Raw genomic sequence first — 72,089 nt, forward strand, 5'->3', positions numbered from 1 at the left:
AGGAGGACGACATTGATGAAGATAGTGACAATGAAAATGAAAACCAGCTAGAGTTGGTGAAACCATGTGAATCTTGAACATGAATTTCTTTGACGAAAGCAAGGGTGACGAGAATTTCGGCAACGGATTATGGCTGTGTAAAACTAGGAATGATTCTAACATACAGCGATCAATAGTGCTAACTCTTAGTTGATAATGTTATTTCCTCATTGTAATGATGATACCAACAATTATGCTATTGATGACCCGGTGATGAAAGTGGTGGTGATGATGATGTTGTTGTTGTTGTTGTTGTTGATGATGATTATGCTGATAATGATAATGATGACATTGACAAATGTAGATGATGATCATAACGATGCAAAATATGATGAGGAGCACCGCTCATTCACCGGACAGCATCCAGTTATCATGTCAAAATTTCTGCATAAAAGTGCATGACCTTCGAAAAGAGATAGCAATCTTATTATACGATTTAAAGGAAAATCCGATCCATGCAATTGCTTTCATCATACACAGCCAATAAAACATGCTGGCAAATGCCTGTCTTTACTTTATCGTTAATTCGGCATGGTTCGGCAAATTCCACTTGTTCAACTTCATTGTCCAACCATCGTCGCCTCATTTTGTACCAACACCCAACAAAATGTAGGATATTGTAAAGCTTAGGGTTCATAAAACTGGGTAAACAGCTGAGTGTCGGTGACTACGGGAAAACGTCGGGCTCGAAAGCATCTGCGTTTTCATGAATTTATAACAATCTCGTTGTCTCGGACTCGAAATGGAAGTGAACTTTGGTTGGGTGCGCCAAATGTACCACATGATGCGGAGGAAATGTTTGATGAGGACTCGGGGCGGTAAAAGTATCAAAGCAATTGTACTCGGGGTTTTAAGTGTTATTGATATTAGTATTGTCGGAAGATGTCTAATTCATGGTGTTTTTGGATGCTGTTGAAGCCTGGTTTCCGCAGGGCACGATCCCTCCCGAATTCAAAGCCTCACCGATTGCCTGCGACTCAAATATTGATAGCAATTAATCGTATAAACGGGACTAAGACACATCGGTTATTATTGGCCGATGGAATCAAAAGAGGCTAGTATAAACTTTGTTAATAACTAGACAAAATAGTGTTGAAATTATTGATATTCAGCTGGAAAGTTTGGATTGGTATGAAAAAGAAGTGAGCCCCCCAAAGTCAAGGTCAAAGTTAATATTATGGAAATGATGAATTGTTTCGAATGTTGTCAGCGAGTCCATCTCATGGCAGCAGGTTCTTGTCGGCTCGTCAAGGGACTCCCAGCCCAGCAGATTCCCGGTGTTTTGTCGCCGCGACAAGTCGGTCGGATTGGTCGGGGTTGTGACTGCTGTTTGACGCAGTGAATGGAGTTTGCAGCCTTCTATCACCTTCAATTTTCTTATCATTTTGCTCTGATATTTCCCTTTTTCTTAATATGTCTTTGTTCCACCTTCCCTTTATTAATCACGATTATATATTTTCCTCTTTGAATCTCATCACTCTCTCCCCCTCCCTCCCTCCTTATGCGTCCCCCCCCCTCTCTTCGTCATTTTCCCCCATTTATTGTTTTTGTCTTACAATGCAATTTGTCAATAGCTTTAAAGTGATATGTACACATAAAACAGAGGTGTAAGAAAAGTGTATGATAATTAATATCCTGAATATAATTTCTTTAATATTCCATACATGTTTACACACAATCTCTTTTTCATTTTCCTTTTATTTGTCCTTACTTTGTGCTCTGTTCGAAACCAATCATCACCTATCTATATCTATAACATTAACCAAGCGGGCAGTCTCAACGTACTTTTTATTGATATGTCACGATTCATCAAAATATTTTGTTGTCAACACATTGCACACGCTCCTACTTAAAGGAAGATGTCCATTTGACATCTCGTGTTCGGACTCATACCACCGGACTACCACTCCGGACAAATGCCCCGCACATTGATTGCTCCACCTTCGTCCTATACAACATGAGTCATACAGTACATGTAAATGCAGTAACGAATGCTACTGCTTATATTAAAAGTTTACTAACCCACGAAGCTGTCAAAATCGATCTTTTGGGCCCTGAAAATGTTTTTGGTAGATTTACTTTCCAATTAATTCTTCGTATCACTTTAATTTCCTACACAAGGTTTAGGAATAAAATTGACCTACTCTTCATTTCATCGACTACCTTACCAAAATAAACTATATGTTTATACGCCACATTTCCAATCTCGATTATTATCATGCAAAAACACAAACCACCCGGAGATAGGACAAGGATCAACTCTCGCATACCACGTATTTTTCTTACTTTTCCATATTTTTGTTGTTATAATTCCAGGCCAATAAAGATGTTTCCATTTTGGGCTCGCGTTTCAAACCCGCCACCGTGGGGTCAGAGTTCACCTCGTTTAGTCGTAATTCAACGCGTTTTTATTTCCCGGAGTTTTGTTATTTCTGTTTCGACATCTAACGAGGTGCTATGTCTTGGTTTCGCCGACATCGAGAGTTAAACACCCGGCCTTGACATTGAGGAAATTTACGATCAGAGCAGAAGGTACAATCGTTCGATTTTAAAAAAGAATTTAAAAAAGGAAGGGGGAAACGGGGCTCAAGAAATAGAAGAGAAGGTACTTTCCACAGTTCTGTTACGTGTGCTACTGCCATGACTACATAGGCCTATTCTTATTTTACGATTGTTGTAAAATGTAAATTTACGATCTGAGCAGATGGTACCATGGTTACAAAAAAAGAGGAAAAAAGTGATAAAAAGTAGTAGTAGTAGTTGTAGTAGTAGTAGTAGTTTTAGTAGTAGTAGTAGTAGTAGTAGTAGTAGTAGTAGCAGTAGTAGTAGTAGTAGTAGTAGTAGTAGTAGTAGTAGTAGTAGTAGTAGAAGAAGGAGATGAAGAAGAAGAAGAAGAAGAAGAAGAAGAAGAAGAAGAAGAAGAAGAAAAAGAAGAAGAAGAAGAAGAGAAAAAGAAGAAGAAGAAGAAGAAGAAGAAGAAGAAGAAGAAGAAATAAAATCGGGGCTGAAGAAATAAAGATAGAAAGTACTTTTCGAAGCTCTCGAACAATACTTGTCAAAGCTACGTGTACTACTACTAACCTATAGGCCTATTCTTATTTTACTATTGTTATATAAATCAAACCTCTTGTTTGTTTTTCTCAGAGCTAATTTTCACTTTTTGATGGAATTTCATCTCGAGGGACACTAACATGAAATTATTCTGAAATGTGAATCATGCATATGCGACTTCGCGAGCAAAGTATCAAGACGAAAACTTGATGGAAAGCACATTTACTGAACAAAGCCAGAAAAAAAAAAAATATAAAATTCGCACTTATGAAAAAACGTTCCATCTCGTCGTTCGTTACTCACTTTTAAGACGCTTTTTACCAAAATCTTTTGGTTGATTTAGGTCAATTTCTTTACAACCATCATCTCTTTCGTTTGATCAAGAAGTTACAATTAAATGTTCAATGTTCGGCCCTATACAAAAGAAAAATTAGAATTAGTTCAAATTGTGTTACGTAATTGCTTGGTTTTTCGAAGAAGAGTCATTGCACATCGAGATTCACATCTTAGTACATAACTTTCTCTGAAGGCAGGTTTAGGTACTCAAACCACCCTCCTGCCATTCTATTATTCTTAGAATGCTTATGTAGTTCGTGAATAAGTGGTTGGATTAGTTGTTGATAAATCGTATCAAACAAGCGGTAGAACCACTATGGTTTGAATACAGTATAGGTCTCTAACCATAGCATACGGAAACCCTTCAAGTTGTGGTCATGTAACGTCATTGTTGTAACCAAACAAAAAAATGCTTTGAAGTCATTCTGAGTGGTTTATTTGGTTGTCAGTATAGGAACAGTTGTGGATTATGAGCTATTGGAATCATCAGAATGACAACAAACTGAATACATCTTGCTGAAAAAACATAGACAATAAAAACAACAAAAACAAAAACAGCACTGGTCACATATATGGTACGATTGTCTTTTGTAATTTGTTCATGGTTTTGTTTGATTTAATATTAATTATATTAATTAATAAAGAGAGTAAAATAAGCATAGACTAGCTGTTATTATCAAACCGATGATGTCATGATGACACAATAATGGATTCAATAAACAAATTAGACGTCCCGATGCATGGAATTTCACAATAATGAGGTATTAGTTTCAAAATGTACAAACTACTTCTGGAGCTCACGAAAGAAAAGTACAATACATAAGAACCCAATTTTCTCCATAGACCCGATGCTCTGCACAGACTTAACAATTACACGTACCCTGATTTGTTGCACAGGGGTGTGAATTGGTTTTACATTGTGAAGAACGAGGAAATTTGTAGATTAGTTCATCATTAAAATCATCCAGCCTTTGAAGACGCATGCAATTCCTTGGTGTGTGGCAATGTGGTTCTTTAAGGTGACGAAATGAGAGGGAATAAAGTGCATTTCGGTTGATATTAGATCACGGGTCCTTTGATCTAGGAGAAAAAAACATAGACGGAAGAAAAGGATTTGGTGAGAATTCGTCATGGACACTTTGATATTACAGGCGAATCTTGTCATACATTTGAGAATAATAACACAATACGTGACTAACAAGACATGTGGGGACCACTAACCCCTCGGACTACCATCGGAATGCCACTGCCACGTAGATTATCCCTCGGACCACTATCCCGGACAAGTAATCCATGGGACAATTGCCATCCGGACAATGATCCCCAAAGTAACACAATAACAAGTTAATTTAGTGGTTGTTGTTTAGTAAACAACATACAGGCCAGCTGTCTCATCTGTAAAATCATACCTACAACTATTTTGGGTTCGATCCCGAGTAAAATAAAATCTTCAGGAGCAGCTTATGTTAAATAAAGGTCGGTCTTCAGATTTATTTTAAAAAATATGTTGTCCTAACGCAACCTCTTCTATGCATCCATTATTTTATTATTTAACAGTTTTCGTAAATGAACTTTTGAGAGTTTGTTGTGACTGACAGTGCTACGTTTTATTGATAAATTGGACATGAAATAATTGTATTCCATAGGAATTCGCTTCTCAACAAAAATGCACCCGTTTCTGTTTAGGCAAGGGTAGCCATTCTTAGTCAGTTTAGTCCCAAGAAATATGGAGCCCAAGGCACGGAATTAGAAGGGAGCAGGGGAGGGAATGGGGGCTGGTAAACGAAAGTTATGACAGGATAATGAATATTGATAAAGTCTGCTACTAAAATTCAGACTACACTTAGAGGTCTTTATAAGGAATAACTAACCGCGGTTTGAGATTAAGGTTAAAATGTTGTAAAGGCTTTCAATTTTTGTTGCATTCAACACTGTATGCAATAATTTCATTTTAAATCATGGTCACGTTTTACGTTGGTACCCTTAATCCCGGTCAGGTCAGTGTTACACGCTTGACGCATTTTTCTTCTTCCATCCTATCAAAAAGACGCTAAAAACACACTTCTTTGTTACAAACAAACAAACAAGATCTAATTCTGTTTCGAAGGGCACATCAAATCCACAAGTCCGTGGTATTCATAATGTCGAGGATTAGTTTTATGGCTTCAGACAAGCGGGATGTTGAACAAGACAAAGTCTGAATCATCATCTCTGATGACTTTGCAGACGAACTGCGAGGAAACAAGCGACATTCTACCTTGACCAGTTTAGGCGGGAAACTTTGACGTTCATGGTTGACAATTCTTTGTCAGCGGAATTGCTTTTCCTTCATTTCTATGTTTTCTCGTCTTTTGGAATATAAATTTTCAAAGCCGAGTTGTACACAAAGAGGTTTGTACAGATGTGTATCTCTCTAAATCGTTGATCAATAGAAATGAATAATGCTAACAATGATAACAAGAAACAGGAAAATGAATATAGAACGATAACATGCATGCAAAGTGATATAGGCTTGTCTTTTGATAATTTGAATAATGTGATGCAATTTTGAACATGTCAAGGGATGGCCATAAGAGATATAATGTTAGCAAATGCAAAAATTATGACATAACAATTAATTCTTTAAAAAAAAACGTTTTAAATTAACCGCAGGCCACTCTTGCGCACATCCCTCCATAAACGTACACCCCCTCATGCGCCCCTCTCGCATACCCCCTCATTCTCTCCCTCTGTCTCTATCTCCCCCTCTCTCTCTCTCTCTCTCTCTATCTTTTTATCTCCCTCTACCCCTCTCTCCCACTCTCTCTCTCTCTTTATGTATCTATCTATCTCTCTCTCTCTCTCTTCTCTTTCTTTCTCTCTCTTTCTCTCTCTATCTATCTATATATCTCCGTCTACCCCTCTCTACCCCTCTCTCTCTCTCTCTCTCTTTATGTATCTATCTATCTATCTCTCTCTCTCTCTCCCTCTCTCTCTCTCTCTCTCTCTTTAAGTATATATATCTCTCTCTCTCCCTCTCCCTCTCTCTCTGGCTCTCTGGCCCTCTTCCGTCTCCGTCCCTATCCATATTTCCTCTAGTTACCTTGGACATTTTCCTTTCACTCATAATAAACGGACAATGTTACACATGTATATGCCCACCGTCATCGAGCTACGAAAGATCAGCGAAAGCACGTCCCAAAATAACGCATTTAAGTTCTTCCTCTAAAGAGGGCGCTATAGCTATTTGTGGCCTGTCCTATCTTGAGTAGATCCTGACTGACTGTGGATAACATACACTTCATTTTTATTAATAAATTCGATGTTCGTTCTTCAAATAATGCCTTGCGTTTTTCCCGACGTGAAGGTTCACAATGTTCCCCGTTCCCCCTTACCAGTGTTAAATAACGATTGACACAAATGTGTTTGTTGGTTGGTTGTTTGTTTGTTTTCTACAGTATTGCATTTTTGAATCGTTAATCTAATCATCATCATCATAATCCAGAACATGAAGAAATAAAATAACGAAGGAGCGTAGACAAAATTCAAAGTGTTTTGAATCATTGAATGGTTTGCATATTGTGGTCCATGTTGCTAAAGTTAAAAAACGAAATCTAAATATTTTATTTGCTATTTTATCTACGGTATGCTAATTTAAAAGTGGCTAAGTTAACGTTTTATGGTATTTCTCATGAACACAAATATTGTACGCTCCAGGAACAAGAGAGAGAGAGAGAGAGAGAGAGAGAGGGAGGGAGAGAGAGAGAGAGAGAGAAAGAAAGAGAGAGAGAGAGAAAAAGAAACAGACAGACAGACAGAGAGACAGAGAAAGAGACAGAGAGAGATAGAGACAGGCAGACATAGAGAGGGAGAGAGACATAAAGAAACAGAGTACAATAATTCAACCTAACAAGCATAATAATACATTTGAGATGTACCTTTCACATCATGGCCGCCTCTTCTCTTCAAACCAACCATTCATCTCAACGGCAAAGAATGATCAACATGACCTTTGACCCAACATACGTCACTAAATTTTCCCATCATGCTCGATTTAAGTACAGGTAATTTCGCTTCTTTTCATGGCCTCTCTCGGTCCTTTTGATGTGCCCGTGTTCGACCACACTCACGAGAGAATAAATTTGAGAGAGAAATTGTGCTCCGACACATAAAATTCGAGTAAAAGTAGCGCTTTCGAATATATTGTGTTTTTTATGATAGCAATACAGTAAATCAAATCGAGCTTCCAGGCGAAAGCCGCATGTTACAGTACCCCCCCCCCCCAACCCTCAACCCTCATTCGCTGTCACCGCTGTGTCAGCATGGCTGCTATGTTTAAGGGATGAATAACAATCAGTAATGCATCGCTAGAGACAGGTATATCTTGGTCTGAGGGTGGCATAATTCTTATGAATTCATTTCATGACCCTCTATTCAGATAAAGACACTCTGATGATATCAGGGGGCAACGTTTACAAATATTCAGTGAGAAAATCGGTGAGAAAAGAGAGATCTAAAAACGAATTAAACGGAAATAAAGGGTCTTATTTTCACACGGATTGCCCTTGCATTCTTTCTCGCGTGATAAATCTAATTGTTTCGAGCGGCAAAATTATTTTCCGGTACAGAAAATAGGTCCGAGGGGCAGTTATGCTGTTATTTCCGAATCACACACACACACACACACACACAAAACAAAAAAAAACATTCCTAGTTTCAAGACAAAGAGAGGTTGGGAGTTTGCCAAGAGGATAGCCCTGGCAAAATTAATTTATGCATCCTTGTTGGAACTTGTAAATTCCTTCATAAATTCAAGAAATTTGACAGGGGACATCCGTGTGACAAGATGACATCTGAATAAAAAAAATGAAAAAAATGGAAAGAGAGAAAGAAGGGAGGATGAGAGGGTAAAGGGGATAGGGAAGAAATGTTTGGCTTACATTTGTAGGTCAAGCGTATAAAGGTAGTGCACTCCACAGACGCCCCCACCCCCCCCCCCACACAAACACACATACACACACACACACACAAAAAAAAAATCACTTTTTATAACGCCTTATACAAATTTTTCGTAATATTAAAAACTTATTTTTAATCAGATCAATTTTCTAGTGCTAACACATTTCAATCCCTTTTTTGTTTGTTTCGGTGATACCTCTTTTCTTTCTCGAAAGTCTTTTTTTTATCCGAGCTTCAAGATATTCAATCTTGAAAGTATATAAAGTGAAACAAATTCTATGGGACTAGGCAATCGAATATGAATGTATTTCATATTTAGCAAAGCGTTTTTTGATCAGAAATCATACTTGCAAAATTCACTTTAAAATGATTTATAAGAAGGAAAAGATAAGACATATCTGGTTGGCATAAAGAAATACATTTTATTGTGTACTATTCGGAATACTTCTCTGATAAACAAACATAAAATGTTTGTCTTCATAATAATTTCCATTGTTATTATCATCACCGCGTACCATTTGAATGCACCTCTTTTCACGTTCTTCCCAATAGTTTGTTTGAATCACTGAAAGTGATAATGAACTTATCCAATCTACATGTAATTGGGTGGGCGAATTTTCTTTTTATTTGGGATGGGCATACAAAAGAACGTTTTCCCATCCGGTAATAACATTTCTAGTTCCCCAGTTCTCTTCTTTGTTATGAAAATAATCTTGATTTCATATTGTAAATCCTACACATAAAAGTTCATAATAAACGTATTGAATTCGCAGCTGTATTCCTTTTAAAGATTATATTTCGATCTTTTTATGACAGTTTTATGAAGGAGCAAACTTATTAGGTGAAAAAGAAAACCGTGGGATGTGGATAAGTTCTTGGAAACAGAGAACGAGTTCTTTGATATTCAGACAAGGACTGGAAAAATATAAGGAATTATTTTGATGCCATGACAAATGAAGGATTTTCCAAGCTTATCACAAGACTTATGTCCCTTTTCAATTATAAGTTAAAGTCATAAACACTGTGCCATAAATATATGATAAAGGAGTAAAATACCCCCCAAAATGGGTGTATTGGAGAAGAAAAAAAACATAATTTATTAGTACGGGGTTGGTTCTAACAAAATATTGTGCCATATAGTCGCTTTAGAGAAATAACACAACTAGATTGTTAAAAACAACACTATCCTAAAAATGTTAAGCATGTTTTCAAAATTTGGAAGTTAATCTAATCGGTAAAGTTTGTGGGAAAAAACAAATCTAATATGATCAAATGTATTTGCAAATATAAGATTTTTCTCGCAAAACGACGGCCGCCTTTTATAAAAACGATTGGTGGTGAAGCCTATTTCAGTAGGACAGTGGCGATCCGATTTCGTTGTGTAATGTTCCCTTCTCTATGGTTGCAATAAGAAAAGAAAAGAAGACAAAAAACTGACAAGCACAATAACAACAACAACAAAGTAATCACTTATCCCGCATTGAGTTGCTTTTTTACTTTTTTTGGTTGGTCATTTTAAAAGATGGGGGAATTCCAAGGGAAATCATATTTTGTCTAACAGGAAGGGGAATAACGCAGCGCCGCAGGAAATGGAGGTGGGGTGGGGGGAAATCGTTTCGCTTGTTGAATCATTATTTTTGCATTTAAAACCTGCAGTGTTCAATTAAAACTTATTAATTCTAAACTATGAACGCATTCCCTTGTATGATATTTTGGATTTCCCTTGTTCTACGTGAATAATTCATGTTGAATGATTTGTATATGTAAGATGTACTTTTTGATCAAGAGAAAAGGGGACAGATAACAATTGAACGAAAAAAGATGGAGAGCTTGAATAGGGAGCTTTCTAGAAAAGGAAGAATTTGGAAAACTACGAAATGAATGATATCGAGAGTCAGTGCTATATCATCCATTGTGGTATTTGTCGGCGCGAACGCTGGAAATGTGAAAAGAGCTAAGCATTTTATATTGAATTGAATTTATTTTATTTTCTTCTGCAAACATACAAATAAAATTACATTTTAACGATACAACATATACACAATATAACAATTTTTTGTTGTAGGCCGATCTCTTTCGTCATATAAAGAAATAGAAAGGCCGTTTGGCATAATACATGAAATGATGGTGGTAACATCACTAATATATTTTTAGATAAACTCAAACTATGATGGGCAAGTTGATTATCAATGCACCGTGGCGAGTAATGAAGAGAATGCGATTTTTTTTTCCATCTGCGATTGGATTATTCATAGTTTGAGCCTCCCACGATATGTACCAACGTGTCTTCCATTATGCGGTTTTTGCATCCTAAAACCTACTCCCATTGTATACCAAACCAGAAAAATTACCAGTTAACAAAATTCATTGTCCCGACCGTCTCTTGAGGGCTCATGTTCCCCCCTTTAGAAAGAAGAGAAGACACACAAAAATAGAAAGAAAAGAAAGGAAGAACAACAAATCTGTCTACATATGCCGCCCCCATTACCTCGTTTATGGAGCCATAAGTTCCTGGTTTAACGAGCAGCCTTGGCAATGGGGAACCTTTGTCGGCACACCAAGAGGTCATGGTTGCATTGGTCTCCCAAGGTCAACTTGGTTTGGCAAACAGTTGCGATTATTCACCATTAGAATCGAATATATGAATAATGAAGGATTATTGGGTATTATGAGTAGAGCAGGGATTTTCTTACATCGGTTCGAACATGTTAGTCTGACTAGGCCGCTTTTTACATGATATTGTTGAAACATAGTTTTGTTGATTCGAAGGTCGAAGGTGTTCATGTAGTAGGGAACCCTTCAGTAAGATCCAGTCCTTGAAAAAGGAGAAGAAGGAGGAGGAGGAGGAGGAGAAGAAGGAGAAAAAGAAGAAGAAGAAGAAGAAGAAGAAGAAGAAGAAGAAGAAGGAGGAGGAGAACAGTGATCATGATAATATTAATAGTAATAATAATAATAAAAACATTAAAAATGATGATAATAACAATAAGAAGAAGAAAAAGGAGAAGGAAGAGGAGGAGGAGGAAGAACAACAGAAAAGTGTTGAACCGGACAAAAACCATTAGATGATATTGATGGAGCAAATAGGAGCGTTTTTTTTACAGAAGGTAAAAATATATGCAAGCAGAGTTATAAGTACATACATGTTTTGTTTTGGTTTTCTTTCATATTTTTAGTCTATCTTAAACGGTATGACGTTAAATATTATCTGATTGGAGTAGAGTTATAGCTTTTATTGTTCCTGAACTTTGACGATTAGCACGATCTTAAATGTACAGAGAAAGGTCAACAAGATAAAGGACATAGATTGTCTAAAAGATTGCTTGAGATAAGTAAGTATATTCTGCCGATTATGTTACATGTAACTGCCGAATATTTTTGCTCCCTCCCTCCCCCCCTCTCTCTCCCCCCTCTCTCTCTCTCTCTCTCTCTCTCTCTCTCTCTCTGTGTGTGTGTGTGTGTGTGTGTGTGTGTGTGTGTCCCTCCCTCTTTTCATATCTCTCTTCTTTTTATATATACTCTTGTGCTATCCTCTCTCTCCCTCTCACTCTTTCTCTCTATCTTTCTCTTTCTATCTCTCTCTCTCTTTCTCTTTCTATCTCTTTCTCTCTTTCTATATTTATCCCCCTCTCTCTCTCTCTCACTCTCCCCTCTCTCTCTCTCTCTCTTTCTCTCTCTCTCTCTCTCTACCTCTCTACCTCTCTCTCTATCTATCTCTCTTTCTCTCTCGCTCTTTCTATCTTCCATCCCTTTTTCTTCCTATTCTTCTTCTTAATCATCTCGTTATTTTTTTTGTCCCTTTCCCATCCTATTTTTGATCTTTCAGAGAAAAATGTTTGAAAAAAAAAAATCCGTGGATTCTTCTATTTTTCTCCGTCTCGTCACCTTTCTCTTTGTTCTGCTTGTTGATATGATAAATGTATCGTTACCTTGTTTATTCGTTTATTCTTCTTAGTTTATCACATTCATACAACAAAATTACATGACATTTTTTACAATTCTTGTTTTTTCTTCATATCTCTTTTAATTGTCAATATAACGAGCATATAACAATTGTGCTGAAACTCTCTCCATGTATATGTGCATGCGTTTATTGAGCTAATTAGCAATTGATATGTTGGTTGTCCATGCCATTTAAAGTCAGCTCATAATAAAAAACTCTGTGATAATTTGATGTGTAGGCCAATCACAAGAAAAATATCGACATTTATGGTGGTGATAGTGATGATAATCATAAACAATAAACGATCGTGATCATCATGATAATCGTAATAACAATCAATAATGGTAACGCTTATAACATCTGCACATTTACTATTATACTCAAAACATGCTAAAAGATCGGGCAACGTGACAACCCCCCCCCCCCCCACCCCCACCCCCATGAGAAATACAGTGCATGGAAAGTAACGCGCTGTCAATGGACTGTTGTATTTCAAGTCTGGGGCATCTAATGAAGTTAAGATTTAGCTACCTTTCGTTGTTAAATCATTAACAATAATTTGTTTGTATAGTTTGCGTTAGTTGTTACGAATTATAAAAATAGACAATTCAACGAAAAAAGAAGTTGCGGCCCTTTTCACCACAAAATCTGGAGGTTGGCAAACTCTTGAGATCTTGCAAAAGGGTGGGGGTGGAGGCGTTGTTCTCCGAATCGGAAATCTACTAATTTTAATATAGGGACAAAATTTGTTGAATTATCTTTCTTTTTTCAGTGAGACAAGCACATTTTTTTTTTCTTTCTCTTTTAACAAAATAATTTTCTAGATTATTAGTCCGGCCAGACAATAAAGATTTCTTTTCGATCACGTTTTCTCTCCTAATGTGATTTTCTTTCCCTTTTAAGAATCGTGTTTGCAAATAAAACATAGACGCATCAGATAAATAATGGATGCATGCCCATTAACTGATGAAGTCAATCTCTCATACTGGCCTAGGAGCACTATTCAAATTGCAACGACAGAGGGATATAACATTTTTAATAGCACTCTATTTTGTACAAGCCTCATAATTTATACACGAAGTTTACCAGTGCATATTGTTTCCATGAAAAATGGCATAATTGAATCCATGCAAGATTCAACATCTTCAAAAGAATACATACATTGTAGAAAAGCAGTATACTTTTATATAAGCGATATTGGGACGTTACCACTAGGCAGTGCATCGAACTCACGTAATTTTTTAACTTTTTAACTTCTTACTTCTAAGTTATAACTTTTGTATAATTATATGTTTTCTCGTTTTCTTGATTTTTTCCCTGATTTTCTATTCTCGCATAACAGAAGCTATTCGACATAATAACATTTTCCTAATGGAAAAAAAAATCATACTCAAATCTAGAGTAAAGTACAATTGCAATACTGTCATACTTTAAAATATCTTTTGAGGGGACGTTTTAGGTCGATTAGTTCTCTTTATACTCACGAGCAGCTGGGATAAAACTGTATATTAAAAAAAAAAAAGGAAATCAAGTTTAATAACTATTTTCTATTCTGTCAAGTGAAAATCTCTGCGGCGATAGATTCTGAAACGATTAGTTAAAGGAAAATCCATCTTTAAGAGACCAGTATATTAAAAGAAAAGAAAAATATCAAAGAAGCAGACTGGTGGAAATTTAATCAAAATCGGAAGAAAAAAGTTATGAATATTTGAAAGTTGTAATCCATAAGAATATGGACACTTAAATTGGCTGAATCGGTAATGTGATGTAGTGCCAGGCAACTTTACATTTTGTTACAATATACAAAATGACTAAAATCGTATTTGTTTTGCCTCTTCAAAATGTATGACTCGGAAGGTTCTTTTCTTTTCAGAGGACCTATAGTAACATACCATCCATAATTTTTTTGAGTAGTGCCCCAAGGGAGAAGGCCCTTTGGAGAAAACCAGAATATACAGTTGTTGTTTTTTTACACGACAAACTGGAGAATCCACTGACAAAATTGCCAATTTAAGATCTGCATAACCATTGTGATCTCATATTTCAAGCATTCATAACTCTCCTATTATCGGTCAAATTTATTTCGAACTTCCGCCATTCATTTTTTCTTATTTTTCTGCTTTCATACAAATGAACCCATTAAATTGTCCTTTTACAATTTTCATCGAACTCTGAAACTATCCAACATGAACAAATATCTATTATCTAAAAATTTACGAATACAAGATAAGAAATAATTTATGTATATGTTCGTTAATGGAAGTAAAATAGGAATCAATTAATTGATATAAAACGCAGTTATTGGCCACCACTCAACTTGGATCTGCATTCACTTCAAATTAGCATATTACAAGAACCATTTTTACAACAGCATGTAAATTCAAATTTAGTAGAAATTTGATTTTACACTGATAAAATGCCAATCAGATTGATTTGCTAAATGGAAGAGAAGCAGAACCTCAATGGTTTTCATTTTAGAAATGTGACAAATTATTTTTCACCAGATATGGGCATGAAAGAGGGTTACAAATGTACTTCACAAACATGAATTTGGCTGATATTGTGGTACAAGATTAATTAAAATAAAAGACTATTTCACACAACATTCTAAAGGTGTAATCAAAATACAATTCTTATTTTTTGTAATTCAAAGTAAAGTGATTATAGTAACATTTCGAACCCTCTTAATTCATAAACATCGTTTTCTTTCTTTGTTTGACTTGTTTTAGTATTTTTCTAGGGACGAGATAAGGCCCGAATAATTGCCAACTGGAATTTTCAGTTTACACGAATATTCGTTAAAAAAAAGATAGAAACAGTTTTTGAAACATTATTTTCCTGCTATTCGCCCTCTCTTAAAGCTTACTGAATTGTAAGTATGTAATTTTAATTTACCAACAATGTGCTGCCTTTTGAATTTCCGCGCCCATACTTATTGCAACAAGTAACCACGATGTGCACAGTAATAATTTAGCACACAATCTATAGCTGATGACAAAATTAGTAGCAACATTCATTTTGTGCACGTCTTAGATTGCCTGTTTCACAGAAATGGCAACGAGTTTCAAAGACATTACAAATATAAAATGGTGCTTGAAATACAACTGACAGTGATTGTCTTCGATAGAGCTATTTGCAACATGTGACCACAAAAATATACCAACATGATTAAGGCAGTAATCATCACTAAATTTGGACAAAAAATATCAAATTGGTCAATCGGTCACTTTCTTAGACATTGTTTCTCAGTTTAATTTGCTCTTAGATCTACTTGCTTGAAAACATCTCAGTAACATGCATCTCCTGTACAAACAGTTTCATTGGAAAATGAATGAATGAATGAATAAGGGAAATAAACCCTCGGTTAATCAAAATGACGCATAGAAGTGTAAATTTGATTTCCAACACGATCCCATAGACTTTCGAAAAATAAACATAAGGTAACCTCAAGCCTTTTTCACCACCTATGGAAATGTGCGACCATTGCCATGATGTATTATGTAATCCAAAATGATTTATATGGGATAGAGCATTGAATGTACCTAGATTTAATTTCTCGAAAGTCAATACGATTGTGTTTTCCCCTTAGTGTCTAAGCATATATACTTCCCGTAATTCCATACGATTTACACCGAAGGCAGACTCATATAGCATGACACATATCAATGAATATATACAGAACATAATATTATCAGTATATATACGTTTTGGCAAGAAACTCTGAAAATGTATTTACAATTTGTGCATTCTTTCTACAACAATAATACAACATTCAAATAGGTTTCACTATAAAAGTTATGTAATAAAACTGATTGGAAACGAAAGTAGAAAAGGATCGGAAATTTGTGTCTGATATGTTAAACTGTACATGCTATAAAATTTCATTAAAACATTACGAAATTGCGTGGTAAACTAAAAATCATTACATCAAATATACAGTCCTTATTCTTGGGGAACGGAGGGGGCGATTCGTATATGAAAATGCCTTGGTAAAATTTGTTTTAATGATATGAACATCTGCCCACAGACTTTAATTCGGAATTCCATCCTGATATTGTGATAACTTCAATACAAGTAAGAAAAAATAGGGGGGGGGGGACATATCAATGGTTGAGAAAAATTTACTGCAGTTCACCCCACATGTTCTCTCCTACTTTTGGCAAATGTGTATTATTGGCTACGTGCTCTTGAGTATTGATACTGTACATGTATATGTTTGTACCTCCTTCGGGAATCATCACATTTACAGCCGACAAATATGAGAAAATATTGAAGCTCATCTCATAAGAACATGACAGAGTTTTGTTTAAAAAAAGTAATGTATTCTTGTCTTACTATTCACCAGATCTTTCAAAAATCTACAGAATTAGCTGCAGTATTTTCTGTTAAAATTTCAAAGCAAAGTAATACCCGGGCCCCGTATTATAAAGAGTTACGATTGATCCAAATCAATCGCAAGTTTGCAGTCTCCTATTTCTTATGTACATAGTTGCGATTGATATTAATCGCAAATAAGTTACGATCGATATCAACATTTTGTAAGACGGGGCCTAGGTCGGATCCTCTCTGTAAACCAGAATTAAGAATACACTTCGTGCGAGGTTTTATCACATATAGAAATGAAATACTAATGTTGAACAACGTGTCTGCTTGCGCAAAAGTGGCACATCACTTTGATCACTTTATTTTCAAGATTGAAAGAACAAGCACCAAACTAGCAGACCAAATGCAACACGACTTCATTTTCCCGTGCAAGATAGAGAAGGCAAACATCCCCATCGTGAGTTGTTTTTTTCTTCTTCGACAAACTGATTTGGAGGAGGGAGGGGGGTCAGTTGGATCCTGAAGATTTGTCAGAGGATTTGGGTCCAGTGCTCGAGCCCGTTCTCTTCTCCCGTTCGTTCATCTTCTTCTGCTTCATCCGTCGATTCTGGAACCAGATTTTGACCTGAAAACATGCATCACGGCAGAGCAAAATGATTATCAAATATTATTATCAATTTGATAAATGCGGTAAATGTGTCGTAGATCAGTGGCTTGAATACTTGGGATGTGAGGATCAAAGGTACCAGACTAATGTCTTTGAGCAAAGAACATAGACGCCAAAGAAATAGAATGAACATACTATATTGGGTTTTGGCAATATATATGAAGCTTTGTATAGGTATTTTAACTAATAAACACCATGAGACGTTAAGAAGAGGTGGTACATTAACAATTTTTTTTTGCGATTTTCGCGCGTTTATCCAAGTTCCGAACATGATTTAATTTTTTTTTTCTCCCAGTGTTACAAAACGTACGGGTTTAATGAACAACGATATCACCAATACACCAACTATTACTAGACCAAAATATCAATTTCTACATACTGTACTCAAATTGTATGAGCATGTAAAACCATCACATGTTTACTATGAGAAGAGAAGAGAAGCATTTTTAATTTTTTGTTTTTCTTCTTCAAAACAACGCAGGTCTGTGTCCTTTTGAATGTTATAAAATGAAACGTAATCATATCCCATTCATTTTGTTTATATTCTGCACTTTTAATCATTTTAGGTGAGAAACACCCGCATGTAACTTTTGAGCGGTTTGCTTATGACTAGAATGTCGTCTAATTCTTTCTCGTGTGTTTTGGAACAGTTCTTTAATGGCTTCTGTTGTTTGCTGTACTTTTGTTAATAAAATTCATTTGGGAAATCCACTACTTAATAGGGGGATTTTGTCAAACATACTTTTTCTTTTCTTGGAGTATACATGTATCTATAATGTTTGAATGAATTCAAATCACATTTTATGGTTGAATTTGTTTCATATAAAAGCATATCATGTTTAAAATGGAGATTCATATCTCAAAATACCGAATAAATCCATTGACTTAACCTCAAGGCCACGAAACTCCAACCTATTGTTACGCTTTCTCTCTCTTTAAAAAAAATATTCTATACTTCTCTCTCATGTCAAAATGTTGAGGTAAAACTAAAGAGAAGCCTTAATATATTTATCCTTTTTGCATCTTGTTCCTTTTTCTTTTGTCATCTTCTTGTAAAAAAAAAAAATGATTATGACATAATCATTTTCTGTACCACTACACTAAAAGCAATTTGCTTGTTTGGTTGGTTGGTTAGTTGGTTAGTTGGTTAGTTGGTTTTGTTTTGTTTTCGTTATGCCGCACAACCCCTAATTCCCAATTCATAATAGATTTTTAATAAAAGGAATATGACATAAAGATAGGAGGTGGATTGCTATGAAGTTTCAACGAATGATCCAAGTACAAACATTTTCTATTGATACTACATAAACAATTACATCTATCATTCAACACCTACAGACATTATAGATAAACAGATATTCATTTTCATTATTACAATGATAACATATTTTAATCCTCATATTTAATTCCTCATATTGACATTTGAAAACACAACAAATGCCAGAATGCAAAAGCCGTAGCACCCAGGACAAAGAGACTTTGTGTTTTCATATCATCACAAAAACTAATGTGCTCCAATAAGAGGACCTAATATTATGGTTGGTCTGTGAAATTATTTCACTTTTACTGTATAAAATGAAATTTATGAACAGTTTTTTCCATCTTTTCTGGGTGAAATAGAAATTGAGATTGATCTTCAAGATATGTTTGAATTTGCAGCAAATTTACGATCGCAAAGACATTCAAGAAATCACCCTTAGGCGAGTTCGATAGCCTTTTTCTTCTCTTTTTTTAAAAAAATATCTGAGCATTTCATTGGCATGCTACGTAATCTGACCATCACGATGGGTTCTTTAAATGAGTCTCGAGCTAATTTCTTGAAAGTATTTAAAGGGATTGGGTTACTTTGTCTCAGATTCTGAAAAAAAAAATCCTGGATTTAGTTCATGCTGCAATGATAATTATAAACCTTTAGGTCAGTCAGGAACCCCCATAACTTTTACAAGCCGATCGTCTGATTATCAAGATATTTATCATTGTAAATCGAAATCAAATTTGGCGTTTTCCTAACGGTTTTCATAACAGTGTAGTCTTTCGTGGGGAAACGAGTATGGTAAAACCGGTCACTCAGAGATATTTTTTTTGAAGCGCAATTTGTTTAGGGCTTCAATATACGCTAATTTCTTGAAAGTCTTTGAGATCGGGAATCAAACAATTTTTTAAATTTTATTTTAATTCTGACCTGTCTCTCTGATAGGCTAAGTGATTGTGAAAGCCTGGCCCTTCGGTCACGTGTCAGGTACTGATGCGCCTGGAATTCCTTCTCCAGTTCGAAGATCTGCAGCTTGGTGTATGGTCGTCGCTTTGTCCGCCGGGGCAGGGCGGCCAGGGCAAACATCCAGCTCGGCGTGTGATGGGCATCACCTGCAGGGGAAAGGGAATCATTATTACATCCGTTTATTGTTATTCTAAAAAAGACTCGACTGTTGAGATTTTAAGGAAATTGGGTCAAAGGCAGTTACAATGCCCTATGATACTGTCTTTAGAAACCATTTTCGGATTATTCAATATGTCAGTGAAATAATCGTAAGTTTTAATAGGTGATGCAGAAAGTTATTGATATCATGATTGCCTAACATGCTAAAGTTCATTCTTTCAATTCAAATGACTTTATTTCTCATGCAAAACATAATACAATGAATAAGTACAATACAACAAATATATAAAATGAAACCACAAATATAATAGTGATAGCACGAGAAAAGAGGATCTAACTAGAAGCAGGGCTTGTTGAATCATTTGTTCACCAGAGTCTGTTTTACAATATGCCTTGAAAATAAAGTATACATAGAAAATCAATAAATTACAAATATTTAACAAAGACATTAAGAATTTTTTGGGAAAAATATAAGAAATTAAAGAGAGGGAAAATGGAGGAAAATAGTAGAAGGCAAACAAGAAAGAAAGATAGACAAGGAAAAGGAATGATGGCAAAAGCTCTATAGAAAAAGGAGGTTAGATCAGCAGAATGAGGAAGAAAAGGGTTGTTAGCCATATTGTGCAAATTTATGTTCATTTTTTCTTCTATAAAATAGTTGAAGTGGAAGGACTATGATCGAGGCTCAATGTACATACTCAAAGTACCGAGTTCTAAGTAAACTAATAGCTAAAGTTTGTGTTTTCGTAACTCATGAATTAAACATTATGGGCTTGATGAATTAGGGCCTATGTTTAATACTTTTCGATGTAAACTTAAATATGTCACACTCTCAAGAAACATAAATTGTGACAAATCTATTATTCACATATTAAAATAATGTCAACATTTGGAATGGGTATGAATTATCAAGTTGCTAATATTTTATAGCACAAATATCCGCCACCGTAGCCGCTCCTATATTACCCCGGCTCTGCTCACAGCATTCACAGAATTTCTTCCTACCGGTACGGCGGTACCCTTTTATCACCTGGGTGGAGAGTGTCATATATAGATTGATGTCTTGCCAATGTATATTTGTGCCGCGGCGAGACTCGAAGACAGTCCGAAGACATATCCACTTTCATTACAATAGACAATAAATAAACGAAATACAACACAAACATGAATCCGGGATCTGGTCCTGCCGACTCCTGAAATGATTAAATTCTGGTTTTAATCCTTCAAATCAACGTATTTATTGATTAGGGTGGGGGCGAGCACGTACCGGGCCCATTCTTTTTTAAATGATTAAAACGCCCCTAAAATCCGATCTAAATTATACTGGCCCCATGTGATGATGTTAGTTTATTTTACATTTCCCTGGTTTTAGCATCAGCGGATGATTTAGGTCATATTACTTCAAAAGTGATAATGATATTTCGTCTGCCAGTTTGAATTTTGTGTGTGTTTGCGTGCGTGTGTGTGTGTTTGTTTCTTTTAATTGCGTTGGATTAAATCATAGCATACACAGAGATAGACAATAGTTAGCATTGAACGTCACATGAACCTCCTTGATTGCGCTGCTGCAAACATTTATTTCATGGAAGACATCGTAATAATTTCTTTAAAAATGACTAAAGGCGATGAATTGATTTCAGATATGCGGGTACGTTAAATATATGATAAGCCTTCAACTCTCGAAAAATGAACAGTTACATCATAGTTTTATAACCTGCTGTAACTCGACCTAGATCAAGTCGGATCGTCGCAATTTCGAATTGATTTGAAATCATGAAGAAGCCCTTACAGAGAATGTTGATTTCTGTGAAAGGCAAACAGTTGTAAGTGAGCTCTTTTTATTTTTGGTAAATGTTAGTGAAGAAGAGTATCATAGAAAACTATGATTGGAAAGGTATACGACGCTACGAAGTTGCGGGCATAGAAAAGAACCACGCGTAGATGTTTTTCCCATATTTACTGGGTAATGCCTAGGTCACATTTGCGGCGACGGCCGTGCGGTCTAAACTATCTACTGCCAATAGCAATTATAGGGGCGCCGTAGCATTCCCACGGTCACATACGGTAGCGGTCACATGTTGTTAAAGTAGCCGCACGTCGTATTTTGAATGTTTGGAAGAAAAAAACGCACGACTGCCGTAAGGCCTTTGAAGTGAAGACGCACGGTCGCCTTAAGGCTGCCCTATGGCGACCGTGGAATTCCTGCGGCCGCCATAGAGTTGGTGTTGTTGTCGTTGTTGTTGTTGTTGTTTTTAGGGGGGTTCCGATAGAAGTCAATTGTAATTCACAAGACCCTAGGGCAGCTGCATTGCAAACGCAAGGCCATCGTACGACCGACGTATGGTCGCAGTGGGAATGCTCTACGGCATGGCTACGGCGCGCGACGTGTCTAATTGCTGCGACGAACCTAGAAATGAAAAAAGTTATAACTCCGCGTTATAATCCCACGGCGACCCGTATGGCCTGTAAAGATAGGGATACGCTCTAGGGTGACCCTGAGGCCACTGCAGATTCTCTGCGGCCGCCGCAAGTATATCTCAATTTCGGGGGAATACGGCCGTCGTATCCTAGCCGTAGAGCAACTGTGACCTAGGCATCAATACTGTGCTTTGCTCAAGCTGTATATCGTTGGTTTTGCTTTTAGTATGCCAGTCATATCGAAATTTAAAAAAAAATCTAAACAGAGTCTTTCGTTAGACTAACCTGCAATTAGTTACGTAACGACCGCCCTATTCCCTCTCTTTACATCGCTCTCTCGCTCTCTCTCATCTCTCTCTCTCTCTCTCTCTCTCTCTCTAACCTCTATCTCTCATTCTTTCCCCTTCTCCCCTTCTCTCTCTCTCTCTCTTTTCTCTTTTTCTCTTTTTCTTGTACAGGAGGGAAAAAAAGTTTACCCATAAATAACATTGCTGGTAGTATTACGACACAGAACATTTGTGATTATGAAACCTGGGAATTTCCCAAAAGACAAACCAAGAAAACTACAAGAAAGCAAAGGAATTAAAGGGATCCGGTAACTTTGTCTCAGATTCTGAAACAAAATTCTGGATTTAGCTCATGATGCAATGATATTTATAAACCTGTAGGTCAGTCAGGAACCCCATGACTTTTACCAGCCGATCGCCTGTCTAATTATCAAGATATTTATGATTGGAATTACAAATTTTGAAAACCGTTCGCCTGACGGTTTTCATAACACTACAGTCTATTGGGGAAAACGAGTATGGTAAAACCGGTCACTCAAGGATTTTTACTTTTTGGAGGCACTTCTTGATCATTTTGAAGCGCGATTTTTGTAGGGCTTCAATATTACACCATATCACAGACACTAATAACATGTAGGGCCGTGTATCTCAGATTTAACAATGTTAAACGATCCCTTTAAATACATCAGATCGCATAGAAAAGAGAAAATGAACATAGGACCTCTACCCCCTGGACATCCACCCCGGATAACCACCCCAGTCAACTACCCCCTAGGGCACATACCCTCTAGGACGACTACCCCCAAGGACAACTACCCCCGGACAACTACCCCAAGACAACTACCCCCTAGAACAACTACCCCTGGGACAACTACTCCCTAGGGCAACCCCTCTCTAGGATGACTACCCCCAGGACAACTACCCCGGACAACTACCTCCCAGACAACTACCCCCTACGACAATCATCCTCTAGGACAAGTACCCCCGGGACAACTATCCTAGGGGGCAGTTGTCCTAGGGGGTAGGTGCCCTAGGGGGTAGTTGTCCGGGGTAGTTGTCCGGGGAGTAGTTGTCCTAGGGGTAGTTGTCCTGGGGGTAGTTGTCCGGGGTATTTGTCCTGGGGGGGGTAGTCATCCTTGAGGGTGGTTGCCCTAGGGAGTAGTTGTCCTAGGGGGTAGTTGTCCTAGGGGGTAGTTGACTGGGGGTGGGTGGTTGCCCTAGGGAGTAGTTGTCCTAGGGGGTAGTTGTCCTAGGGGGTAGTTGACTGGGGGTGGTTATCCGGGGGGTGGATGTCTAGAGTGTCCGGATACGGGTAAAAAAAAGAAATATGGAACATGAGAGGGGAAATGCGATACGCTCGGGGGGGGGGGGGGCAGAAGAAACAAGAAAGTAAAGAAAGTCAAAATGATAGATATACATATATAGGTATAGCCCCCCCCCCCCGAGAAAAAAAAACCCACGAGACTGCCACTTTATTCGAGACTTATATTTGTGGTCTCTTGCCTTTAAGCGAGGAGGGGGGGAGGGGTTCAGAGCTTATTCATATTACGACCATGAAACCAATCACTTTCGCTTATGACATAAGGAAAAATTATTATTCCTGTGAGTGGTTTGATATTCCTTTGTTATTCATTGTTGTTACGAAACTTAACTTTTGATCACCTGTTTTTGCATTCAATTTTGCTGGTAGGTAATTAATGCCAAGAATTCAGGGTATTTCGATGATATTGTATATCTAATATAATTTAAGTAAAATTGATTCTAAAGAAATATTGCCTGCCACTTAAATCACTTGGTTAAAAATAAAAAGTATAGTAAACAAAAATCAGACCAATACAGAATAGAATAAATTTTAGTAAAGAAAATGGAAAGGTACGTGACTTGCATGTATATTGTGATTACATATACACCCTATCTAACCTAATACAATCATTTTTTCTTTGTTATGAAACTGCGTGGCGAGAAAATCTATCTACTAGATTGTATTTAAAGAGAAGGTTGAGTTCTGGGAAGAGGTGAAAAATAATTTGTGAGCATTACTCATTCTTATTATGCAAGTGTGGAAGAACATCAGTTAAGACATGTTCCCTGGAAAGCATGGCTCTTCAAATGCCTTCATATTCTAAATATGCATGTAACATCGTAAAAATCGGGGGGCCGGCTTTTTACGCAACGTGTTCGTGTAGTCCCATATACATCTCTCTGTGCAAGTGTTTGTAACTTTACCAAGACTTGGCCAAATTTCTTATCATTTTGATGATTTCAGAACCTTGCAATACACACAAATTCTTATATGCTAGATGATCAACCTTTTCTGGTCGGTTCCACACTGTTTCTTTCACAATGCAATCGCATGACCAGAACTCAACTTCATCTTTAATGATCTATGTAAGGTTATGACGTCATGGATCACGGAGTAGAGTGATCACTGGAAATTGTGGGTTTGCTCAAGCCGGTCTAGAGACACCATGGACAGACAGTGCCAACGGACCCCATGAGACAGACTGTGTCAATGTGGCTAACCTTCCAAAAGTTATCTGAGGGTTCACAAGACCAACAAAGCAGGACCCCGTTTCATCAAATTTGTCACCAGTGACAAATGACAGTTCTTTGTTATAAGCTACTGTAATCCGTGCTTCTGATTGGTTATAAGCAGATTTGTCATTGGAAAAAAGGCTTTGTGAAACGGGTCACTGGACATCACGGACAGTGTCAGCGGACATCGCGAGACAGAAAATGTCAGTCTGCCGGAGTCTTTCAAAGGTATCTGAACTTCGGTTCGATAGACCAACTGCCTACCGGGACTGCACGTCGGTCTAGTGGGCCTTCTGACAACACTTCTGAGAGTTCCGGGATCGAATGGTCGGTCTCTTTAACTGTCGTTCTCGTAGACGGTATCCTGGGATGCCCCGTTATTATTTGTATGGACAACGTCCAGCAAATCACCCTAGAATCCTCTATAGTCAAGTTAGCAGCATACAACAACATCGTCGGAACTACTGTTTACAAATGTAGAATCACTGTTGAGCCAGTCCCAAAGATTCTGTAAATATATTAACTTTCCTGTGAACTTTGTGAATTTTACCCGTATTATTAAACTCAACGCCCGTTCAGAGTAAATGAGTGATTGGCAACGTTGTTCTGAATTCCATTCATTGTGAATTCTGTGATTATTTAAAATTAAAATGAAATATTATATGAACATCAACCTTCTTTCTCCGATTTGTATTTCTCCTATAGAGTTTGGACTGTAAATTATCTAGTTTTCGTGACGGACATGTGCGCTATATAAGAAGCCACCATTATTATTATTATTATTATTATTATTAAACAACTCAAACAAGGCGTTATTTTCATGTGGTAAATTTAGCTTTTCAAGATATAACTAACTAGGTTGATTTTATTTAACCCATTACCTACTGGAACCAGGTGGCTTCTGTATTAAGCCTATGGGAATGAGAGAACTCAGAAGTCAACGGGTTAACAGAAAAATTCATAATATCGGTACAGCCTTCGAGATCGTCAATGCGAGTCTCATGGGCCCTGCCCCTTATCTAAACGCATCTATGTAACTATCGAACGAAAGAGCAAACCGACAAAACGTTAGAGTATGTTACATTTTAACCTACAGAAACGCAATTTCAAATCACAAGAAAACATTGATTCCCGGGGCACGCCCCCCCCCCTCCCTCCCTCCCGTAGATACACCATTATATTATATCTTGGAATATTTTGTTGGGGTGGGGTGATGACCAGAGATCTTCATAGTCATTCTCATTTTGTTTATTTATTTAGGAACTAGAACATAATTGAATTACAGTGTATGATTGTGATAGTTTTGCTATACTTCAAAAGTGAAAATCTGACCAACTGATTCTGATACGGTTGTATCCGAAATCGATCCTCTGTCAAAATTGTATAGCTTCTAGGGAAATGTATCTTTATTGTCGGGACTCGGGAGTGATGTAAGATGTTATAGCATGAGAATCGGAAGACCAACATCAGTGTAAAACGTTTAACCTTCCCAAATCGGATTTTGCAGTTGATAGGGGATGTCATATACTGGACTGGTCATTTGTTAAATATAAAAAGAGATAAAAGCGTCATCGATTTGAATCACTGTAACAAAAGGCAGTGGCGTACGGGGGGGGGGGGTTGGGTCCATTCATCTGAAGGAGCACAGATGTCATGGGGGGGGTGGTCATTGACCCTTCTAAATGAGGATACAATAAGGGAGTTTTACAGATAGCACATGGTACAAATGACCCCAAATATCCACAGATCTTTTACACATGGAGAAATTCCACTTTGAGCATCTTAGAATAATAACTGCCAAAGTCCTAGATGTGCTTCATGAATACCTTTTTGACCTCTTGAAAAGATTAAGTCCCACCTGCGTATCATAGAATGTACCGTTGGTGCATAAATAAATAATGTTACATAACTTTCATGAGCGCATATCCAGTATTCATCTCTGTGGGTTTTACCATTTTGGTACAAATGACCTTTAGCTGCCCATGCGCAGATTGTATATGTAAACTCCCTTATTCAAGAGTACTAGTCTATCGATGAATTGGAGGGTGTGGGAGCAGATCGTTTCCTCTTCCTTCCGTTCTTTTCCCTTCTTCGCATTTTCCTTATTATTATCTCTTTCTTCGACCTATGGTTGAAAAGCGGCTGCGCCTTTGACAGCAAATATGTATAAATAAAAATAACAGAATTATTGAACGTGTTATGGACTGTACATCATTAAGGTATACAGTCTGCATGTGTTAAGGTAGCGAAGCCATTTATTGCGCTCAAGTTTTATATCCTCATGCGCAGCTTTTATACAGGTACATGTTAGTAGAACAGTCAAAATGCTAAATAAAAACCAATTGTTTTGCAGCTCCTGAACAATGTCCAAATGAAGAGACAAGTACATCATGTCAGCTCACTTGCCCATCCGGTCTGGCTATAGACAATCTGGGCTGTGAGATATGCCGGTGTACGGTGTAAGGTAAGTCTCAATTCATTCATTTTTATATGTAAATCAGGAGTTTGTTAGTATCCTATGTAGGCTGTACTTGATAACACCCATTACAACAAATTGCTTAATGCCAATAAATCTGAATTTAAATTGTTCTGTGTTAAAAAATATATTTATTACTTCACCTTTATTTATCTCTCTTTTTCTATTTCAAGCTTTATCTTGTCTGTCCTTCTCATTTCCCTGTCGTTTTCCATTTTCTTGTGGATTTTTTGTGAAATATTTATCCTACTTTCTAAAGTACTGTGAATATTACTGTATTTGATCGAACCAATTTACAATGTATTGTATTAAGTTAACATTGTTACGAAATATTGAATACAGCCACTTGTTACATGATAAATCGTCAGACTCCACAAAGTTTCAAACATTACTCACAAAAAATAGCGGAAGCCCAAGAGCGTCTGGCCAAAGCTTTGCCAGAAAACCTTATGCCCCTGGTGTATTCCAATTTCCAACAGTTACACAACTAAAATGTTTATGATACCATTAGACTACGTGAACGTTGATGTTAGGGAGTCAGTCTAAAACTGAAAGGGTAAGAAATAATGCAAGTTTGTATTGCTGCTAACAATCACATTGGTTTATTTCTAATTTATTATCATTTTTAGGTATTGTCACTAGTCCTGATCCTCTTGTTATGATGACATATATGATACTGGAGTTATATAAATCCAAGTCTCATCGGCAATCTTCTTGGAAAGTTTAGGAACTTTTTATCCATTGCACAATAAGGCTTGTTAAAAAAATTGGGTATCTTTGCCTCAGATTCCGAAACAAAATCCTGGATTTAGCTCATGCTGCAATCATAATTATAAACCTTGAGGTCAGTAATGACTGATTGGAACTCGAAATTTCAAAAACTGTTTTCCCAATGGTTTTTATCCCACTACAGTCTATCGGGGAAAATGATTATGCAAAAACCGGTCACTCAAAGATTTTTTTACTTTTTTGAGGTACTTCATGATCATTTTGGAGCGCAATTTGTTTAGGACTTCGATATTACACCATATCACAGACACTGATAACACGTTGTGCCATGCATCTCAGATTTGTAAAACTGGAAACATTGTTAAACAACGCCTTTAATAAATCATTCAACTTCTTCATGACATCGTCAAAATGTTCCAGAACAAATTCCTTTGTTGTCTGCCGTTACGATGGTCATTCTTTGGGGGATTCTGTTGAGTTTATAAAGACAAACGACAGACGATCCAGAATCCTGCATCTCGTTCTGTAGAGACCCAAGAAGTATGGTCAGTATTCACTAATCCCAAAAGATAATAATAATAATAATAATAGCTCACATCTATAATGCGCCTAAAACTTTGTTTCTAGGTGCAGTACATATTGTTACCCCGGTCGTCGGATTCAATCATACCCACAACACAATGTATGCACATTCTCCACTCCCTGGGGAGCATTTCGGCCAGTCGCCATTTAACAAGCGCCACTTGCTCATCCGACCACATTAACTTTCGCATCCTACCGGGTACCCATTTAACACTTGGATGGAGAGTGGCAAATGTAGATAAATGTCTTGCCAAAGGCCATTCGTGCCGCGGCGGGACTCAAACCCCGTACCTTGCGATCTGCAGTCGGGTGACTTATCCACTAGACCACAACACCTCAAAAGATCAATTCCGAATTAAAGTACAGATCCGTATCGAGCATATCCTCCGACGTGTGTATATTTTGTATAGGTTGGTACTCCCGCGGTTGTACTATGTCTCTCTTTTTAAATGCGGTACATAGATGAGCACACCGAAATTTGGCATTTGGGGGGACCAATTCTGATTAAATGTGATCATAATTTGACAAAGTTTTATACAGCTGACCGTTATATTGCCTAAACATAGGATTGGCTGTGGGTATTTCCCAGTATGTTGAAGGTCACAGTTGTCATCCTTCCATTTCTTACGGCTTTCTACCGGAGCGTGTATAAGCAACAATTAAAAGTTACCAGTTACAGAGAATGGCAAATATAGATACATGTATTATGTGCCAAAGTTCATGAGCGAAATGGCAGGGTTTCTAACCCAATACCTTGCAATCCACAGTCTGGGAAACATCGAAGGATTGTTCTGGGTCGAGATTATAGGGACAATCCAACAGTTCTGTCACTTCTGTGGCCCGTTACCCGGTGAATAATTGGAGGGGAGGGTAGAGATGGCAGATATACAGAGGTCCGTTAACACAATTCCCGTTGCACACAATAATTGCACTATACCTGCGCTAATCAAACCTGTCGTGGCTGTGGAGGCAATTGGCCAAGATCATCCTTCCAAAATCAGGATGTCATTTTTTATCATATCATGTAATGGTCATTATCAATACATATGTTCTGTTTTATACTCGGTAAATAAAATCAATCAATCAATCAAACCCCATAAATTCAACACAATGTATGCATTTACACTTTCATTTTCATTCACTTTTGTGCACGCGAAATCTATATTTGAGTATCATTATTATTAAGAGGAGGCGAGTTGGCTCAGTCGGTAAAACGTCTGCCTATCGAACCAAAGATCGTGGGTTCGAATCCAACCCAGGCGGATGACTAAAGCCTTCGTTGTGCGTTATACATGTCCCTCCCCTGTTTTTATAGACGTAGGCTATGTTACGTGGAAAACACTCCGTCCCTCGGATAGGACGTTAAATGGAGGCCGTGTAGAGGAGAGTCGCCACGCCACCTGTGCACGTTAAGAACCCGCTGCACCATTCGTATAAGATAGGGGGAAACCCCGTTGTAGTGGTTCACCTGCACAACCCTAATCAGTTATATCGGGAGGAGAGACCCGAGGGTTACAGTGATTCAGTTCGCTTTTCGCCTCCCAGGCACAGGCGACGCCAAATACTTGATGATAATAATAAGATAATTATTATTATTGTATTTTAAGGCATATTACAATTAATGTCTGCAAACCCATTTACAGATTTCCTGCTTTATATCAAGGTAAATTTTAAAAATGCAAACAAGTGTTGTTTGTTTTTATTTTTTATTTTGCAAGTGATTACGTAATACTGCAATCTTGCATGTGATCAAAGGTGCATAATATAGGATTTCGGAGTTTGTTCAGCCCTTTTGATAAAGCGTTCATTCAGTTTAGCCCAAACCCTATTTGTGGCTGAGTCTGTCATTCAAAAATGCACTTGGGCAGTCAATCTGGTAACATTTGTGTTCAAATAAACGCGTATGTTGTGTATAATATATTTAGGCCCCTTCCTGTTTTGTTTTTGTTTTTAATTTACATGAGAATAAAATGATTTTGATTAATTCCGTTCCATTGTCGATATCGGACGCACTTTAAACATGGTCTTAATTAAGTCATGGTTAAACAAATTATATTTCCCTAATGTCTTCATTTTCCATAGCTATATCAGATCAGATGCCACAAAATTCGCCCTCCCAAATAAAACACAAACAGAACTATTTTTGTTGTTGGGGGAGATGGTGTACTCATGGTACATTAAAGGCATCGTTTAACAATGTTAAATGATAATAATAATAATAATACATAAGATTTATAAGGCGCCAAATCCACTTGACAATAAAATGCTCAAGGCGCAGCTTGTGCAAAAGATGAAATACGTTCATGATACATTTATACAAAGTACAATAGGAAAGGTACAGACATGAAAGGTTATGGTAATAAATTATAAGCTAAATTAAACAGATATTTCTTAAGATTGTTTTTTAACACTTCAGCAGAGCTGCTATTCTTAATTCATTGAGGGAGAGTATTTCATAATGAAGGCCCAGCATGACCCTATGAGTAACAAGTAAGCCAGAGTTTTGAGAACGTAGCTGTCTAGAGGGAAAGTAATGCTTAATCAAGCCGATGTTGTACATGGTATCAGTGTTATCAGTATCTGTGATATGGTGTAATATTGAAGCCCTAAACAAATTGCGCTTCAAAATGATCATAAAGTGCCTCAAAAAAAGTAAAAATCTTTGAGTGACCGGTTTTACCATACTTACTTTCTCCCAATTGACTGTTGTGTAATAAAAACCGTTAGAAAAACGAATTTTTAAATTTCGATTTCCAATCATAAATATCTTGATAATCAGACGGGCGATCGGCTTGTATAAGTCATGGGGTTCCTGACTGACCTAAAGGTTTACAATTATCATAAAGTTACTCATTCCCTTTAAAGGTTGGAAATGTATCTTCATTAATTTACGGGGTGCGGGACAGAGTATAAGTTGTTAAACCATCGTGTACTGATATTTATATCTGAATGTATAATAATCATTTCATGTCGCTCAATAAAATGAGAGTGTACTTTATTTTGTCTAAACTTAAAATAGCAAAATGTATCCAATGAATTTTAAAAACAAAAATGATTTAATATTAGTATTGATTGTGTTGCTGTTAATGACGACTTCGCTGTATTTCATATTGGTAGTCCTTATTTCAACATATCATGATATAAACCATGCTGAAATAGAGCATCGCAAAATAAGTAATACTAGACCTGTTGAATATTTACTGAATGAGCCGACGTGATATGCTATTTTTTGTCTAAACTTAATAGCGAGTTATCTATTGACCTTTGACCAATTATCCTCGATTAAACAGATTCATATTCATACATATTAATAGTATTTAATATCTCTATTCTCCTTTGGTAGATATTTGTAATGTCATACTTTGAAAGTATATGAAAGGTAGATGTTTTCAATGTCATACTGTGACAGTATATGGCAGATTTGGTGGAGAAAAAACTCGCGTCATCCCGCTGCGTCTCAATTTCTTTCCTTTGAATGTGGCAGAGTGATTGAGTACTGAAGAAACATATTAGTGGCCTGGCTAAGATAAGAACTTGGACAGTGCTCCGATAATATTTTCATCAGTCTTTATTTTGATCAAGATGTAGGGTTGGGGGTAAGGGTACTTTTCGTTTGGTTTTAGAATTTTGATTTAGGGTTAGGATTAGGATTCAGTGTTGTGTTTGGGCTAGGGATGGAGTTAAGAGTTCGGTACTGCGGAGGCACGTCTCGTAAACGTAACGTTAAAGACACCGTCATGAACGTCCCGTAACTAATCCATTTGACCACGAACGTTATTTTGTGCGAAGTTATTGAGAATCCAAGATGATCTTACTGGAAAACAACTTGATGACTATTATCAACATCATCGTAAGGAATATTCGAATACGAATGGCATGGAGATAAACATCCATCTCGGACTTGCCACAAAATATAGTTACATTACGAGAAGTTATTAAACTATATTTATCATGGATCGATCACATACAAGTTAATTGTACGTGCATGCTTAGTTCCGAAAACAATTTGATATAATTAGAGCAAAACAATCAGAATTTTTTAAAACTGTTTTTTAACACAACGAATAATGTCAATTTTGGTCATGTAATGTCCTACGTTCCCACTGCTTCCCAAAATATGTATTTTTGCTGATGCCCGTGCATGATATATTCAAAAGTAAAATGTTTTTGCGAAAGTATAGCAGTGTTAAAATTATAATTTCGTCAATACCCCCCCCCCCCCTCGGAAAAAAAAATAATATAACAAAATAAAACAAATTTAAAAATAAAAAAAAAAATAGAATGAAAAATAAGTAAATGAAATATTACAACATTAATTAATATAGGATCGACGTGTTTTTCAAAAGCAAAACCTATTGAGGCGTTATAGTTTGGGCATGGAATATCAGACCCATGACTGAATTGCTATTTGTTTGTATTTTTCTCAAACTTCCTTTAATAGTTTGATCTTATTATCAGATTAAACGGGGTAGTATTGTATGACTACGATACGAGAAGATCATGATTTTAATCGTTAATTCAAGATATATAATATAAACTTACAGACTGTACGGAGAAAATTCAAAATGTGTCAAACAACTATACATACGACCATAATTAACAGCCTGAATATGACATATCAGTGCATGAAAACAAAATAAATAGACTCGGACGTCTGTTACGAATTTCATGACGATTAATAACGCACACAGGGCGGTCGGATCTGTACTAGTGAGTAAAATAAAATAGTCTGGACTCCGAGCAAACATTATCATTTTTTATATTATTGTGCAATTTCTGTCGACGTATGAGAGAATGATTTTTTGCGAATACGAAAAATCATTATGTTACGATACCACAAATGATAATTACAACATATAAAAAAGGAAACGATATGTGAAAAGGAAAGGGTTAGAATGTATGCCCGTTTGCCAGTAGACACAAATTCCTCTAATTGAACAAAATGACAAGGCACATGAAAGGCGTTCTCCTAAAGTACCATTCTGTAGTTCGTATAGCATATGCGAATTTTGAAGACAATATACAAATTGTAGGAACTGAATATTAGATTATTCGCGAAACATTGTATGCCTCTACTTTCCATAGACCTACGAAGAAAAAAGATGATTTATAATTATATTTTTGTGCAAAAAATAATACAAAAATTGTTTATCAAATTGTTATAAAATCCCTGCTGGTTTATATTTCACAAACATACCGTAAGGGTGCCAAAGCTCTGGTATCCGTAAAGTAGCTAATCCACAGTGGAAATTACACCAAATGAGTTCCATTAGTCTTCCAGAATACACAGTTTGAGACATAATGTTCTCATAATCTATCGTCAAGGAATACCATTCATTTTCTCCCACTTGATTTTCTTTTTCTTTTCCGTTTTGGTTGTTACTAAGTAGCAAGAGAAGCCGCCATCCTTGGAGATACTTAGCCGCTCTCTCACTTATTCCATCTTTTTATCTCTCTCTCCGTCTTTCTCTCTCTCTCTCTCTCTCCTCTATCTTTCTCTGCCTATCTCTCCTCTATCCTTCTTTGCCTGTCTCTCCTATATATATATCTCTCTCTTTCTCTCTTTCACGCTGTCTCTCTCTATATATCAATCCATTTTTCTCAATATTTCGTTTTTCTCTCCCTTTCTTTCTTTCTTTCCCTTTATTTATCGCCCACGTGTATGCCTTCTTTCAACTGCATTTATCTCGCTAACTACCTCTTTGTTTTGCTCTCTTTCTCCCTCTCTTTCCCTCTCTCTCCTTCAGAGTCGTACTTGACTGGAGATAATCGAATTTAAATGGAGGACCATTTACAATATTTCACTAAAGATTCCCCTGTGTCGTCGAGAAAACAACTTAATACGTCTGGCCGAAAACTGATACCCGAACCTTCTATAAAGGAAAGACAAAATAGGGGCAAATCGACCCAAATGTCCCAAATGTGCCTCCACATTTATCATTTGTCGTGTCCCTTGGTATTTCTATCACAAGGTTCACCTCGAAGTGTGATTGTGATAAACTGTTAGGATCAAGAACACATAATGAGAAGTTCAAGGAACTGCAGAAAGCTATAATTCAAAATGGCGTCCAGACATGTTGACCGTATAGTGAGACATATTTTGAATATTACCTTTCGCAGATAGGAAGTTGATGATTATACACAGAGAAAGCAATGACCGTGGAAAGACAAAAGAAGAAAAAAAACATAACAGCAATTCGGCTTACATCATTCCCACACGTTCCTTGTTTTAATACTTATTAAAAATCATGCACTGCATGTATTTGTATTTTGCCTTTTACTATTTCTCCCCATTTTTTCCTTCCAAAATGTATCATTTCTTTGCTAAATATTTTATAATTTAATTATTTTTATATGTATACTTTGTTTTCAAGACGTTTTGTAAAACAGCCTCTGAACCGGAACTAATACTTCAACAATCTCTGCTTCTAGTTGGTTCCTCCTTTATCGTGCTATTACTATTATATTTTTAGTTTCATTGTTGTTGTTGTTGTAATATACTTATTCATTGTATTCTGTTTTGCATGAGAAATAAAATCATTTAAATATTTGAATATTAAGTGCGGCTAAATGAAATGAAATTCAAATGATGCTCAGCATGTATCTGTATAGCATGACGAGAAGGAACCATTGATGGCATACGGAGAAACAAATCGCCTAAATACTCCTGACAAAACATTATCTAAACATAGTGCCGTTGTCAGGTCTCAAGTAAATCTGTTTTAGAAAGCTCCAATGATTAACACGCTGAAACTGAAACAGAAATACATGACACATTTTCACGTACGGAGTATGTTAGTTAGAGCTATAGTTTGCTTTTACAATGATATAAATGATGATAATATTGTTGAAACGACTCCAGACGAATATGGTTTTAAACATTTGATTACTGCTATTGCTATTTCCATGTTTTACCCGTACGTTACTGGCGGGTGTGGATTTCATTTACCATACTGTGTGATTATATGCTAACACAGTACTACTTGCAGTTATATATATATCAACATGGGACAAACTCTTTTAGAAGATGCGTGGAAATGAGTACTCATATCAACAAACGTAATGCTGTATCTATGTATTAGTGAATGATTTATAGTTCCCAAACTAAATTTGTAATTCGTTATGAGTAGGGTTATGTCAGGGTGGGAGGCGTATATTAGTATTATATTGTTATACTCATTTGAAGGTAAGAAGAACAGAAAACAGGAGAGAAGTATTGAAAATGTGATATATCATCCAGAATTCATCATATCCTTTCGTCGAATAATAAAGTTAGACCGAACTTTTCATTCTCTTCGTAAACATATTTTCTAAATTTGATAAATTTAAGTATTTAAGTTTTAAAATTAGAGTATTTGACCTACACTGTAGTAATATTAATTTGATGATATGGTGAGCTACATTCAAAGGCAATAACAAAGCATGTTGAAATAAATGTAGTGAGCTTTGAAATGTAAATATCACAAACACGATGAAAGAAAAAAGAAAAAGATTATACTAAAATATAAGATATGAAATATAAGAAAACATACTGGAAAATATATATGTCAATAGGCTATAAATACATCAGTAGCATAACCTGGTTATATGAAAATGAAATACAGGATATATTTTTCTCTTCGAATTATTTGTTTGTATCATTCTTCGTACTTTATAAAATCTCCTCGTTATTCTGTATAGGTCCTGAACAAATTTTTAAGAGAAAAAAATCCACACAATTATATATATAAAGAACGTCATGAATTATAACCAAAAAATATGTTTTTTTCCTTTTTGAATATCTGTGTTTTTCTTTCTTTATTATTAAAATACTAATTCCACATAGTTCAGTGTTAACTTTCGTACTCTTAGTCTTATAATGTTATATTTTCTATTTACATGAATCATTCGCTTAACGTTAAAGAATTGTTGAGTGCATACTGTTTCAAAATAACTAATGGTAAAATAAAAGCTCTCTAATATTTAGTTTTATGTATATTCTAAATAATCAGTTCAATTTAATGTTGACTCCTTAATTCTCATCAGCTTATACTAATTTCCCTTCTCAGTTGTTTTAAAATATGAAGAAAAAATCAAATGGAAATAACAAATAAGTGCAAACATGACATCATTGTACTTGAGCTATTAAAGAACATATAGATGTTCGAGTTTCTATGTTGTACCTTTTTGATTCCACATAAAATATTGTATATCCACATGTCGCTGCATGAAAAGGCTTTGCAAATAAGAAAATTAGGATGGGAGGGTGGGTAAAGAAACAGAAAAGGGAAGAAGAAGGAGCAGATAAGAGACAAAATGAAGTCAAATTTAATAGGAAAAAGAAAAATAACAAGAACGAAATCAGAAAAGGCACACGGGTTGTTGTTGTTGTTTGTTCTGTTGGTGTCGCGACCCTCTGTTTGTTTTGTCTGTTATACCTCATAAAATCCCGTCCTATTTTGGGGGATCTATTTTTGTATCACTTGTGATTTTTTTTAATGCAATTTTTTTCTTCTTATTTACTATTGTAATACTTAAATATAAGACAAACAAGGTTTGCAATTACACACACTGTATGATCTTTATATTACTATGTTCAGTATTTTTACCAGAAGTATGTATCAGTAGATTATCAATTATTGATATAATTTGTAGAGCATGTTCCAAATACGTTAATGAAAAATAAAAAACAAAAGGTTTGTTAAAAAGGTTGTGTTATGACCAATAAAATCACTTAATAACAACCCCACAAAAGGCACGAGGAAGGAGGAGGTGAAAATAATTAGGGAAAACCAGTTTTGAATCAAATTCAAAGTGTGTTTTTTCCTGTACATAATTGTATATTTCGTTTGATATAATTCTAAATCATATTCGTCTGAATATAAGTCATTTGCTTATCTTTTACCATTCAAATAACCATCGATATTTCTTGCTGTGTTAGTTAGTTTTACATCAAAGTTAAGTTCCTGTTTGTATATCGAAATGTCGTATTTTGGTTTCATGAATTCTGAACTCAACTCCAACGATTTTCGGAGAAGAAAAACAAGCTTAGCTTATCTCAAAAGCCTTGTTGATCATGATTTAAAGAATTTTAAACACTAAAATGACATAATGAGCCAAACTTTTTTTCAAAGCAATGCAAGAATATATTGATTCTGAAGTGGATTCTGCATTTGATTTCTTGACAGCCTTTGCGATCGTATATTTTGTTTTTCTTTTGTTTCGAGGGTGATCAAATGAAATCAAAATAGCTAAATAATGAAAGAGTTTGAGAAATGTTGAGTAGAGAAAACAAGACAAATACGACGTATAAAGAAAGAAGGAGAAGGAGGAAGAGAAGCAGGAGGAGGAGGAGGAGAAGGAGAATTGGGCAATGCCGACCTACAAATCTTCCCATCACAAATCGACCTACAAACGCCGCTGAATCCCGTCGGGATGGTGGCTGCCTATTATCGGGGAGTTTCTCCGACCATGACCTTGTACCATCTGTGACTTCTCAGCGGCCTTCGGTGCGACAGAAAAAAGATTAGTGTTCTTGCAACTTGTCTAAAAATGCAATGTATCGGTTGGTTTGTATGTTTGTTTCCCTCTTTTTTGTTTTCAAATTTTGTTCAACCCTCTTTCGAATTGATACTTTAGAATAGTTCATACGATACTATTGAATAGTTCATACCTTCGCCACTTTTATTATATTCTTAAATTGCAAATTCTTTGCGCTTTTTTTGTTCATGCTTCATAAGTGTGTGTTCCTTTTTTTCTTCTTCTTTTTCATTTTCCGTTGATTTTTTTTCTTCATATTTTTAAAATCCTTTCCCCCTTCTTATGCTTCTACAATGCTCCACATTTGGTAAGTTCACTTCGAAGTGCAAATTTTGATTAGCTTATTTCTAGTCGATTATGGTAAACAACAATATTATATACCCTCCTGCGTAAAATTAAGAAGCTTCATGAAGCTTCAAAATTTTGCAAAGCTAACTTTACTTATCAAAATGCTAGTTTTTCCCTCCTCTTGCACTGCACTTTATTGCTCAGAGTAAGTTGAATATTCTAATGGAAGCAATTTTTGTATTTCAAAAGGAAAATCAAAGAACTGTCATCGGCAAGAATTTTAAGACCTATTATTGTAATTCTTTCGTTTGTGATACACCGCAGGGTTAAGTAAAATTATTTTCAACCACATTAAATAATAACATGATGCTAAAAAAAACTAAATATTATAAAACAAGAAGCATGTTTGTATTATTTTATTACTTGTATAGCCTGTGATAATCAACTTTACGATGAATCTTCCTGCCAAATTGTCTATTGTGTACATGATTTACTGCTAGAGCTACACTGCTTTGCATATTCGAATCTTTTATTTTCCATTATCTGCGGTTTTTTGTAAGGCAGTCGTGAAAATTCTTATGGAAGATTACCATTTTTTTTTATAAAGCGTTACAGTACCATATACTAATAACGAGTGAGTGTACTAATGGCATAATAATGGTGAAATATAGGAATATGGAAATCCTCAAATTTTATGACATAAGTACACAAGTAGAAGTAATCCATTCATAAAGGAACCCTGCACAAATTTATCACTTTACGGATAACATATTGCATAACTATTATAATGTACTGATAATTTGTCTTTCTCGAATTTCCACCTCCATAGAATAGATGGTATTTTCATTTGATAAAATCTAAACTTATTTTAAGATTTCGAACTGCATTTGGAGAGCAACCAGTACACATTTTAAGCAATTATTCAAGTCAATGTATAGGTTTACTCAGATTAAGAAGTTTTTTTTTTTTAAATTGATTTATAGTTGGAAATAACACTCGTCGAATCAGGGCAAAATACAACTTTTGTTCCCTATCGTCTAGGTCATATATTGCGTAATATATATATAATACTATGTGCGAAAGAATATTGAAACCATCAACGAATAACTATATTAAAAAACTATTGCATGAAATATTATCATACACGCACATATTCGACAGTTTGGAATCCGGTGAATGTAAGAATTCGGTTAAAATTTATTCATAATTCACATATGTGAAATCAACGTCAATACTCTGAGTTTACATTTGTAATTTAAAAACACTGAAGACATGTAATTTTTAGTTTACAGTCACACTTTCATAATCCATTACGAAACCAGACATTTTTTCTATATATTACATAAATAAAATGTGTATTATGAGAACATTTTGTTATGAGTTAGTACGTCTTGTGAATATTGTAAGGTAATGTCGATTTAGTTCTAAATACAGTTGTGACTGTGCATCTGCATTTGATACAGAGCGAGTTAAGAGATTTTCTTTGAAAATGTCAAGTACATTTATTGAATTATACCAATGCTGCTGACAAAAATAAATGTTTGCGGTCTTTTTCCCGAAATTAATTGATGTCATCTGGCTAAAATGAAATAAACAAAATACAGACTGATCAAGCTAAAAGTGATATTTTTTACCTCACGTACCCAGAATGAAAAATGAAGATTTGGTTCATACATTATAACAAATATAATTCCATGCATGAATCAGATATTTCTTTATGATTATATGAGATAATTTAATTTACACCACATACCTCAAGATTTATCTTCATTTTAATCATATAATAATAACTAATCGTAATTTTCATTGTATATCAGACATGTTATTGATAACTATGCAAGAAAAAATATTTTGTGAACCATATCTTTCGTTTGCTGATGTTAAGGATTTGGTTGTGAATTCGAATATCTCCAGCAAAACTATATTTGTTTTAAATCTAATTAATTAAGGAACAGAACGGATTTTCCGATACTTAATTAAGTCAAAGTAAAAATCCATTTTGTAAGATATCGACTTGGTGCAGACGATTTTGTTAATCGACCTGCAACTCTTTTTTACTGTCTTTTCTTTCTCTATTTTTTATATTTGGGATGGGGTTCTGAAAGGACTTATTTCTCTCACTTACCTGCCATGTTGAAAGGGTATGTGGCAGCAGAGGTTGGGTATGAAGGATAGTTGAAATAAGAAAGATGTTGCTGGTGAGGATGAGGAGGTGGGGCCGTGGCGGCAGCATTGTACATGGCTGCCGCAGCGCTACCCATGGGCGACGGGTAGCGTATGTGGGCTCCTGCCCCCGTTCCACTCAGGTCGAACCGTTGAGGCTGCTGGCCAGGGTGCAGCTCCATGCTCATACCGTTGAACTGAAAGGTCGGTGTTGATCTGAGAGTTCTTGTCTGATCATCGGCCACGGGTGAGATTCCCGGTGGACTGCTGGCCGTCGGCAGACCCATGGAGCCCGTGGTCGTAGCGGACACCGAGGGTTGCAAGAACCGGCAATCGGGACGGGAATTGACGTAGGCGAAGTGGGCTGTGGCAGCTCCAGGGTGATGCATGTAAGCCCTGCCGCTACCTGCCGCAGTCGACGTGGAGGCTGTGGTGGTGACGACCCGATCTCCAGCAGCTCCACTTATCTGCATGAAACCAGCACTTGTCATTCCTGCGGGATTGCGACCCTGAAATGTTCCAGATATATTACACGAATTACTCGCAAAACCTTGTGGGACGTTTTCCATTTTGTGTTTTAACTCCTCGTTTAACCAGTGCTGATAACGATTTTGAGATTGCCCTTCAACTCTTCCAGTTAAAAAACAAAACGAGTTGCCCTACTATAGCAATCAAGTGCAACCCTGCTTGAACGACAATGTTGACGATGTGCTGCTATATGTGAAGATGTTCTTTATGTCCTTCTTTATTGAGGAATAGAAAAGAAAATTAACGAAAACGACACACATTTACTACGAAAAAGAGCAAAAATGGTGTGCTAGAAGAAATACTATTGTGCTGTTATTTCTCAGGTAACCTATCTCACGCTAAAAGAGTAGATTATTGTAATTGCCAACCTTTTGCATGAATCCAAACATTGGTTTATGACAGGTATTCTGCTGGCTTTATGAGGTGCTTATGCTGCTGAGGAATGGAGGCCGAGTGGGAGATGGGCCCTGGAGCGAGGATAACGAGAGTTTGAACTTGACCTCTTTCGACACCCTTACACGTAACTAATTATCGCCGTCGCCTATAGCCAGCTCCCAGTTTCAGCCCAGTACACAGCTGCCGACCCGTTCTTCTCTCATTTTTCTCTTTAGGTGGCGGCGTCTTTTGAGGAAATTTCTTTTCCAGATCCAAGTCGTCAATCATGACGGGGCTGTACCGACTTATACGGGTTGGACTGAGAAGGATTTGGGGAGACGTAAGCATGACGTCACCAAAGTGGGCAATAACACATTAGTTTCATCGCAACAAACAACAAAAACAATAATTGCTTAGACGTTTTCCGTCAATGCCTAGTTCTTGTTCGCGTCCTGAATACTAATTTTATTTAAAACTTCTTCTTGATCTTCCTGGAATTTCCATTTGTTTTGCACGCAGATTCTTATATTACTTTAAAATTACGTATGCATATTTGTTACCATTCCGTCGTGTGCACTGACATCTTTGTATTCCGAAATCGGTCATGTATAGGGCCGTCCAGGGGCCATTTTGTAAATTTTGGTTCCGTTGTCATGCCTTTTTTCTGTGTCGTGTCTCCACTATGCCAGGTTCTACTTTTAACGAATTATAGATAACCCAATGAATTCTCTTCAATCTGGGCCCCGTCTTACAAAGAGTTGATATCAATCGCAACTTATTTGCAATTGATATCAATCTCAACTATGTACATAAGAGATAGGAGACTGCAAACTTGCGATTGATTGGAGGACTTACGATTGATTTGGATCAATCGCAACTCCTTGTAAGACGGGGCCCAGGTATGCATAACCTGCCCTCAAAACTGTCATATTCATACCCTAAATTTAAGTCCGAGGTTGACTCCCGTACAAATCGTTAACATTTTAAAAATAAATTGTTTAAAACTTTCAGAGGATCTTTATCTCAACGTTGCACACACAAATGATGAATTTCACCCACCAGGGTTTTACGCATGATGACAATACCGCCCTCTTAATTACTGAAAATGGCCGTAGCTCTATCATAAAACCCGTACCTTTTTTTATTTGTATTTAGATACTTCAAGAAACGTTCTTTCCATCCATATAAAAAAAACTTATACCCTACTACTGACCGACATTGCAAAAATTGCTGTTGAAAATCAAAAAATTTTGAAACAACTTCAATTTGCAATGAAATCCCATTTTCAAATGATACCAGACCCAGTATATGTTTACATAATACAGTTTTGAATAAATCTTATTGAAAATGGTCTGCATTATTATGTTAGTATGGAAGGCAATTTAGGCCAGAACGCGTGTCAACGTGTTCTTCTTTCTACCAAATTTAATTCGTTTTGTTCGCAGTACTTGTTAAGACTTTTTAGGTCAGTTCTTCTATTCCAATTCTTTCCAAACTTCGTAAGCATAGTCTTCGGCACCCCATTGTGCTCTCCAAACTCTTTGTTTTCTAAAATTATTCACGTATGACCGTACATACACTATTCATTCCTTACAAGTGTATTCACTTTAATTTCATCATATCGTCAAGATTAGCACTATTGGAGAGGTTGCGTTTCTTGTATTAGATGATTACAAAATGACCAAAATTTATGATTAATAGAAGAAGTTAACAACATGTTCAAAAAATGGTTTAATAACCAGAGTATCAAAAGAGTACAATGGACAGCTAATAGGGGAATAAATGAAAACCCATTCCAATTTTGAAGTAAAGAGAATAACGGACAAAGAAAACAAAATGTTTATAACGTTTACGTTTGCGAATTTCGTTAAAATGGTATGTTGGTTACCATTATAATGCTATATGAACTGTGACCAACCTAGTATCAAAATATTAAACAGTGCGCTTTATTCATCCGTGACTGGTCATAATATTACATCCGTTCAAATTTGTAATGAGTTTTAATTGTAAAAAGTGCATGGCCCTTTTAATGACGATGTTAACTACGTTTTATGGAATCTGGCAAGGTGCTGATTCGGGGTATAACACCCTTACATCCCTTTACTGTCTTTTAATCGCTAACTTGGTGAGTAAAGTCGTAAATAGGGTCAAGTGGGGGCCGGGGCAAGTAGGAATATCTAAAAAAAAAAAATCTTCGTTTTGTTGCCGCCCGACATTTCCTCACGCTGTTTCACGTCCCTCTCACAACCTCGTCCCCAAATAAATAGAAAACACTATGTAGATTGGCTGTTATACCTGGTACTAAGGTGATAAAAGTGGGCACGGCCTTCCTCGTATAATGCGTATGAGATGAAATAATTAGTTTTTCTGATTGATGGTTTGTTGAATATTTAATGTCGCTCACATTTTGCTTCTTTTGTGTTTTCGACTGATGCTTCTGCGAAAGTTTTTTTTTTCATGAGACCGGTATTGTTAGTCACGTGGACTGTTAGTTTACCGGGATGTCCCAGCAAGAAGGCAATCTGCACTGTGTCTTAACGGGTCTCTTCTAGCATGCATTATGACCGGACAATCATACAGCGACTACAATTCTATGGTTCGAACATCAGCCGTCTGCGTCCATCTTCTCTTTCTTTGTCTGTTTATTCTTTTCTTTTTTCTTCATTTTCTTTCAAAGCAAATATTTTACCTCTCTGCGTCAGTAAAGAGAAATTATATATATATATATATATATATGTTAGTTATGACGTTTCCATAATCAGCCTCAGGATCGAGTCCCTTAGAGGTTTTAAAAAGTCCAGATCAGAATCGCAAAGACTTTCGGAAAATCAACCCAAACCATTAGTAGCTTTGCCTGTGGATCACCTAGTGACATTGGAGAACATAACGACGGCTTGCGTTATTCGCACATGATTGTTATGGGATATACAAGGTTCGGTTTAGCTTTCATATTACACATTTAATGTTACACATTGGCAGCTTTGTTACAAGAAATAATAATGATAATCATTATCATTTTGTAATAAAAAGTACATGAATTTATTACATCACTTTGGATCGATTGTAGTTGTGAAAAAAGGACTAAGTTAAATTGGAAATGACATGAAGGAGAAAAATATAGCTTGATGGTAATAGAGTAATGATACTGTCCTTCGGTTGAGTTTTCGAAAGCAATTGCGATCGGGTTCAAACGAAAGTCAGGAGCATTATCGACTCTCCTGTCTCTTTTTCCTGACCACTTGGTCGAATGTTACACAATACATAAATTGACGTTACTCAATCATTTACCCTCTAATCTGCAAAATTCAGAAAAACTTGAATAGGGATTATGTTAAACGATGTACTTCTTTATAATGTCATAGCGTTAATGCCATAACGTGGCATAAAGTAGCAGACAAAAAGAAAGAAGAAGAAGAAGAAGAAGAAGAAAGAAACACGCTACTTTAGGTGGTAGTGGACCCTCAAAATTGTCCCTGAATGATGTTATCATCATCTTTTTGCTCAGGATTCAATTTTGACTCAATCATCGTCCTTATTTCAGATTTTGCGATAGATGCGTTGTTATTACCGTACATAAGAGGTTTAGGGGGCGGGGATTATTCAACTTCCAACTTTAAAAGTTTTACGTTTCAAAATGATCCACTCTGTTAATCTAGTATGTTGTCACTGCTAGCAGCTGTTCTGTACTATCTCCTTATGTAATGGCTATCATGAATATCATCAATATTCTGGCCTGAATTGTTAAAAAATATAGATTTGCATCCGATTCACCATTTCCACACGGTGATATACTGTACCGTATTATAAAAAAGTCACAGTTTTAAATGTATCCAGAATAGATTATAATACCTAAGTCAGCTTATGAATAGCTCACGGTAGTAAACCGTGTACTCTTAAACCTCACATATATAATAATGATGACTATATAACAATGATACTATATTAATAATAACAAATAGTGATAATTGCAATATATAATATGATAATAATAATATTAACAATAATATCAATGGCAATACTATTCACAACCCCTCTACTAAAGGGGTTATTTATAATTGTAATATTTAACCAATAAAAATCCTGATGTGGAATAAAATCCAAAAAGGTGAATGCCATAAAGTTCGAACAAATAAAGGCGTCATGCTTTTTTTTTTTTAGCTGATTGAAATATTTGCATATATAGTGTCAGTCATTTGTTTCGGATTAGGAAGGCACACAATATTTAAAAAAAAACTGTGTCATATTCATAAGTTGGTATAGGGATTATAATCTAGGTACAGATAAAACTGTAACTTTTTCATAATACTTCCGTGTGAAATCGGTGAATCTCGTGAATTTTAAAATTGGTAGGTTACACCTCAGCTAAAAGCTAAGCGGGCGAAAGGTAAACAGCCCAGTGCGCATGTGCCACAGTTACGCAAAGGCGAGGGTCTCCCCAAGAAGTATTTCAATCTATTTCTTCAAAATGTAAGCAACCATTGCTACCTTTTATAATAATGATATAGATTTCAGTACCGACAAAGAGGGGAGGGGGAGAAGGGAATGGGGAGGGGGGCACGAGAGAATGCAGGGGAGTTGTTGTTACATTATCTCTGCATTATGCTGGATACACCGCCACTACATTGGACCGAGAAACATTATAGAAGGGAAAGTTATGAATTTTGAAGGTGCGATCTATCAAACACAAATTGGCAACTATGTGACGTTTCTTGCGAGGTCTCCTCCCATTTCCCATGTACTAAAAGACTTCAAATATATATATAAGTTCCCAATTAGAACATGTGCTATTGTATATAAATATAATTATTGCAAATATGTATTACACAAATCTATTCCGTCATCAATAACTAAGAATATTTTATGTACAGAGCAAATTAGAGTTGAGCTGGCCGCAATATACGTCACAGTGTTGCTTATTAATTTTATGTTCCACTCATAACAACATCAAAAATGCATAAATTTCATATTTTCAATCGCATATTGCTTAAACTTTGAACAATTTGTTTCTCTCAATGTTCTGCTTTTCTTAAATTCAACTTAATATCAGGGTTTACTTCCCCCATTAACATTCAATATGGCAGAAGGTTGGTCACACAAATACCCTCATAGCTGGGTCTTTCCATTCCATAGAATCAAAATCATTTTCATAGATTATACTTTGTAGATGAAGACTGGCAACAAGATCAAACAAGATTATACTACTTTGAAAATTCATGTATATGACTGGAAGGAACAAAAGCATAAGCAGGTGGATAAGATATGGATTGTACATGTATTGCTACATGTAGATGTTGTTTTGATAATGTACAAAACAATGTAGTTAACGAGTTTCTTACACACTTTTCCCGTATAATTATATAATTTGATTTGTAATCGTACATGTTTATTCGTATCCTGATTGCAAATTATATTTCAAAAAACAGGAAATAAAGCACGAACACGATGATTAACATATGGCAATATAAACAAATTAATGACAATTTACAAATAGATTATTTCTAAATATCAGTAACAATACGAAGGTACGTATCATATGAACATAAAACTCGAGATAGAAGTAGATATAAGATTTATAATTTATAGAACATTTCTTATGATTATTTGGAACATGACTCTGAAATCACAACAAATCAAATGAACGAAGCAGGTTTTCTTCTCTTTCTTTTTTGTTGTCTTCGTTTCCTTTCTTTCAGTATCTTCGGGTCAAGTTCAGCATGCTAATTGTTCTCTCTGGTGAGGGTATTTGGTTTGGTTTGTAATCCGTGTGGGAACGAGGGTGAGATAAATCGTAGCAACTGACTTCATTAATTTCCAGATCCAATTCCCCATGCACCAACACCAAATCATACGCGTGTCACACTCGGCACAACGAAACCTCATAAATATTAACCCAGTGTCATACCCGCAATCATCATCGCAGGGTTCGTTTAAAGGTACCGCTACACCATTGGCAGGGGGGTAACGTCGGCTTTGATAAGTGGGAGGGGGTGGGGGTAATGGACTTGGGCTGGGGGCTCCAGCCCCCTTACAACAACACCAAATCATACGCGTGCCACCTGCAGTCGGCACAACGAAACCTCATAGATAATACCTGGCCGCCATACCCACTACGTCATAGTATAATGGGTGTACCGATCTTACTTGGTCAATGAAATTCGAATTAATAATTGCAGAGTTTGGACTAAAGAGCGGGAGAAGATCCCGCTCTATTTTCTTCTCCATTTATCTTTACCATCCTTTCCTCCGCCATTTTCCCTTTTCCTCTTTTATTGAAGGATATAACATCTAGTTTTTAAAATGTGTGTATATTTTTTTTTCTCAAACCGGCGACCACTCCTCATTTGTGTTAACGGGATGGAACAGTTTTTCGTTATAAATTATATATGAATTTACAACTGTATCAATTATATTCAACCAAACAAAAATGAATCTTTCCAAAATGTATATGCTGTATATTGATTAACTTTACTCTGTGGAATAATAGAGATTGTGGTGAACTTTTGCCTGCTTCCATATTTCAAAAAATCATGAGCGTTATTCTATAATCCGCTGATGATGAGTATGATCTTTAATTCATTATCCAATCAGTCCCTAGTAGACCTTTTAAATGTCATAAAATACCCCTAAAACACCCTTCAACAATGTTTATCTCCCTGTAGTTCATATACCATCACTCGTTCGCGTTCATATCACTTTTACTGTTGTTTTTGTTATTTATATGATATAGACCCTTATTCCTCATTGATAAGGAATGTGTCATATAGTAAGCCATGTTCATTAAAATGCTCACATTCATATTGATTTGTTTCGATTGAAAAATAAAAAATAAAGGAAGAGAGAGAGAGAGACAGACAGAGAGACAGACAGAGAGAGAGAGAGAGAGAGAGAGAGTTAGAGAGAGAAAAAAGAAAGAGAAGCGAGAGACAAAGAGAGAGCGGAAATAAGAAAGAAAGAGAGCGAGAGAAAGAAAGAGAGATGGAGAGGGAGAAGAAGAAAAAAGAAAAAGAGAGAGAGAGAAAGAGAGAGAGAAAGAAAGAAATGAGAAGGGAGAAGAGAGGGAGAGAGAGAGGGAGTGAGAGAGAGAGAGAGAAAGAGAAAGAGAAGAGAGAGAGACAGAGAAGAAAAAGACAAGGGAGAGCGGGAGAGAGAGAGAGAGAGAATGAAGAGAGAGAGAGAGGAAGCCAAGAACAAGGAGGAGAGGGGGGGGGGGGGGGGTTCTAGCTAACTCGGAGCCATGGTCGGCATGTTTCTTTGTGACCAACTCCGAATAGTGATAAATTGGTCGTAAAAGACAGGCGAGAAATTGCAGGAAATATTTTTCTGTTCAGCAACATAATGAAGATTTTCACGGATTGTGTAGGAGAGGTTTTTACGATGATCGTCCCTTGGCCGGGGATTCAGGCGAGCCTCGTTGAGTCACGCGATGAAAACGGGCTGAGTCTGAATTTAAAAGAAAAAAATACATATTAAAGGGGATTTGGCGCAAACGAGAGGCGTAGCCAATGCAAATATGTAATTTCACTTTAAAAGTCTGTTTATTTTGTTTTGAGCTCCTGTTGTAGTTGGATTACCACCTCCTTCTCCTCTGGCTCACGACTCCCTATCCCCTTCTTCTTTTCTCTTTTCTCTCCTCTGTTTACGTTTATAATCATTGCTTCTTTCATTTTTATTATTTTCAATCTTTCTTAATTTTTTTTTACAATCTTTGTGTACACTGTCATTTTGCAAAGCTGGTTTATTCCATAATGCATACGATCTTTAAAGTACATTATAAATTCATTCATGAATGTTTTTGTTACATACATGTATTATGAGTATAGTGATAGAAGGAGAACATGGATTCGTAGATAAATGATACGGAGGAATGGGGGGGGGGGGGGGGGGATTCGAAGATGATGATCACTGAAGTAGGTAGAGAAGAAAACGACCACTTCCAGGAATATTTTTTTAATCCTACCCATGAGGAACAATATCAAGCTATGTATTAAGCGTTTTACTTTAATCTCTTACCTTTCTATACACGGCTATGAACAAATATTGCAACTTAGAAAAGAGATTGTCCATATTTTTGTTCGTATGCGATAGAATAATCTGCACTAGTAATAATTGGAATGTTCTGAATAATAATTGAAATCTTAATCTCCTGACAATGAAAAGAGCACGCTGTTCGACACGCGTCGAGACATATATATACTTATTTTTACGAAAGAATACTGTAGTCAGAAGCTTTTCAGAACTGCTTAACAGAAGAATACCAACCGTTCCCACCAGAACCACATTCTTGATTTTCAATCTTGAACTTTAATCTGTACACAACCTTCTCAATCTCGATCATTCCTTCTTTCCCTTTCCATTTCCTCCTTCCATTTCATCTCATTTTAGGTGTACACAAAAATCAAATCAAATCAAGTGATGTTAAAGTACAAAATATAATAAGGAACAGGCAAAACACTGATGTATATAGCGTCGTGGTTATGGCGAAATGAAGCACGAATATTGGAGAAACAGTTAGCAGTCTTATTTTATATGATCATGGCACAGAGTGATAACGTTGTCCTCAAAAAGCACATTGTCTAGACAAATTAACCCAATCCGTTCTTTCTGTTAAGTGTCCGGATCCATAACAAAGTTTATGGTCAAGGAAGGGTAGTCAGTTGACAAGTATTAGCCTTGACCCACACGATCAGCGGCGGATCGGGAGGGGAGCTGAGCAAAGGGGGCACGTGCCCCCTCATTTTAATACAACCCATAAGAAATACCTTAGGGACACTAGCCCTCAAAATGTTTTTAATACCCCCCCCCCCTTACCTTCCTTTCCCCATCCCATTAGATCCAACAAAACATCGGATAAATGTGGGAATCAGTGGCGGATCGGGAGGGGAGCTGAGCAAGGGGGCACGTGCCCCCTCATTTTAATACAACCCATAAGAAATACATTAGGGACACTAGCCCTCAAAATGTTTTTAATAACCCCCCCCCCCCCCTTACCTTCCTCTCCCCCATCCCCTTAGATCCAACAAAACATCGGATAAATGTGGGAATTGTTCTTCTTTTTAAAAAAGATTTTGTATTTGTCCTGCGCCGTGATTGATAAAGTTGATGCGCCCTTTTGAAACCCAATCGGTAAAAACCACCCCCTAAATGTTGGCATTTTGTGAGAATTATTCTACTCCCCCCCCCCCCCCCCCCCCCCCCCCCTCACAGTATCATCCTGGTTCTTCTGACCCCGGCGGATCGAGCATTTTCCTATCCCATATTTTTTTCCCACACGAATATGAATCATGTATATATTTTCTTTGTTTCTTTTTTCTTCAATCGCGCAATCTCCCCAGACTGGCTCAGTTAGGGGGTGGGGGTGGGTGGGGGGGGGGGGGGTCATGAGGTTCTGATGGAACATCGGCGCCATTTCCCCCAACATGCCTACGTCAAACATTATGGTAGAAGGTCTGTGCAAGACCATATATTTTGATGTTTCACCTTCTCTATTCTTTCTCTCCCTCTCTCTCCCTCTATTTGACTTACTACACTTATTCGCAACCTTTTCTATATCACTCTCTCTTTCCCCCTCTCTATTTGATTAACTACACTTATTCGCAACCTTTTCTCTCTCTCTCTCTCTCTCTCTCTCTCTCTCTCTCTCTCTCTCTCTTTATCTTGTAGTAGGCATAATTTGTTATCGAAACGAACAGTCCAGGATGAGTACCAAGCCTATTACTTCATCTAACATTATGAACATTATGAGCATTATCTGCCCCAAGTTTTTAGTCGTGATCTTTCCCAAAATTTTTTGGCCGTGATGATCATGATCATTGTTTAGCAACTATATTGATATGATTTGTTTGATCATTTGTATGTTGGGTTTTCCCGGCCAATTTTGCAGTATTTTTATAAGTCTATTTGAAAAAGCGGTCATTCAACTTAGCGCAAACATCATTTTGGCAGAGACTGTCAAACAGTTTTTTCACAAAATGACCGCGTGACCAGTACTCAACTTTATTTTTAAGCATACGATTACAAAATTAAGTAAATTAAATAAATTATTTAGTCCATCCGTTCGAGAATTCAACAGAAAGATTTCCAGGTAAAGTTGTGCTTTTCTTTGTTTTATATACAGCTATTCACTAAAGTCTGTTATTTTGGGACTTTTCAAATTATTATCATACTTTTATTATGCAAGTTGATCAAGTTTGTGTATTAAGATTCACTTACGTGAATTAAATCCACATCAACATAATAAAGAATACATATACGAGATCATTTTAGAAGTATTTAACTTGCATATCAATATTGCACCAATAATACCAACAAGAGTACCATATACCAAATGTTATGAAGGGATTTGTTATGCTAGGCACTTTACTATCGAGGGCTGGTTTTATGTTTTTTGCAATTTTTATTATCAGGTGTTAGAATGGGTGAAAGCATACATAATGCTTTGTGCCATTATTTTATGCTATTCTTAAAACTTGACATCGCTCGATTCAGCATAATAAACCACATTATACGTTTCCGCGCCTTTTATCATATAACAAGCAATAAAACTGAAATATATATTACCATTATCCCTAAAATACACCCAATCCTTCGTCTGAGTTTCTTTGGCACATCACCAAATAATTTCCTTTTAACAATAATGTCAGACAAATAATGGATATGTCGACAAATTTTATTGATGATAACTTTGGTTTAAAGGTGTAATATATAGGGTCTAACAAATATTTGATACTCAAATTTACAACGTCGTAACTTTTTATAAAGGAATGCAAATTGAAAATAAATAGACAAGTTACCCTTGCACTGCATGTGTTTGGAGTAAAGTATATACAGTATATTTTTTCAACGTTGTATCAAGATATTAATATTGAATATATTGAAATTTGTCATACAATATGATACAATCACGACAAACAGATAGGCAGTATTGAAATTATAAATATATTTGAAAGCTTAAAGGTACTATGTCCCTTTTGCAGCCAACCTCAAATGCTGTAGAACTTTGCAGGAATTATGAATATGTCATGTATGTCCTATCTGTGAAATTTATACGTTAGCAGTGTCCTCATATTCAAATTATGCAAGGAAACCCGTTTACTTGCTAGACTTCACTGTCAGACACTATTGAGTGACTGACTGGCTTTTTTCTTCTTTGGTAATAACATACATGAAAAGAGTTGTAAAGGGTACATGAGCATTTGTCTACATCAATAACCCACTTCTTGTGATGGCCAAGATTAAACTGATTGAATCTTTGCGCAGCATAAAACGTATGACCATTCGGTAAAATTGTCTGAAAATCAAGACTATTACTTTTGGGCTCTATAGCCCTAAAGTCGATTTGACAACTAATAGTCATTATTTTCCCACTTGAAGACATTTTCAAGCCCCACCTTTTTTAGGGAAGTTCTAAATTAGTATTATCTTTCAAATGCAGTTGGAATTTAACTTTTTCATTTTTTTGGCCTGCAAATGGGACATAGTACCTTTAACATTTCGAGAACTACGATACATCTTGTTTCTCCTGAAACTGAAAACCATCATCACAGATCCTGAAGAGAACGTGATAACATCAGTATCAAACAAAATAAATCATTAAATATTCAATACTTCGTAGTTCATGGCAATCACTTTTTGGACATTTTAACAAGGAACTGTGATTGTCTTTCATGAGATTTACTTTTGCTGTGCTGGTTTTACGTAGATGTGACAAACGGACTAGATATTTTCAATCTCACATTGTTCCAACGAGAAATAGGTTCATGTATAGTATTGTCATTATATATCAATGTTTAGAGTATACATGTATGAATCAAGCTATCTAAATATCTAATAACTATTATATGCGACCATGGACATGTTTTCAGGATATTTTCTTACTTTAACATTTAGCTAGAGTAAAGAAGGAAGGAATAGAAACGTGAAGGACTCAAAGAAAATGCATCACTATCTTACAATAATGTCCATACATATTGCATTGAAGTGAAGTACGAACGTTAAGTATCATCTGAAAGGGTATTACGTTTCCTACAATTAGTTTACAACATTTCTGTATGTAAGTCATGAGTAAAGACGGGCAAGCGTTTAAAACTAATGTTTAGCCTAAGTCACACTATAGACGTACGACGGGTTGCCGACTTCAGACAACAATAAATGACGCGACCATCGAAAACCAATTTGCAAGAATGGCGATCAATCGCCGATGATTTGTTTACGGCTGTCGGCAAGCTTATTAGGTGTGGTGTAATTTCATTTATAGTTTTTACTCCGTGATTTTCTTGTATTTTATTTTGAAATTAATCATTAGGTTGCAATAAAGGCGATTAGTACGGTTTTATCATAAAACATGATAACCATTGTCACGAAAAAATATAGAGGGAGTGACGATAAATTGTTAATAATGGTAGCTAGCAGTTAAAAGCAGTATAGGTAATGTAAATTCAACAGGAAGGGGGAGTATAGTCGCGATAGTTGGGGAGGTGAGGGTTAAAGTAGTAGAACAGTGAGTGGTACTGCATCCGGGCTATAAAGTGGTTAATAGATATGATAATGATGCTGATTGGTCACATGTTTGATAATGTGCAAGTTCTATGTTTAACATATTACCTTGACGCATCTTGTTGTTGGAATCTATCAAACCAAATATTGGGAGTATTATGAAGTGGATAGACTAATCGATATAATATACATTGGCATATTTTACGTGCTACTAGAAGTTGAAGAAAGTAAAAGTTAGAAAATAAATGCGAATACTACTAAGTGGATGATGATAATTCACGATTTACAGGAAAGCATTTATAATCTGCATTCAAGTAATATATATATATATATATATATATATATATATATATATATACTTTGATCTTACTTAAACATGTGATGATTTGCTTGTTGTAAACAAATATGTATGATGTTATCCGTGATTTTGTATCTGAATAAAGATTTTATCTAAAACAAAAAATATGTTAGGCCTATATGTATGAATAGAAAATAGATCAGACTTTGATTTCTTTTAATACCAGGCTGTTGCAGCAGAAAAACAAATATTAAAAATGATTATATTTATGGATATTTTAGCCGTCTCTGAACTGATTTTTATCAAACAAAGAGGACTTTGTCATTTAAATTATATGTTCTTTCAAATTTGACCATCAGTTTTTTTGTTATCTCACCAAATAAAATATTTTGTGTAGCGCCCTCTGCAACAAAACTCGACTATGTCGCATGTCGCATCACTGTTTGGCATGTTTAGGAAAGTTACAAGCCCCATCATACTCTATACTACTATCTTTCTCTTCTCTCTTCATCTCTCTCTCTCTCTCTCTCTCTCTCTTTCTCTCTCTCATTCTCTCTCTTTCTCTCTCCCTATATCTAGAGAGAGAGAGGGAGAGAGATGTACTTACCCACCTTTCTATTTATTTATCTATCTATCCTTTTTTTTTCTCTCTCCCTTTCACTTTTAGCCGTAACATTTTGTATTTTGTTTAATTTTTTTTTTGGTCTCAGTCTAGTTTATGTGTATTCTGTTTTCTGTGTTATTTTTTTTTTAGAAGTCACCATTTTAATCAAATAAACATACACGCAACAAGCCCAGTTTTGAAGCAGATTTAAATTTCATTTCCGTATTTAATGATTTTTAGAACATTCTTTTAGGTCGTGATTATTACGATTCAGGATTATATTACTTAAAGTGACTTGGTAACATTGTTGAAGGTTGATGAAAAAATTGCTTAATTTTTGTATAAAATGTTACTTACTATATTCCTTCTACTGTACTAACCCTCTGACATGCAAAAAATCATGAAAAAATTCTCAAACCACGAAGATATCTATGGTTTTCTTTGAAGGAGTCGATGTATGACACCCTCTAACAGTGACTAACAGTAAATTCTCCCAACCAGTTTTGAATTTTCCCAACCGTTTTTCCATGAAAAAAAGACATAAAACAGGATATAAAAAAATCTGTCAACACTTAAATGTCTGGAATGGAATGTAGAGCCATTTTATTGCTTCATGACGATTTTCTATTTACCTAAAATGTAATTAAATTGTAATAAAATAGTTGGGAGAATTAAGGAATCGATCAGATCTGTTTTTCCCAATTTGTGCCATGAATAATGGTCCGTTTTCACATTGTACATCTAGCATTGAACTCACTACCTTAGCACCACTACCTCTCATCTGAACAATGTTACAAAGTCCCTTCAATGAAATGTTAATGTTTTGGAAAATGTACTATGCTACTTTAATTTTGCTTGGAATGTGAATAACAGCAAATAATCAATCGAATAAAACAGAAAATAACATGATCTAAGTAGATCAAAAAAGGAAACAATTAATATTCATAATTTTCTTTTTTATTGTTTGTTCGCTCTTTTCTTTCAATCCATAAGTGTCAAACAAACTGAATTTGAATCACCATTATAAGTAACGAGAGAAATTTCAAAGTTTCTAAAATAACTTTCCCTGTAGGTTGTCAGCGTTCGGTAAACATTTAAAGAATGATACACAAATGTAAATCGACAAGTGATCGTATATATATATATATATGATTCGTCGATTTTTTTTTCAACCAAATATCGCCCAAGAAATACACGTCATACGGTGACTAGTCGCCAATCAGTCTGAGACTGTCGCCCATCGTTGGAAAACCCAGAAAAACCTTCCCCTGACTTGTATGGTTGGCAAAAGGTTTCCGATGGAGAAGTGTAAACCTCTGGTTGACCAAAATGCACCGGAGACCAATTACCCACCACTGCATGACTATCTTCCTAAGACTGCCCGAAACCTCTTTGCAACCTCCGACAAATAACGCCCACCAGTGGTTGTCGGGATTCGGGGTAATTTGTATCTATTGTTTTCATTTATTCACATTACATAAATTATTTAAGTTAACGACAAATATTTACATTGATTTGAAGGAAAAATACAGAGCATAATGAAGAGATTGATATCTAGAATTGTCTGGGGATGGACGCCTTTATAGACGATACCTGGGGGGTGCTTCACAAAGATCCTAAGTGAACTTATCTCGAATTTGCACTTAACAATTATGGAAAGCCGTTAGCATCATTGAAAATATTTTGTAAAAGTCATTTTAAAAGGCATAAAATGTTGATTCAAATCATTCATATTTTCTATTTTCATGTGAGTTATCACGTTCTTGATGTGGAATTTATGAAAACTCTAAAATACTTAAAGTATTTTATTTTAAGGCTACAAATGGCTCTCCATAAATTTTAAGTCCAACTTAGAGTTAAGTTCGACTTAGAATCTTTTTGAAACCTTTGTACAGATAAAGTTGATATGGGAATCCCATAATAAATACTGATCATTGAATACCTTAAGGTAAATTGCAATAGAACATTGTTCGATGCGTTTATATATTATTAAGTTTGAGAGAAGCATCACTATAACGTGCAGCGTTATTTTGGCGATGACGAAATGCACTGTAGATAAGGTATTGCACTGATGCCAAGTATACACAATTTTTACACTCTTGTTAGTCATCTGGACTAAGGCAGAACAATCTTTTTGGGGGAGGAAATGAGCACTGTGTCGTCTGTAAATGACAAATTGTATAATCAAAACATGTAAACAATCAATAATATCATTTATATAAATGTGAACAAGTAAGGGGCCCAAAATGGATCCCTTTGGTACTCCACAAGAGAGTGTTTTATATTCAGAACAAAAAGAATCCTATACTTTAAATTATTTCCTGTTAGTTGGATAACTGGTAACCCACTTAAATCGCTATACCACCAACACCATAATCTTCTCACTTCGTTGGTAAAATGTCGTGAGATAAGAATCAAACGACATGGAGAAATCTATATAAACTGAAAACTGTTTGTTACATTAAAACAAAAATATTGGACCCTCCGACAGGCCATTTCATTGAAATTCAATCTTGAATAACATATTTCAATACATGTACAAATAAATATCATATAGCACTTAATAATAAAACGTTTATAATGAATATAAAACATAATAAGCGATGACTGAAAGCGTAGCATTTTGATAGTAATAATATGATGATAATACTGTATAATTATACAGAACATAGATTTTTTTTAAACAACAACAACAATGCAACGTCATGACTGAATATGATTTGGGAAATTCAATGAACTAATACTGAACGATCATAATTCTCTCAAATGTTGTTACATTAAATATAATTCAAAAGTTTATCATAAAAATTGATAACAGCAAATTATGTGGAATAGTATAACATGAAATCCATAATGATAAGCCAAAGCGTGATAACAAAACCAAACATGAAAAGCATAAAAAGTGCACGTACTGGCAACAGCTTTCTCAATTTTTAATATTTCCAATGTTTTTTTTATCTTCAACTCGGTTGACCAAGATTGTGATGTCCGCTATGAGTTAATTAAAGGCATCTTTTAACAATGCTAAATCTGAGATGCACGGCCCACGTGTTATCAGTGATATGTTGTAATATTGAACCCCCTAAAAAATTGCGCTTCAAAATGACCAAGAAGTGCGTCAAAAAAGTAAAAAAATCTTTGAGTGACCGGTTTTACCATTCTCGTTTTCCCCGATAGACTGTAGTGTTATGAAAACCCATAGGAAAACGCAAATTTTGATTTCTATTCCAAATCATGAATATCTTGATAATCAGACAGGCGATCGGCTAGTAAAAGTCATGGGATTCCTGACTGACCTAGACGTTTATAATCATCATCGCACCATGAGCTAAATCCAGGATTTTTTTTCTTCAGAATCTGAGACAAAGTACCCAATCCCTTTAAAGTGAAAAAGGCAAACAATAATTTTGATTGACAGTCTCTTCATCAAACCAATGAGTTGCCTGCACACTCCTAGATCAGACAGTAAGACATTAGAAACGAATCTATTTATGACAGTGTTTACGTTATTACGGGTAACCCATCGACATTTCCTTGGTGAAACAAGATGGCGCTATAACTAAAGTTTATTCTCAACATTGGTGACACAATTATTGCAAGCGACAAAATGAGGTCTATAATGATACAGCTCTTAAATGACATTTGCTTTTGTAGAACTGTTTCTATTGAGATGTTTGTCTTTTGATTTGACGGGTGATTTGAGGCCTTTTACTCTCTTTTTTCATTTACGGCAAAATTTACGAGTTATTTAACTAAATTTTGTATTGGAAGAGCATGCAAGCTAAGGGGAGAAAGGGTGAGTAAGAGATGACTGACATTGACAGATCAAAAACGGACATGAGATTAGACGAGTGAACCTTAAAAAATGCAATTATTCGTTTTTCTTCATACCAAAGTTTTCATGTTTTTTTTCTTTTTGTATAAGTTAAATCAAGCCAGCTCTGACCAGTGAAAGCTTGTGTGCGTGTTTTTTTTAATTCATATTCTAATATTGATTTTTTTTGTTTGTTTTTTCGTTTTTTATTTTGTATGATTTTATCTATATTATTCTGGTTTATTTGATGTTGATGGTGAAAAAAGTTGGTGAGTAAGAAACAGCTGCGTCGAATATGAAATTGATAACGAGTAATCATTAATGTTTTTGGTTTTTCTTTTTAAATGAAGAAAACTGTTATTGTTTCTGAAAAGTCATGTCCGTTACATGGCAAGACACGCCGAGAAGGGGTCCAGTGAGCCCTCCCCCCCCCCTCCCCCACGGCCCCACCTCAATCCACGAGTTTCTTTCTTTCTATCTTTTTGTGTTGACCGATAAAGCCGATTAGATGGTATGTACATTTTATGGCTTAACAGTAGAGGGCGCCCATGCATAATCCACTGCTCTCGACGCAGAAACAGTGGAGTAATCGCGACCCTGCGTTGCCGCACACTGGCAGATAAATTCAGTCGAGAGATGATGAATACCGTTCTAAATACATCATCAGGAGCAAATATGTATGGATATTTTGTGGTTCATATCAGTCCCAGAGAGTGGGGTTGGTTGCTATAACTTATAGGCCACCTTTCATACGACGATAAATAAGAGCTACACGTATGAGGTAATTCTGGGTATTGGGCGGAATCCCCTTGTTGCCCTCTTCGCATTGTCATTTTTTTCCTCCACTTCCCCCTTCTCTTTCTCTCTCTCTCCCTCCCTCTATCTCTCTCCTACCTCTCCTGGTGCCCTCTCCCTTTGAACCTCATCCCACCCCTCTATCTCTTTTTTTTTCTTCATTTTACAATTTGTTTGTATGTTAACATTTACATTTTTATTTTCCTCTTCCTCTACGTGTATTTTTCATGTGCATCCCTTCGCCATCACATTTACCTCAATCATCATCATCATCATCATCATCATCATCATCTTCTTCTTCTTCTTCAACACCACAATCTCCACCATCATCTTCATCACAAACGTTTCCATCATCATCATTATCATCATCACTATCATCATCACTATCATCCCACCATCACCATTAATATTAGCAGCATCACCACCACCACCACCACCGACACCATCATCATCATCATTGTTAGTAGCGGCATGCATCACCACTCCCTCACCACTAGCACCGCGATCATTACCACCACCATGTCCTTCATGACGATCATCATCATCACCATAACCATCACCATCATCATTACCATCGTCATATCCCTTTAATGATGATCCTCAAATCTTTCCACACACTGCGTGTATTCCATGTTATCCAGATTGACCATATTCGAATAAATCATGACAGTTATTCTTCTAGCATTCTTTCTCTGACGAAGGGGAGGGAGCACACGTATTCATGAAGTGTTTATTATTAAGCCAAAAGATGGCACTAAGAGTTATAACGTTTAGTCTAATTAGGACTCATTCACAACCGATATTCCGGGAGCTAAAATTATTGAATGTGTATCAACTTCATAAATTATCTATTTGTGTTTTTATGTATCAATCATTGCATGATAAACTGCCACAGTCTCTAATTCAGTTTTGCTGTTTCATAGAGCACAACTATGAGACTAGACAAGGAGAAAGTAAGAAGTTGAGTGTGCCTAAGGTATAGGACAACGCAAGGTAAATTTTCGATGTCATTCAGATGCACACGCTAATGGAATGATCTGCCCCTATCTGTATGGGAGAAAGCATCAGTGTCTTGCCTTCGTAGAACTCTAATATCTAAATGTTAATAGAATAGTTGTTTTTAATTTTGAACCAAGGTTCTTGCCTTTTTGTAAATATTATGTTATATAATTCTTTATCTTTTATTTAGTGTAAAATACTAAAGCTTTGTATTTAATCACAGAACATATTTACCCTAGATGTAGAATAGTTTGTAGCTTAAGTATGTCTTCAATAGTTATTCATATTTATTCATTACATTCTCATTTATTGCTGTGATACTTTTGTGTGTTAGTGGTACCAGAAACGATTAGCATTACAAGCTATTTTCTGGTCCCATTTATCATTGCAATGTTAACCATTCATATGTGATTGTTATATTGATGTACTTTTTGTTTTGGATACTAAACTTCAAACTCAACTCAACTCATATTTATTTCTGCTCGGTTCGACAGTTTATATCTGTACTCAATGAAGCGATATTAATTTAGATGCATTGCGCCCTCTCAGAATTGTCATAAACATAATGCCATTTAGGAGCCCCGATGAACGTACACAAGCGATCAAATTTTAGAATTTAGGAAACGTGACATCAAGCGTCGTTTATTCATGTAATTAAATATTTGTATATCTTTTTTTACTGAAGCGTTTTGATTTTTTATTGAAAAGAATGTGTCCAGCTTATTTATTCTTCACAGTTCTCGAAGATGCAAATCTTATGTGCCCTACTGCGGTTTTGCTAGGAAGAACAATCATACTAGAAAGAGTTGCTCTGCCGCACGTTTTCGTTTTATTAATAATTATAATACTAATAATTATAATAATGTATTTATATACCACATTTTCCATATTAATTTTCAAATGCGCTTTACAAATATGTTAAAAGAAGAGGTAAGTTTGGAGATATCTTTTGAAGGTGTTGAGAGATTGCTGGTTGCAAAAAAAATCTGGGTTATTCCACACTTTGGGAGCAGCAATTGAATGCTATGTCACCAAATTAAATCTAAAAGTGCAATGGATTTAATAAAAACGCGGAAGAACACCATTCTTCTTCCTTTTATTTAGCTTCATGTTTGTGCTGTAAGTGTTCTCCCCTGCTGGAATTGTGCATAAATATATACTTCAGGCTATGGTCCAGTGCCCCATTTCTCAAAACTTGTCATCAAATGCCAATTTTTGTTATGATTAAGCTAGTGCAATCCTTGTTTCTGGTTGGTTATCAGCAGAGTTGTCACTGATTTTTGTCATTTGTTATTAAAAAATGGCTTTGTGAAACGGGTCCCAGATGATTATAAGGACGAATGCTAGCCAGTGATTAGCCATGGATTCCACTGTCAGTCACTCAAGACAAAACAAACATTATCCATGTACATGGCTGTAGAAAAATGTGTCAAAAGACCAATGCTCAGCGTAAAATGAAAAAATGTTTCCACAAAAATTGGAGATAAGGAGTGAGCAATCGGAATGAAGAAATGTTCACTAGATTCCCTGTGACTCTCTCTTCAAACAGGTAGTAAATATTCAAAAACTAAATCCGAAGCTCTCTAATAATTCCTCAGAATTTGGAGAGCTGAAGCAGGGCGCGTTACATGCGCTCCCTAAAGCTATAGTTGAAAAGCTTAACTAAAGTGCAACAATTATAAACAAACAAAGGCTGAACCGAATTAATTATACAATTTATTACAAGTATCCGGCAAAGCCCTTGCTCCCTATGTTTCTGTAGTTTGTCATTATCACCATGAAAGGATGATTATACGGAAGATACTTTACATATAGTTTTGGCAGTGACGAAAAAGAAAATACCTACAGAATGGAATAAAATTTATCAGTTTTATATACTAAACATCTATTGAAAACATACAGAAGTAAAGGTAGAAGAAACTTTTTTGACAGGACATAAGAGGGCCGATATTCTCAAATGCAGTATTGAATGATATGGGCATGCTATTTTTTTGCACACTACAACAATATTATTTACCCCGTGAACATATATATCCGTTTAAGTCTAAGGCGATTTTTAGTCTTTTAAAGCCTATCTGCACTATTTTGGCCAAGAGGGATTAGACCTCCCTGCGTGGTCACTGACATGTGGTCATCTTATCAAATCAGCTCTAAATTAACATAAAAAAGGGGAGAGGGACCATGGGGATTAATGGGTACCGCTTAGACATTGGAGGTAGAATAGAGGGCGCAAGTAGTCCTGCTTATAAAGATCAAGTTTTCATCCTTTTGAATTAAATTTTTCTGCAAAAAGTGCGTGTATGTGGGGAGGGGGGGGGGTCTGGTAGGCACATGCTTTAAAAGGCTACCCAGGTCCAGCAGAACCAAAAAGTGCCAAAACTTCAAATATGATAATAAGATACTTAGTGACACTGTCTCAGCTATGATATTTAAAGACGCATTTAACATTTTGTTTTCGTTCGGTCGCTATACGCTTCGATCTATCGCATAGCAACGCATACGTGTATGATTGAATGCTCTACCCCAATTTTCTCCCTGCCCCTTCACCCCAACGATAAACAATCCTGACTACGCCGCTGGATGTATCCACAAACGTCTCGTTCAATTACAATTTCTTTCAACACCATGACGAGATAACGGTTCTACAACTTGTTCCACACTACTGCCAAAATGATATATACCTCGCAATTATCCATTAAAAATACGACACACGTTCGTTTTTATTATTATTACCCCCTGTCATTAATTTATGAATCGGGATCAAAGTCTTTCGTTATCATTGGACGAGATGGCCGAAGATAACAAAATCCCAAATTTATAGTCATTTACGCGATGATAAGCCTGTTGTTGTTATATCTACTTTTACACCGTATTCACCCCGTTCATAAATATAGCCGCAATAAAATACGCTGCACAATCAGAAATGAAAATTTGTAGAGGCTGGTTTATAAACACACCGGATGATTTATGATTTGGAAGCTACATATTTATATTCACAGGGCGTTTATTTTTCGTCTTCTTATTTCTTCTTCTTCACCGCCTTTTCCTTCTCCTTCTTCGTCTTCTTCTTTTTTTACTTCTTTGTTCTTTTACTTCTTCTTCTTCTTTTGCTTCTTCTTTCTTCTTCTTCTCCTTCGATTTTTTCTTTTTTCCTTTTTTTTTCTTTCTTTTAAGTTTGTGTTGTTGCAGTGAAATCAGCCTATTGGGGTGTTTCTCTCTCTCTCTCTCTCTCTCTTCCTGTTTCCATTTCTCTCTAACTTATCTTTCTCTGTCTGCCTATATACGCCCCCTCTCAACGTGCATTTGTTCGAGTGTTCTATTTTCTTTTTACTAGATAGGTCAAAATACCTGTTAACCCATTAAAATTAATGATAGGCCTCACAAATAACACTTTGTCCCAAATAAGAGAAGTTGAAGGTCATTTGTGTTTTCCTACATATATTTTCTTCATTTTTGTCCTCAAAACACATAATAAATTTAGACACAGATCGATATGACAAATATATCATGCATGCAGAGGAAAATGATATTACATGCCTTTAATAAAGGTATTAGAAGAGAAAAGAAAAGATGTTGATCAGAAGAATAATGAATGCGATCAGGAAATTCTATAAAACCTGCTTGTAATTTACAATATATATAGCAAATTAAATAATATAGACAAGAAAAGAAGACTTGGAGTGTACTTTATTGCTTGAATTGTATAGTACCTTGTCTTTTTGTTGTTTTGTTTCAATACTAAAAGTTAAGTTCAATAATAAGTTCGAATAAATATTACCATGCCTTCATTATGTCTTTTTAAATTATTGCTATTACTGATATAATGTGTTAATTTCCAGGGAATTTACATGTTTTGTTAATTTCTTTAGTAATGTTAGTAATGTTTGATCTTCTTGGTAATTTAAGTAATGTTAATTTGTTAAGTTATGTTAGAAATATTTGATCTTCTGGTTAATTTAAGTAATGATAATTTGTTAAGTTATGTTAGTAATATTTTGTTTTCTTGGTAATTTGAGTAATGTTAATTCTATTAGTAATATTGATTTTTGTTTGAAGTAATTTTGATTTGTGTACATGTACAGCGCTTTGAAACTTTTGTCACAAGCGCTATATAAACTTGTCATAGTATTATTATTATTATACTCTAGATGACTATTGCGAGAAACGTGCCTACTGTTTCATTACTAGAGAGTAATAATGATAGCCTCAAGCCTTCAAGTCCCAAAGCGCTTTTAATTTCATCTTTAGGAAGAGCGAGGTTAACAGATTTTCTAAGAAAAAAGAATTTGTTGTTGATTTACCTAGAACGTGAAACGACTCATTTTTGTTCAAATGATCCACTTAATTTTCATGTGTATACTATTAGATACATTCATAAAAAACATACATTTTCTCGTATTTCTCTCATGTATCATATTAAGAGAAATATAATATCTATTTATACCAGATTCTATTATCAGTTATAAATTATCTATTCATCACAAAATTTCATCGCCATACCTGGAAGCGACCTAAATGTAACATAAGCCTTACAACACTGATTACAAATCTAATAACTCAATCATTCATCCTCATTCAAAAATTATTATATTTTCATCGGTATGATACGTTTTATCATTTCTTTTATCCGATGTGTTTCGTCTGTGACCAAACCTTTGTCATTTTGTAATCACACCATCGATTAATCTTTCAAGAGTTTCCTTCAATTCCCCCCACCCCCACCATCCACCTAATTGCCGATGCTAACGTCTGTGCGCATGCGCGTTAGCCGGTGACATATCAATGACTACTCGGCAAACTTGACCCGACGGGGTCGTGACCCAACGAGACACTTACAATCCGTCGTTGCATTTTGGTTTCCCGTCCCATCTGTACTTATGTGTCATGCTGTCAAATGCATGCATCGTTCCCTTACTGCGGTGACAGAATATGATATGAGAGCAGAAATAAAGAGATAAGCAGATATGAAGGGAAAAAAATGGATGACACCTTATTCCTTCAGTTTACTAAATGCCCAAGATGAATGGAGATCATTTTTTGATTAGAACAAAGCCTACCAGGTCTAATTAAAATAAATCAATGTGGTAGTAGAACAACATTTATATTAATTTTTTTATGAGACATATACAAGTGTCTGTTTGCAATTTCAGGCAAAATTATGATCGTTTTGATTTTTTTTCTTCTTCAGTTTGCAGTTTGACAAATCTAAGCAGATCAAGTAATCAATTTCCTTTTTTAGTTGTTGTAATGTTTCACTTGTTTTTGGTTATCTTGCTGTCGATAACATAATGAATTGAGTATGAGCATAAATGAATAAGATGTTAACTAGTAAGTGGTTTTCTTAGTTATCCATCTTTCGTCAAACTGGCGGCTCCTTGTGTACAAAATACACTGCCTTATCTTGTAAAGAAAGAGAGATTTTTTGAATGGCAGAAGAAAATATTCATGACCCACATTTAAAGCATTCAAGGCAATCTATTAGATGTCTTTGCCCCCAAATTTGGTATGGCTTTTGGACACAGAATTAGTTCTTGTACCTTTCTTGAATCAGTTTGCCAGGGGAAATAAATAAATTTGAAACTTGAACTTGAATTTAAAACACACAATATGGGCCTATTCAACAATCAAAGAATGATCGTCAAGGTCAAAATATTTGGGTTAAGTCTCTGTTGTCGTCTGATGTTGGTGTTTATTATTTAAATATAACGTTGAGTTCTGGTCATGCGATCGCATTGTAAAAGAAACGGCGTGGAATCGATCTGGAAAAGTTAATCATGTAGCATATAAGTATTGTTGTGTACTGCAAGGTTCTAGAATCAGCAAAATGATTAGAAATTTGGCCCAGTCTTGGTAAAAATAGCAACCAAGGACTGTTGCATAAAAATGTGGTCCTCATTTGTAAATTGATAAATGTCACATTTAGAATATGAAGGCATTTGAAGAGCCATGCTTTTCAGGGTACATTTTTTCTCTGATGTTCTTTCACACTTGCATCATACCAATGAAAACGCTAATAAATCATTTTTCACCTCTCCCCAGAACTCAACATTCTCTTTAAGGCTAAAATCTGTTATTGTGATGAATAGCTCTATTATACATTGACAAAATATTACATTCACTCGTGATGCCGAATCAAAATCAACGCAATAAATCTCAATTATGACAGAAAAATAATATTGTAGACTCTTTTCACTATTGCTGATATTCCCTGCGTGAATGAAGAAGCAGTAAGCGTCACTTCATTGTGCGCTGGCTCCCCCGCTAGCAGCCCGTGACTGGCCCTGATTGAAGGGGCGGATTTAAATAGCAAACAACAATGTTTAACGAACAATGGTATAACTGCTTGAACATGATGTTCTAATTGTAATCGACAAGCTAAGTCAGGTTCCAAAGAGGGGTGAGGGTAGGGCTGCTAGGGCGCCAAAACCAAACGTATTTCTCTCCTTTTCGCTGTGGGTTTACAGAAATTTTCAAAATATTTGTTGTTATAATATTAAGTGGTGTGTTAACTTTATGAATCTTACTTATATGTGAGCAGCAAGTATCTTCCAGAATACGTGCGTATCAAGGATGCCCCCCCCCCGAGTCCTGCAGCCCTTACTGAGAATGGAAAGCATTATCTCAATATATGAGACTTAATTGGCGTAACTGTTAAATGTCAGATGTCAGTTCACAGTTAACAGAGGTATACACTGTGCCATTTCCACAGGGAATATTTCGGAAACTTAATGTAAAGATAGTCCTAGAGATCGTCATTTAGCACCTCCCACCCGCCCCCCCCCCCCAAAAAAAAAAAATAAAATATATATATATATATATATACCATTTACATACTGTAGGCATTAGATACACAAATTAATATTAATTTGATATAAAATAAAAATGAAATTATATAATTCACATACAAACTAATACACAAAATATGCATCAAAATACCCCGCCATCTCCCCCGAAAACGATATAATAAATTATACAGAAAATAATTACCGATGCACATCACACTTTTTATCAAAAATAGACATCAACATTCGACGCATTCTTTTCGTCGTTAGTTTCCAGTGGACAGGTCATTGAGACGAGACACTTGACCTACATGTCCTGCATGTAGCCTGCCAAACTTGACCGGTCAATCTACCCACGATAAACATAAACAACAGACAAAATGGATTCAATTATTATTCACTGATAATATTCAGGAGTTCGAGAAAGGGCATGCCCTACATTTATAATTGGCACCTCGCTATATACGGCTTACAATTGATAATGTGCACTGCCTTTTGCAGGATAAATAATTATGAATTCTCAACAATTTATATTCAATTATTAATAATTTATCTGAGTTGGCGTAATGGGAAGTAAGTCTCGTCAACCTCGTCTCGTTCTTGTGTTTTTTTTTTTATTTCAAAATGGTAAAGAAATGAAAATATTGCAAGAATTGCACTGAAACATTGAAAAATACTGTAGGAACACGTGTATCTAGGAACACGTGCATAAGTTGGACTGAAAGTCTCGTGTTATGGAGCGGAAGAAAGGAAATTACACGGTTTTTCGGGAAAATTGCTCGTTATTTAAGGAAGACTGAAAAATACACGTTTTTTGTGATGGAGACAATTTTCCAGCTATATTCTCCAGCTTATCTTTGAAATGAAGCTATTCATAAGAAATGAAAAACTATATTATAGTATTACATTCCCCCTTTCACTCTCTAAAGTGTATATTTGGCAACTTTTTCAATATATGTTTGTATGATTTATTGTTTAATTTCTTACTTATATAGGTCTACTTCATATATTATATTTAATATGAAACAAAATCATATAATGATTATTACATAGAACTTTTTTATTTATTATGTGGTCATGTGTCTCATATTGGCTCGGATTATGCTTACATTTTCCAGATAAAAATATCTAGAGTAAACACAAACTTATCTTAATTATGAGAAATTACCCTTTATCTTGTATATAACAGGAAATTATGTTATCTTAAAGATAACTCCCTTGAGGCAGGAGCAAATATAAATGCTGATTAAAGATTATCCAAAAATTGGAGATACAAAATGTTTAGTGGACTAACCGGGGAGACACGCACCGTGTTTATGGAGCACTATAATATATCACTGCGTACAATATCCAGATTTGAAGCCCAAAATATGATGATTTGGGATAGCAGTTGATTTAAGAGAGGGAGGGAGGTTAAAGTCGATTGGGATGCAAACAACGCCGGGCCTATGTCAACGGCATCGTAAGAACGGGGTCATTTTTTTTCTTCAGCCCCCATCAGGAAGGGGTCACGGGCGGGCTGCCATATAAATAGAGCACTATATTTTTGTCTATTGTGGATGAACAAAATGCAGACAAGCGGTAAGCAAATGCTAGAAGGCGGGAGTTTGTCATATTTTCCCCTCCCCTTCGCCTCCCTCACCTTTGCCTCTCTTTCTCTCCCTCTCTCTCTCTCTCTCTCTCTCTCTCTTTCTCTCTTTCTCTCTCTCTCTCACGCCATTTCCGTTCCTTTTTTATTGTTAAATCAAACCATCCCCTACGCCCTAATTCCCCCACCCCTCCCCATTTCTCAAACTTCAGATTGCCAACACATTCGTGTTCCACGCACATTTTGCCTGTATTTAGGCCTCCCAGGTCGTCATCTAGAATTAATTCGAACCTGGTTGTCGAGGGTTAGACATGAAACAGGGCCATCGGGACACCATTCCCATCTTGTAACTCCACATCGAGAGTCCCGCAACAGTACTGCCACATCACCGCGATCACCGTCTGCAACACACGAATTTTCAAGAGAAATTAGCGCGCCATTAATTGCCACACCTGGTGACGTATGGAGTGCGTTGACGAGCTCTCTTTCGGGTTAATATTTAACCAGACAATTTCTATTAGTGGTTGTAGTGAGGGTGCATGTTTTCTCTTTCTATTTTATGACGGCGCACTTGAAGATAAGGCTGGCTCTGGTACGAGCAAACTTAGTGGGAGAGAGAGGAGGCGCCGTAGCAGGGTCAAGATCACTCGACTAGCTGAGGGCCGCATGCAAGGGACGTGATCGTCTGCGAGCTGAGCTGCGCCACCAAGAAAACGCGGGAAAGTGTAGCTCCGGAATGACACGGGAGGAATCTTCTATCCGTATGGTGACTCGCAGGTAGGTCTTGAAACGCCTTTCCACATTTGGAAACTCTTTTTCAATTAGTTAACATTTACTACTTCTGAGGAACTTAAATATAATCCATTTTGTTGGTAATATGTACTTGGAATTTCCTAAGGTATTTGCCTTTCTGGGCGACACCAGTCGCGCCAGAAGATAATTTTACGATAGCTTTTCCTGCAAACATGAATCTGTTCATTATTAATGTATCCACTCTTTACGCTTCGCGCTTGCAACGACATAAAAACTACAGAATGAGAATCAAACTTCGGCACATAATTATATTTTCGTGAAGTTTTACCCCCCTGATCCACCCCTCATCTGTCAACCGAGAGCCTCTAAAGGGCCACGGGCACACAATACATCACCATGCGGTAACAAGTATTCCAGCTATGCTCTCTGATCCCCTGTGGAAAATAAGACCCGTCGTATAATCTTTACCATCGCGGCCTCTGCCCCGGTGATGTCAGAGAGGATCCATGATCACGGTGAGGGCGAGCTTATATACAGGGGCCTGCGATCACCTCAACTCGGCAACCTATCTTCCATTCTCTCTCTCTCTCTCTCTCTCTCTCTCTCTCTCTTCTCTTCTCTTCATCTGTCATCAAATTAGTTTCTTTTACCCTGACCCTATAAGAAGCTTTCCAGGTTCAAGAAACGACGGAGTCCGACCCGTACGTAGGGTTTCACGTTCAAAGGCAAGACGAAGCACTGTCTGACACAACAATTTCAAATGCTATGTCCTGGATTGCAAGTGTTTATCATAAGCAAAACACATGTACTCATGTTTCTTTTTCTGTTACGTGGTTTTAATACAATCATCATTATCAAGTGACTAGCACAATGCTACAAATACAACGGAAAAGTGGTTACTTATATCTTCATTCTGTTGTAAAAACACTGAGCAGAGAAGGAGGCCTCATGGCACGGCCCCAAAATGTTGACTTAAAAGAAGGAAAATCATTATAAGTTATGTTTGCCACCCTCCCCATCTTCATTCTCCCTCCTCTTTTATCTCCCCCCCCCCTCTCTCTCTCTCTCTCTCTCTCTCTCTCTCTCTCTCTCATTATGCACCTTCCCCCATTTTCCTGCATAATAATTTACCGATGGGGGAAGGTAATACAAATTTTTTTTTAAAAATCTGAGATAATAATTTGGCAAAATAAGAAACACGATCGCAACAAGTCTTAGATGATATTAACTAAAGGATTTGAAAAAGAAAAAGATCATGACCATAGGAAATAAGGTTGTATTCAGGTAAAACAGTTCTGAACAAACATTTGAGATATGCCTCGTTATAAGCTTGCAGAGGTAAAATCACAAAATACACTACGGAAAGATAGTGCTAACTTGTAATTTGACAATACTTATTAGAAGGGTAAATTTCAAAATAGAGCCTAGTTTTTAAAACAATTATTATGGAAGTGAAATAAATTGCGCCGATGTTTGCCTACTTATTTTCATAACTAAAAGGCGAAATATGTTTCTTGTGTATGTATCATCATGTATGTGTTTTTTCAGAGAAAATACGCATATTATAGCAAAATCCGTAAGTGGGTTATGTATAATAACGCCATAATTTATGCAAGCTAAAAATAATCGCTATCGAAAAAACAGAAGTGAAGGATTCAAAATAATATATGGCGTGGGCGAAGACTTTAGTTAAAGCACATTTAGGTTGTTTATAATTTGTGTTAGAAAATGTGCGCTTTATTAAGAAACTAAATGGAATTAAATAGCAAACTAAAACACAACGATTTCCATATATATATGCCTGTAACTATTAGAGACACTTATGTTTATGTCAGAGTTAATAAAATGATGATTAATGCTATTTTTTCTGTCATCTACATTGATACTTAATTTAACAAAATGAGGGGGGTGAATGAGTTCCATATGGCACGTATAACTCATCAATGTATATACGCAATTATCAGTCGTACACATTCAACACAGTGTCGTATGCATTGAACAAACCTAGTTCTTTGAAAAAGAAATACATTTGTTGCAATTAACATAAATATATTGGCATTTAATTTTAAGCGGTAAATATAGTTCATATACTTTCGCTTGGGACTACCTAATTGTACAAAGCATAGAACTATCATACTCGAGCAGTGACTCGTAAGAGATCGCAATATTTTCACTTGGTACATGCAGCCAACATCCGCCATCTTGGTTTATTTTCGTTCGGTCAAATATTAAATCACACATATTATAATAATAATAATTGCCCCGCTACTATTACAAGTTCATCGCACAAAGGAACCCAACACTTTACACATGTCAAACATAGGGCGTTTCCCCCAGCACAGGCTGTATGTATCGCGTGCGTTTTGTGCCTGCGCGTTGCCCGTCCCAACATC

At 36.1% G+C, this 72,089-nt stretch overlaps 1 protein-coding gene across 1 annotated transcript; it reads right to left on the reverse strand.

The window, feature by feature from the left end:
* Positions 1-16,831: 16,831 nt before the first annotated feature.
* Positions 16,832-41,237, reverse strand: LOC576228 (homeobox protein Hox-C9-like). The gene is made up of 3 exons (XM_776557.4): positions 40,631-41,237; positions 19,477-19,658; positions 16,832-17,252 (listed from the first exon to the last, which is right to left on the reverse strand). The coding sequence occupies exons 1-3, from the start codon at positions 41,235-41,237 to the stop codon at positions 17,136-17,138; spliced, it is 906 nt and encodes a 301-aa protein (XP_781650.2). The 3' UTR covers positions 16,832-17,135.
* Positions 41,238-72,089: the final 30,852 nt, after the last annotated feature.

Source organism: Strongylocentrotus purpuratus, unplaced genomic scaffold, assembly GCF_000002235.5.
Source record: "Strongylocentrotus purpuratus isolate Spur 01 unplaced genomic scaffold, Spur_5.0 spur5_scaffold_6, whole genome shotgun sequence".
NCBI classification, from domain to species: Eukaryota; Metazoa; Echinodermata; class Echinoidea; order Camarodonta; family Strongylocentrotidae; genus Strongylocentrotus; species Strongylocentrotus purpuratus.

Coding starts and splice junctions, on each gene's coding strand:
- LOC576228 (XM_776557.4), bottom strand. CDS start 41,237: ATGGAAAACGTCCCACAAGGTTTTGCGAGTAATTCGTGTAATATATCT. Junction 19,659..40,630: donor ATACCCTTTCAACATGGCAG/GTAAGTGAGAGA, acceptor TTTCCCCTGCAG/GTGATGCCCATCACACGCCG. Junction 17,253..19,476: donor TTAGCCTATCAGAGAGACAG/GTCAGAATTAAA, acceptor GCATGTTTTCAG/GTCAAAATCTGGTTCCAGAA.